Genomic DNA, 72089 nt, shown 5'->3' with positions numbered 1-72089 from the left:
GGATAGAGACAATATTCCAGATATATGACGGCGATCTGTAAATAATCGAGTCTTAACCAGACAATCTAATGGTTGACATAATGAGCACCGATCTACACAACTGGCATACGATGACATGTTTCAACCAGGTCATCGACAACGCGCTAGTCGCCACTTACGAGAAGCACGGGTTCCGGAACACCAATTCTAACCAAGATCGTCTCGGTTCTTCTCTGTGGAGAACTAGGGACTATTTACACTTCTAGGTTGAACAACTAGCCAACTGGAGCTGTCAGATGTGTTAGAGGACGTTGTTGTTAATTGTGGTTGGATGGAGCCCTAGCCATAGACAGATACTGACCCTTATTTTCTATCTCTACTATACATATTCCATCTGTTTGTTACTGTATTATATTATTTCAGATGTGTCAGCAAGGATCGTTGATTAAGAATCTGAGGCTTTTGACCAACGCTGATGCTACTTACCCAAATTTATTCTTCCGCTTTAGCCTTTAAGAATTTTTGTTTTGTTTTTAAAAACCGCATTGAATGTAAAACGTAAAGGCTACCAGCGTCAGCAAAAGTTCGGGGACGCCATTAGATTCTGACGTTAAAGTTACAGATGACGTCAAAATGGTCTGTAAAACATTGTGAAGAATTCTCATTGAAGCGACATCGCCTTGCATATCATGACCTTGGTTTCTTTATCAAACCCCAGATTTCTCAAGTTGGCACTGGTTTAAGGGTGATTAAAGTAAACTGTAGTTCATATGTTTTAAGCAACAAATGATCCGCATCATTCACTTTGAAAGGGTTAGATAAACAGCGTGAGGCTAGGATGTATGCGTGACAAGAATATTCACCTTCGTGCAGTTGTTGTTTTGGCTGTTGTACCGATGATCGCATGTATAAATGTATGGAAGTCATTCCCGCGGTAACCACTTTATCGTTGTTGAAAAGGGAGGTAACCGAGTTCACTCATTCAACACTTTTCGACAGGCTTCATTAAGATGTTTTCAAGAAGACTATCGACGTCAGCGTTCTAATCATTTCCTTCGACGAATTAGCAGTCATTTGACGGACAGGGTATCACTGGTCATTAAGATGGCGCATTAACCAGCCAGTGTGTAATACAGTCCACTGATTGGTCATTTCAAGCCCATTAGTGTTAGGCTATGGGCACACTTGGGTCAACCTAAATGTCATCAGCAAAAGGGCGACGTGCCATGGTTAAAGCTGACACCTAGAAAATTACTGTCGTCACCTCGGCTTCGGACGGCATCATTGTCGACGGCATGGATCTTTACGTCAATACTCTATCACACTCTGTTACATGTAGATGTATGTCTGACCACGGGTGTTGTAATTTGTTGTCAGTCCAGACGGTGTGGGGACAAACCCCCTGTGGACAAAAACCCCACTAGCTATAAGACAAAAACACCACCGGACAAAACCCCCGACCATGCAGGACAGAAAACCTAGAAGCTCTAACTGAGTAGTGACGATTGTCTATCATTCAAATGGCATCCAACATGACACAGAAATAATCAATAGTGCCATCATCACTGTAAGCCCGAACAGTTTGGATCACATTGCACCAGTATAACATAAATCATACAAAATGCTCAAACAGTTTCTTCCCCTGCAAGGCCTAACAGGTTTGGACTGTGCGTTAATAATAAAAGGTTACTGATTCATTTAATGCATTTACCGGTAAATGCATGCGACATTTATTTAAAACTGAGACCAAATTTGCTAAATTCCATCATACTTGTCTGCCACTGCAGCTTTTAATGGTTTAAAACCTCTACAATGTGAGTGCTATAATTAACCTTGAAGAAGACAAGTGCCGATTATGAGAGACGACAAGTGCCGATTATGAGAGAAGACAAGTGCAGATTATGAGAGAAGACAAGTGCCTTTTATGAGAGAAGACAAGTGTAGATTGTGAGAGAAGACAAGTACAGGTTATGAGAGAAGACAAGTGCAGATTATGAGAGAAGACAAGTACAGGTTATAACAGAAGACATGTACAGATTATAAGAGAAGACAAGTACAGATTATGAGAGAAGACAAGTACAGGTTATAAGAAAAGACAAGTGCAGTTTATCCTGATGCGTTTTGTGCTAGGGTCTTCTGTCCATAGGGGGTTTAGTCCTATACAGTCCGAGCATCCTCTACATTGCTGTCAAGTTTAGACTCTGCTTTAATGTATTACTTAATAATATGTATGATTTATGATCACACTGATATTAATATAGGTTCCTGGATTTATTCAATTGGGTCAATAATGTTCTTTTTTCCTGTAACTGTTTTTCTTAGACTATATAACTTGTGACATTTTTGGAGTGACATTTTTCGTTTAACTTTCTTTCCGATACCCCTACAAGTGAGGGTGCACACAGCTGGTCTGCAGCATTCAGCTAATCTCTGAGATATATACATTTCTTAAAACGTGCTGACTGAATGGAACGGTGAGGTACCACAGAGCACTGTACTGTTGTTGTTGATGGTGGTGATGATGATTTGGAAGAATTAACCCGCGTTTTTCGTATATGTACTTTGCCAGGCCATTCATTTGATCGAAAGAGGGGTGATTTGACTGAATGAAATGGCGCATTAGGGTTGCATATTTGTATTTGTGTGTATTTTTAATTTGGAAATTTCCCAGGTGTTTTTTTTTAATTTTTTTAATTTTTATTTTGATTTTGGCATACGTTTGTGATAAGGAACTGTATGCAATTATGTTGCGTGAGGCACACTCATCAACGTCTTAGTGGTCCTGTCGATGCATAAGGTCGAACCGACGTTTACTGGTGATCAACTCTCCCTTACTCATGCAGCATGAATATTAGTTTTATTGTCCTTTATATAAGGTAGTCGGTGTTATTTTTTCCCTTCGCCGAGAATTTTCATTCCAACGTAAAAATATCGCACCTCAATTTGCCTCGAAAATCATGCTTCGATACAACAAATATTGCATGACAAGCACAGGCAGGCTTGATCTTTCCTCAGTTATGTTAAACAATTACAATTACGCTTCCAAACAATGCTACTTAATCTTTGTCCTGAAATAAGGTAAAACATGGTGCCAAGTGTAACACAACTATTGATAAGCTGTTTTTGAAGTGGTGTGCTTTCCCTTAACTGTTTTCACATCGTTCCAGAAAAGAAGTTTGTCTCGCCCATTCTCTTGCTTAATGATCTAAGAAATGGAAAATTAACTTAAAATATGAATGACCTCTTCATGACGTCTCCCCGACATGCAACAGTGCGAGTTTCGCGATGTGCGTACACGCACAGTTTCCAGTAGTCAATCTAGATTGACCCTTAAATACATGTACTCTTAGTGAAACCTTGCCAGACCAGACTTGGTTATTGCAGAAACTAATAATTGATGTAAACGGTGGATAATTAAACCCTGATTCGTTAATTTGACAGTATTACACTGAACCCAAATGAGCATTGTGTAATTCAATGATAAATGGTCATCTGCATTGAAAGTAATAGCTTTATAGTTATCATTATCAGACCATATAGCGATATAACTGTATCACCAATTTTTAATTTCTCCGCATAGTCGAAGGACACACAATGCGACGAAATATCAAACATATCCTTGGGAGATATTATTCGTCATTTGTATTGATTTAGGGATGTTATGTATTACCTTATTTTTTATTTTTTTTGCATCATGATTTATCATTATCGGGAATATTATAATATCATGTCATTGGTGTTGATTTAATGATGTTATGCATAACCTTATTTTTTTTTCATCATTATTTATCATTGTCGGAAATATTGTAGTATCATGAACATCATTATGATTGATTAAGGAGCAAGATTACTCTGCATCCTCCCCCGCCTCTCCGCTCCCTTCCCCGTCACCTATCCAGCAACTAAACCACAGTTTGTATAATGATATACCGGCAAATGGCAAACTGCATATCTGTGTATATGAGCGGTCCAGCCAAAACATAGTACAAACTGAAGGCGCTGAGATGTATTCTTATTGTTGTTGGTTGTACAGACATTATTATTCGTAGCAGTTTAAGGAAGTGATCACATGGCGGAAATTACTTAATTACACAAACAGCCATAATTACGTCGTCTCGATCTCAGTCATACTTGTTATAGAACCGGTGTGCAGTCGTTAACTTCGAATGTTAATGAGCTCGTATCGATTTCGATTTGCTGATGTATTTTGTAGTTAATCTTCAAACAAATAGGATTAGTGTATCCATCGACCTCAGTTTTTATTGATCAGACATGAATACGGAATAAAAGTAAACTGGTAAATTATTCAGGAAGGGTTGGGACACTTGACAAAGCACAGGTCTAATACTACATAAAATAGAGATCGTGTCAGATGAATTCTTTAGTACTCTTTGTTTTATGCTTGGCCTGTTTTCTGTATAATTATTACGGGCACATGGGCACGGTTAACCGTGAAGGGTTGTTGTAAAATAAATAAGAATATGTTTTGTAATGTAATTGGTTGGGAATGGTTTTATGGTCTCGGACCCACTGTCATCCAAATTAGAAAAAAATCTGCTTCGGTGAAATGGAAAACACAACAAATCAGATCAATATCTGGGGCGTTAAACAAATTACAGTACCACCAAACATTACAAATGACGGTACGTTCAGGTGAAAGAACATAAAGTAACTGTCAGATATACTGACAATGTGTTTAGAATGCATCAGATATATTGACAATGTGATTAGAAGAAATCCGATGAGTTGACAATGTGATTAGAAGACATGAGGTATATTGAAAACGTATTTAGAATGCATCAGATATATTGACCATGTGATTAGAAGACATCCGATATATTGTCAACGTTTTCAGAATGCATCAAATATATTGACAACTTGAATAAAAGACATCCAATATGTTGACAATGTGATTAGAAGACATCAGATATGTTGACGATGTGATTAGAAGACATCAGATATATTGACAACATGTTTAGAATACATCAGATATATTGACAATGTGATTAGAAGACATCAGATATGTTGACAATGTGATTAGAAGACAACAGATATGTTGACAGTGTGTTTGGCAGACAAATGATGCGGAAAAGTGTTACATACAATTTTGTTTTTACAGTCCATTAGAAACATAGGTCACATCTTTCATCTCTTTTGTACATACAAGTAATGAACATATCTCATGATGGGATTGTAAATTTCTTTTGGAAAATATCCCAAACCACGAAAAGAGCTATATCCATTTGCCACAAACAACAAACAATATATACGCAAATAAACACACATGTAGTTAGCTGTAAGACGTGCCTTTACACACTGCTTTCCGAAATTATACAGTTATGTTACTACAACTGCCACTGCAAAGTGCATGTGACCCTGCAATTACATGCCAGATTCACAGTATAGCTTTCTATCTTAGGCGCCGCACTTGAATGTTATATTTGTATATTTGATTGACGTGAACTCCCGACCCTAGCAGTACACGCGGTTCCATTGATACGTATGTTCTCAGACTCTTGCAATACTCTCCTTGTTATTGATTTACCCCAATATGTTTCTGAAGACATTTGCAGAACTTTTATGTCGGTCAACGCATACCCAGGCCACCTGTGGGAGACACTGTTTCAGTGACAAATGTCTAAGACACCTGCAGAACATATTCTGCCTGTCAACGTATGGTGCCAGACACCTGCAAAACACATTTCTCATTGAATTCGTACTCCAGTCACATGTAAAGACACGTTGTCATTGGTTTATCCCCAACCAAATGCGGGGCACATTCTGTCAATATTTTCACACCCTCAGACACCTGCAATACACGTTCTGTAGCTGATGAACGTGTACCCTCAGACAGCTGGGGTGCACTGTATGGCAATCAATGTACAGCCCAAGTCACCTGCATTAACACCTTGTCTGTGATTAACGGATTGCTTGCAGTACACACTTTGTCAATCAACGTGTTATCCCAGACACCCACATAACACAAAATTAAAATTACACGCTTCGTCATTGATTAACGTATACCCCATGCACACATTGTACACAAACGAATAAGAGTAACTAAGTTTTCATTGTAATCGCTAGAGTCCTTGGCGCATTCCTGCCTCCTGTAGAAGATAAATTACCTGTGCAGTTACGAATAAACCCCAGCATTAAGCACGTTAATGTTGTGTGTAATGGCCCAGCATACAGTAGCACACGGTGATTATAACCTGACATAACAATTTGCCAATAATTCTCAGAGAAATATACCCACGACATGAAAGGAGACACATGGAGTTGTCGGACACGACGCTGTTGTTACCACTCAAGAAGTGTCAAAGGCTTACAGTGCTGAGACTTGGACAAGCTGCGCTATCGGCTAGGATTTGCAGATACCGGACTCAGACGAAATATGACAGGAAGGTCTGCTCCATGCTGACCAGTGACTGTTGTCCTTCGCCCAAACGTCTGAGTTGGTGATTGTGTGTTGCCATGCGTGATCATGTTGTCATCTTACCCGCCAATTCCAGTGATCTTGACTCGTCCCACACTGAAGAATGGTCTCTTGCACAATTTTGATTGCACCAAAAAGATTCATATGCATTGAAAGGAGTCCCTTGTGAGATAATGAATTCAGAACTGTGGCCCTAAAAAAACCCTCTTGCGTTTGACTAGAGAGGAACACTTTCAATCGGTAGACAATTATTTCTTTATTGCAAATAGGCGCGAAGTTTCCGTGTAGATTCTGAAACGTCATCAAGCAAATTCTTAACTTTGATCGTAGCCAACGTGTTAAGAATGGACTTGAGAAGTTCGTAGCGCTACGAACGTTTCGAGAATAGCTAGCCATGTTAGCATCTGCACCGAAACATCCGAGGTTTTTTGTCCAGAAAAAAGTATTCCTCCTCATCATACCAGGTTCTGAATATCACTTAAAGACTTTTGCATTGCGGAATGGTGAATGAGTTTAGGTTTGGTTTTCGCCCCCTTTGCCAATATTCCACTACAGCGGACACAATACATAGACATCACACATAGCACCCAGGTGGGGAATCGAACGAACGCGTTCCGACCGAACTACTAGACTACCTAACCACCCGCATGGTTGGGCTGGACGGAAAGAGAAGAATGTATCTCAGAGACTTTTAGATATGGCAAAGGGCCATATTCAACCTGGACAACACCGCAAGAGTCCACTATAGAGTGTACGAGTATAGTATTGATTGCCTCCCAGAAACAGCTACAATAGCCATCTGTCACAATAGTGATAAATGTTTTACATGAAATATAGACCCTATTGATGGAATTAAATACATACACTGACTGTTTATATCCACCATGAGCCATATGCACATTTTGTGAAGATAATGATGTGTGGTAGGTCGACAAAGGATGCATACGTACATTCACTGGGGTTCGTATTGCACGTGATTGCTACCCAGTAAATCCAGCGCGTTTCTTGTTTTCATCCATGACGATTTTTTCAGGGAATATCGGCTATGTCCGCCACCTATTCGACCATGTTCGATGCTAGTCGGCAGTGTCCGTCAGCTAATCGGCGATATCCGTGAGTTGATCGGTAATGGACGTGAGCTGTTCGACAATGTCCGGTAGCTTATGACGACGCTAGCAACCTTTCACTTATTGATTCAAATGCCCTTGGTATTTGGTGGGTAGTGGAAAAAGTTCAGCTGTTCAGGTCTTTCAGATCACACTGGCATCGTGAACGTGATCATGCGTTTGTACTGAATCCTCGTTGGCGGCTCCGCATGGAGGCTATCCCTGTATTTGCACCCCCTAGAGTATATGTGATCTTTAAGCCTGCTCTTCTTCGACAAACAACGACTGTAGGGTTTGTTAGAGACAGATTACTGCGTGCTGCGTGCCTGTCAGGTATCATTTAAAGGTCACATGCAACCAAAAAATCAAACATAATTAAAACACATTTATCACTTATTCATGACATATAATATACATTGCTGCTTTAAAAAAAACCAAATAAACAAAATTATAAGCGTACAATCGCGATTCAAAAGTGCAATATTTTGTACTTGGGCTTACTTCCCCCGAAACGAAGCCCTCGGGAGACCGAACCCAGTCGTAGCGGGTGGATCTGTACTCAAGTGTAACGACGGCTTCCGATTGGCTGTTTCCTTTGCTGACATGCTGAGGGTTCATTATGTGTACAGAAAGATGATCTGTTTGATGGGCATTTTAGAAGTATGGCCAGTCACAAGACAGTAAGATTCTTTATGGATAACAAGTTCTTTTTGTGTAATTGATGTGTCGTTTCAGTATGGATTCACATACTGTTGTCAAGCAAAAAATCATATACACTAAAAGAAGTTGTTATCAATGAAGAATGTATATAGAGATGTTAGGTTTTGAAAATAGATATGTTCTCTGAATTTGCGCTCGATCGAATAAAAAATCATCTCAGTAGAGATGGTAAACTACTGCGTGGCTGGAATCTGTCATTCGTCCAAGTACAAAGCAGGACTTGAAACTGACAAGAGTTTGCACTAGCCTCCGTCAGATCCACTCATCCGAAAAAAACATGACATGTGTATCACACCTGCCTAATTACATAATGTGGCAGAGACGGGACTCGGGCGCACGAGTCATAAATCAATTTATTTTCTTTATGTCGTATATTCTGATAGGTGTTAAGTTCAAATTGCACGTGATCAATGACAACAAGCTGTGTACTGCATGTTGTCTTTGACAGACAGACAGGCAGACATATAGGTGTGAATAAACCATACACTGAGCTTTCTCTGTGACAGAGACTGCTTACCACAATCAACAAGTTTTTTTTTTTTTTTTTTTTTACGTAACGAGTAGATTATTTACTTGTTTGTGTACACAACCAAGATTAGACTGCTCACGACCTCAGACTCTGGGCATGCATACTGTTTCAAGCTCCGCGATCCTATTCACTGCGCATGCGTTATGAACGCAGCGCAGCACAGCTGCTGAAACCAGTTTTCCCCCCAGCACCGATTTCGCGGGCTTTTCTTTCATCGCGTTTTTTTCAACTTTATAGGTTGAATTGGCATTTTTTTATGATTTGTTTATAAGTGCATACCGAAAGGTACCAGAATCTGCAAAGTTGTGTTTTACGTTGCATGTGACCTTTAACGTATGATTCATTGTTTCAAAACTATGCTAACTCGTGTTTGGACCTCGTTTTGAAACAATTTGGTTTAAAGTACATGTTAAATTGATAAACGCTCGTACAGTGATCTTTGTACCCAACTTATGGTGGAAAGAAGAAGCTGAATGACGATCAGCCCTTAAAAGCATGGTGAAGTAGGAGTGAAGGCTTTCGAAAACCAACACGATTCAATTCCACAAATGGTATCTCTCAAGGCTAACGTCATTACATAGCCATCAGTCAGAACATGACAGACAGCTACTCACACGCGCATGTACGTGACGTTAAATCTAAGTTCACCTCTCATCACAAAAGCAGAATACTAAGCATATTAACATACCACGTGGAAATATGGAAGAAATATGGAAGAAATATATTCTTCTTATCTTCTTATTCTCGAACTTAAATGTTTCTTTAATGCCATTGAAAGGAAACAATCCCGACAGGAAAACAGGAAGATGATGAGAATGCTAACCTTTTTTAATGAAACTTTCGACTAACTAGAAGTGGGACAATGTCTGAATGTTCTCAATCGCAACATCCACATTAGCACCGAGATTTAATGCAGTCTGAGAATTCCTGTCAGCAGTTCCACGTCATTTCACCAAATCACCTTACTTCCTCAAACCTGCCTCAGGTGAACCCAAATATCATCAGAAAGGTGATCAAATTCAATAGACCTCTACTGGGCTTTCATCTACGTCACCGTCTACGTCTACGTCTACGTCATTTACTTCATTCCTAGATATGACTTGGTGGTGGTTCGATGTAGAAATACGTTCACCTCGCAAACGCAGAACTTGTCTACCGACGTCGAATTGAACGTTTAGCACCGAACTGCAGGTGGACCGAAGCGATGACGTGGGGAGACCTGGCTTGGTGATTGTTCAGAAAGGTCTGACAGGAAATAAGTACATGGACCTAATTCTCCACCAGTTGGCTTCAGTATGGAAAACTCGTACACTTTAATCATCAACTGTTTCACGTCAGCATTCAACTTCATTTTTCATCAGGCATGTGTATCACGTGCACGACAAGGTAGTGGCTGTTCCTTTTCTGCGGTTTCACCCCGCCGCAACAGATAACAACTTTTGTGTCAATTTTGTTCAATGAAAAAATTTCATCTGTCCGTTTCTGACTCCAACGGACTGTAAACTCGGATCTGTCCTATTGAATTTTACTCACCCCTATGAAAGATTGCATAATGCCCGCCATTCAGTACACCTTCAGTCTTTCGTTAGTTAGGCATGAAAATAACGTTTCAAACATCGTATGATGAATAGGTTTGTGTGCTTGCAAAACTCTGTATTTGTAATAAACACTATCCATCTCTGATTCTGGATTCTGGATTCTTATGCTTGTATTGGGATTGCACGCTTGCGCCCAGAGCCCGATAAGTGTGTGCTTAATCCTTGACGAGTAGCCTCCCTTTGATTCTAAATTCCTGTCGACGTTTTGGAGATCATGATCAGCTAGTGAATGAAGTTCATAATTTTGTAATGGAGCTTTGAGCGCAACCACTTACGGTGTGGTGACGTGAAATGGGGTTTAACGTCACACTTAAGATTATTTCGCTCATATGACGAGGTACATGCGTGTGTATGGGTGGCTGCTTGTACTAGCCCAGACTTTGCTGTTTTTTCACTGAGATACAATGCAGCAGTGTGATACATGATGTCGGATTGTCCTGATTCGCAGTGTCATTGGGACCAGAAAATGGTGTCGGAATTCGGAATGTAAACATGTCGAAAAATTCAACGTTCAAATGATGATAATAAAGAAGAAAGCTGCCGGGACCCAAACCTGTGCCGGAATTCACAGATTGGGGGATAATTCAGATGTCAGAGTCCGCTGTATGTAGCATGAATATATCCGACTCAGAATACCCCACTCCGATCCGACCACCCCTTGTTGTACCTAATAATGCAGGGGGGCAGGCAGGGACCAACAATGACTGGACCAGTTGCTAGCTATATGTGATATTATTGCCAGATTTCCACAAACATTTCAGGGTAGGTAAGGGTACTGTGGAATTAAACAGACGTTTCTTTGCAAACGTTGGGCTAACGTTGGCCCGACGGTAAGGATTACCTGGGGCCAACGTTGCCATCCGACGTTGGGCCAGCGTAACTGGTGACGTTGTGCCAACGTTGTGCGAACGTCAGAATGAACACTATCTGGGCCAGCAATTAGCTAGCGTTGTTTAGTATGACGCGGCGGGGGATCGAATCCGCCACCTTCAGCTGTAACCTCAATAAGACAGAAGATCGGGAAGTCAAGCTTACTGACTTGGTTGACAGTAATTTGACATGTCATCGTATCCCAATTGCGCAAATACTGCGCATGCTGTAGATCATGTGCGCACTGGACAGCCACTATATACAGCTGGGGTATTACTGAGAGCAGCCTAAAACTAAACTTACAAACTTTAAATATTCGAAATGATGGTGATGTTTATGGTTACATAAAGATTTGACCATTTTTTAAAGTTACGGATGGTGAGCCGCACACCTTTCATGCGAATGTTATTTTATCGTCATTCTGAATAATCTTTGCTGTTAAGATGTAGTTGTTCACGATCGATGTGTTAGTTTTACCACACATGGTTCTGACCCAGCAAAAGGCGACAGCCAGTGTAGGCTACTATGCTGAACGGGGATTATCAGTGTCAACGATCCACTACCTGACCTGCTTTTCTGTAAAGGTGCTTATCAGCTTTACACACCATGGACTCATCGCTCGGTAACCTGGAAGGGAAAGTTGCATTAATCACAGGTAACTTCATCACAGGATAAAAAGCAACCTGAGTGAGCATATTTGAAAAGATTCCTTTTCTTAAAAACACATTCAAACGAATAAGTAGATTTTAGTAACGAACGCGAAATATCGAATCGACAAGAGATCGCGAGTAACTGATGATTGAAAAAAAAATAACTAGAAAAAAAAAAGGATCCGTTAACATGAAAACTCTTGTTAATCGCACGACGCGTTGAGAAATGCGTCAACTTCGCATGGCTCCATGATCGCCATCAAATACGCCCCCGACCAGCTGTTGAAAGGTGAAGGTCATTAAAGATGGCGGCCTCCATTGCGAACCTCGCTGGCAAGGTTGCACTAGTCACAGGTTGTGTCACTGTTTAACCATGTTGACATGTGATGTAAAATTAATTCTTGGTGTCCTCTCCATATTCCACTAATTCACCTTTAGCGATTGCTGATCGCATATGAAAATGTCTTTCAAAAATCCCCCGACACCATTAGAGCAGCTTGCATTCATGAATGCTATATCTGCAGTTACATGAGATACACTTCTATGTTGGTCTGGTGTACACGATGTATGCCTGTAGTGTCACGTTATAAGCATCAGCTGAGCAGACTATATAATGCAACTGTTTAGGTTACCCAGATAAACCTAAACTGGGATCACTCCGATTCAATCTGGAGAATAAACACTACTCGGTGATGGAAGCGGTCGTAAAATGCCTTATGCTATGTCTCTATCACTGGCATACGCGTGTTATGTGGTAAAGCGTTCATAATCAGATCAGAAATGTGCAATCTGATCTGTGTGTTCATAGTTAGTGATAATTAATTATTCCCAGCAACTTTTATGAAACTATGAACATAATTTTTGTAATTATGTACAGATATGAATTTTGATATTCTGTCTGTTGATTCACCAGAATTCTATTTCTACAAACACACAGCTGAAGGCAATGGCCAATGGCCAGTGGAACAGCAATTTTTCAGATATATAACATCTGGACCAGACATTCAAGTGAAGAGTTTGATTATGAAAGTGTGATGTGTGCCTGACAGGTGCCAGTTCTGGTATTGGTGCTGCAACTGCAGTCCTTTTCTCCAAACTTGGTGCCCAGGTTGCCCTGACAGGAAGAAAGGAGGAGAATCTCCAGCAGGTTGGAGCCGAGTGTGAGAAGAGTTCGTCCCAAAAGGTATTCCATGATTAGGAGTTGGAGAGGAAACACAAATGACATTTGACACATTGTTTCATCTTCTTGTTCACTGACTAATTTCAGCAGGGAATGTAGTAACCTAATCTTCTGTTGTAAGTAGAAACATTGGCTGGTGTTCTTTGTGTTGCAGTGAAGGCTGAAGGCTGAATATTTTAATCTAATGAGCAATAAGTAAAGTTAATTGTCAATCCATAATTCATAATCAAGGATTTTTTATGAAAACGATTGTCCCAGTAATTTTATAGAAAAAGGCCAAATATTTGAGCTACAGTCTGATTAAAATAACATAAAATAACTGCCGAACTATTATATTGTTGCATGACAAAATGTCTTTATAGAAACTACCCCTGATCCCCCACCCAACCCTTAGCTATGTTAGGAATAATGTGCCCATATGTATGATTGTGATGCATTTCCATCTTCATGCAACAAATGTTTGCTGTATACTATTTAGTATTGATCATCTGATCTGACAGTATCCTGTCCCTCACAAGTTATTGTGTTAGCTAGAGATAATTATATGAAAACCCATTGATTCGAGGCCAATGATTTCTGTGGCCGTAAGAGTGTAGGTCATTCCAACTTCCATGTGGTCAGAATAGATTTATGGAACTACCACTGGTCAAGGTTTTGTGTAATGTTAGGATGCAATCATTACAAGTAATGGCTAACTTTGATTGGTAATGGCTGACTTTGAGTTGTAACTGCTGACTCGGACTAGAAACTACAGACCTGGAATGGTAACTGCTGACTGGGACCAGTGACTGGTGCTTGATGTTTATGTTTAGTGGACTATTTGTTGAGAAGTGATAAATAGCAAAGAAAGATTATTATCATTGTGGAATTTAAAAGCTACATTTTGAGCAGATGTGAAATGAAATCCAATTTTATTTGCAGTTTGAAACCATAAGCAGAAATTATCTAGTAGGACATGCACAAGCAAGATACCATTATATCTTTGCCTGAAATTAAAACTGACTTGTCCTGGGTGTTGGGTAAGGGGATTATTGAACCCCTGGGTAACCCCTGGTAAGTGCTGACTTAGATTGGTAACTGCTACCTGGACTGGTGAAACTGATGACTTAGACTGGTAAATGCTGATATGGATTGGTAACTGCTGACTGGGACTGGTAACTGGCGACTTGTACTGGTAACTGCTGACTGAGACTGGAACCTTCTGACTGAGACTGGTAACTGCTGAGTGGTAACTGCTGACTGGGATTGGTAGCTGCTGACATGGACTGGCAAATGCCAACTGGGACTGGTAACTGCCGACTGAGATTGGTAACTGACGACTTGGACTGGTAACTGCTGATTTGGACTGGTAACTGCTGAGTGGTAACTGCTGACTGGCACTAGTAATTGCTGACTGGGACTGTTAACAGCTGATTGGGACAAGTAACTGGTGACTGGGACTGACTAGGACTGGGACTGGTAACTGCTGATTGGGACTGGTAACAGCTGACTTGGAATGGTAACTGCTGACTGGGACTGGTAACAGCTGACTTGGACTGGTAGCTGTTGACTGGAACTGGTAACTACGGACTTGGACTGGTAAGTACTAAATGGGACTGGTAACTGCTGATTGGGACTGGTAACTGCTGATTAGGACTGGTAACTGTTGACTGGGATTGGTAGCTGTTGACTGGGACTGGTATCTGCTGATTTGGACTGGTAAGTACTAAATGGAATGTAATTGCTGACTGGGACTGTTAACAGCTCATTGGGACTGGTAACTGCTGACTGGGATTTGTAGCTGTTGACATGGACTGGTAACTGTTAACTGAAACTTTAACTGGTAACTGCTGACTGGGATTGGTAAGTACTAAATTTGACTGGTAACTGCTGATTGGGATTGCTAACTGCTTACTGGGACTGGACTATGCACTGACATACAAAAATCCCCATCCCCTGACAAGATTCTAATATATCTTAGGCTCTGTGTGCATTTGTCATACAATATCAAGTCTTAGTATTGCATTCAAAGTATAGACCTGGGGTGAGATACCTTGTCTCAATTGTTTATGAGACAAGTAGCAATGAGATAGCCAATATTGATTTTCTGCTTAGTACATTGGTTCGTCTTGACAGGTGAGGGTGATGTTACCAGTCAATTTTCTTATCGATCATTTGTCTGTTATAGCCATTCCTTGTCACTGGAGACCTGGTGAAGGAAGCTGATGTGAGAAATGTTCTCGATGCCACAGTCAAACACTTTGGTAGACTGAATATTCTGGTGAGTTGAACGAAATGTTCATGTGTCTTCTGTCCTGGAGTGACCGAGTGGCTAAAGCATCTGTTCATCACACTGAAAACTGGGGTTTGATTCCCCACATAGGTATAATGTGTGAAGCCCATTTTGGGTGTCCATTTCTATGATATTGCTGGAATATTGATAACAGCAACATAAAACCTTACTCACTGATTGTAAGGAATTGTTGCTTGTACATTCCAGTGGCACACACATTTGACATTGTCTCAGCAGTTTTGGTGACAGGGATACTAGAAAAGTACTGTGGCTTGTGTTCTCATTGGATCAGCAAACTTCTTTATGCTCAGTTGGCTACGGGATCATGAAACATCTCGACACCTCTTTTCACCCAAATCCTTGACAGTCATCTCAGGCCATCCAGATTTTTGTATCTGTATCCCATCTTCATCATCAAACAGCAGGAAACAAGCATTAAAAGCAACAACTGAATAAGAAGGGACTGTTCACAATTTATAACTAGAGGGTGGTGATGATGATTTTGATGTCCCTAAAATTTGTTCACAAAATGAATAAAACACTCACACACCCACCCATCCACACACATGTTAAAGGTAGTTACCGGGGACACTATGAAAAGATATGTAACTGGGGACTTTTTAACTTGCCGGTCCCTTGCTGTAAGATTTACAAGACTTTCCCATCCTGCTATATAATATAATTCTGAACGTTGACTGAAACTCTTGGATATTTTAAAACAAGTGTGACTTATGAGAATATACACCCTCAGGAATAAAGCTTTGGGAAGCATCATCAGGTGGGAGATGGTAGGTGGGGCCTCCTTTCAAGATGAAAATTTTCAGATTTGTGCATGGCACAGTATATATGACTGAAACATTATAGTCGGTCAACTAGACCCTGAAATGTTTTGATATTATAACGCTAGTTTAGGCATTTACATTTTAATCTTTAGAAGCACCCTGGGGCTGAGATTTCAGACTTTCTTAATTAATCTGTATTGTTTTTCTCTCTCTTATTTTAAGCAGGTAAATATATGACAGCCTAGAAAAATTACTTAAAAACGACTTAAAATGATTAATGAGAGTTATGATGGCTATTAGGTACAAGTGTCCAAAGCGTCCTTATTGAGGGGAATATATGTTGTTATTTGATGTTGTTATTGTTGTCACCAAGGAGTGTTTAGGAAAAGCAGCCATCGTTAAGAAAAGTACTGGTGAAAAGTCCTAAATGTGCCCAGTCAAAATACTTCTGGTAGTAAGTCCTCTTTTCAGGTTTTTGTTATTTTTTTCTATTGACATACATACAAAAGATATATGATGTAAATCATGTCGTAGCTACAGATTGCCGGTATGACTTGTTCAAAGCAGTTCTGTTTGAGAGTTCTTCATGTTTTTATCAGAATCTTAATAAATTAGCTTTTGCTGGATTTGGACATTTTAACAATGCTTATTATTACTGAGGACTTTCTTGTAAAGGATGTTTGCCTAATAATCTCGCCAAGGATCTCTGCGCACATTAGTTGATGATAATTCAGATCACTAGATGGCATAAAATGACAAATCGAAAGCAGCGTCAAGTTGAATAGTGTATTGTAGACATCAGGCTTTCAAATTCAGAAACCTGAAGATGAAGTTATAGTTTTAAGGTCCTATTTCTGAGTTCAGTCTAACTATCAAAAGTTTCAGCCTGCATTTTCAGCTGTTTGTGTGGCGAAAACAGACTGTTGATGTACATGCACCAATTGAAGTCATGCGTCACTGTACATAATACTTTAGATAACCTATTTATCCACTTCACAGTGACATTTCAACAACTTACAGCCAAAGAGGGGTGTATACAAATGTAACAAGACAATTGTAACCCTGACATTTCACACCCAGTCAAGTGCTACCTATAGCCTAGACAATTGCCACCAAACCAACATATACAGAGACATTGACTCCATGGCAAGAAGACACCGACAACTGTATACAAATGCTTTTGAAATGGTTACAGAACATTATCTATCTATATGCCACTTAGGAAGTATTGTTACGGTTAAAAAATGCTGTGACAAACGATGTAAGAAACTCCCTGTGAACCAGCTAAACAGAATGAAGACCAGTCTTAAACATTCAGATTTTGTATTATTTAGCAAAGAGAGAGCAAGTTATACAGTCACAAGTCAATTTCACAATGCCGATTTCAAATACAATATAAATGAGACAAAAATCTAAGGCAGTGGGTCACAAAATATATGGCAAACTCACCAAAGTCTTAGTGCGAGAGAGAAACAGTTATGCAGAATGTTACACAGCTAGCGGTCTGACGGCGGCTATGAAGATCAAACGTTGGCAGCGGTTGATGATGTACACTCCAGTAGTGTGAATGTGTGTCCGTCCCCACACGGCAACTAGCATTTATATATATATTCAGTTGTTTCCCCAAAGTTCAAGCAAATACGACCATCGCCACTAACGTGGAATGCTCTGGATTAGTCCTGGAAATCAGCAAATAGAAAGCCAAGGGCAGATAATTTCTGGAAAGCCTGCTGCTAAAATCCTAAAAATGCTGACCATTTATTATACAAAATGTGAGCCATCATAATTAATATTCAAAACACTAAACATTATGACTCAATAATAATAATTACTTAATTAATAACAAAATATACAGAAAATACACACTCGTAACAGTATCCGCATTTGGGAGCTGTTTTTATGGCTTATATAGCAAACATTCCCCTATATGAGAAGTTGCAGAACATTTGTTCAGTGTATATTTGTTTGTTAGTGAACTTTCTTTGCCAAAGTATGGTTCCTAACAAAGCCTTTGATGTTTCGCCATGATCGTTCTCTCAGACAGGGTTCCTGTGATAAACACTGGTCAATCTCCCATTTTCAGGGAAGTGTCTTCACTATGGTATTTCTCTTGAAATGTCTGAGAATGGCAGCTTTCTCACTCTCCATCTAGTGTTGTTTGACCAGTTTCGAAGAAACAGTAAAATAGAAAAGGACACAAATTATTCATTGCAGACAAACGTAGACATGTATTCCATACCTGTAACTATAACACACTCAGAGAATACCAAAGGTAATAAATAAATGCAGAAACATGCAAATTCTGACACTGTTCCAATACTGTTCCAATCCTGTTCTGACACTGTTCAAAAACTGTCCTGACTCTGTTCAAATATTGTTCTGACACTGTTCAGATACTTTTCCAGTCCTACTCAAATACTGTTTTGACACTATTCAAATACTGTTCTGACACTGTTCCAATCCTGTTCCAATACTGCTCAGACCCTGTTTATATAATCTGTTCCAAACCTGTTCAAATACTGAACTGACACTACTTGAATTCTGTACTGACTGACACTATTGAAATACTGTGCTAAAACTGTTTTGAGACTGTTAAAATATTGTTCTGACACAGTGAAAATACTGTGATGAAACTGTTTCGACACTGTTTTGATCATGTTCTGACCCTGTTCAAATGCTGTTCCAATACTGTTCAGACCCTGTTCTGACACTGTTCCAGTAATGTTCAAATACTGTTCTGACACTGTTGAAATACTGTTGTGACCGCAACTCAGCTTGTCGTAAGAGGCGACTAACGGGAACGGGTGGTCAGGCTCGCTGACTTGGTTGACGCGTGTCATCGGTTCCCAATTGCGCAGATCGATGCTCATGTTGTTGATCACTGGATTGTCTGGTCCAGACTCGATTATTTACAGACCGCCGCCATATAGCTGTAATATTGCTGAGTGCGGCATAAAACTAAACTCACTCACTCACTCACTCACTCACTGTTGTGACCCTTTTTGACACTGTTCAAATATCATTCTGACACTGTTCAAATACTGTGCTGAGACTGTTTTAATACTGTTAAAAAACTGTTCCGACACTACATAGTATTGATCCACATAGTTCTCAAGTTTCTTTCTCATGATAAAATTTTACAGAACAGTACTGATCACATTATAAACTGTCTGAAGCACATGGAAAAAAACACAGTGTACATGTTGCAAGGGTTGTCTTTACAGGTGAACTGTGCAGGTATCATAGAGCTGGGTAGCATTGAGAACACGTCCCTTGAGCAGTATGACAGAGTCATGGATGCAAATGTCAGGTAGGTGTGCCGTCCGTATCATATCTATAGAAGGGGTCTGGACCTTTTCAAAGACCACAATTCAGCACATGTCTGTGCCATATGTCAACCATATCCCCGTATCAGAATTTGTGATTTTCACATGCATACTGAGCCTCTAGTTTGTTTTTCCAGGACATTAGTTTCATAGAAAAACCTCTTGGGAGATACTAGGCATATTCTGTTTGCAATACATCTGTTCCATCATCTGTCCCAAAGATATTTTGTTTGCAGTATCTCTGTGCCAAGGGTACTGTATTTGCAGTCCATCTGCCCCAAGGATCTTCTGTTTGCTGTCTATCAGTGCTAAGGATCTTCTGTTTGCAGTGTATCAGTGCCAAGGATCTTCTGTTTGCAATGGCTACAGCTGCAAGATCATTCCTATTCCTTTATTTTTCCTTTTCCTGACTCATCCTTAATTGCTTATCTCCTCTTCCTGGCGAAGGTAGTGGAACACCAGAAATCTCTTGAAGTTCCCTTCTAAAAGAAACAGTCGTAAAAATACACTCACCCACGAGTAGCCTCCCTTTACCCACGCACATGGTCAGCTGATTGGCCATGATTGTCACTTGATGAGGGCAGCGAGAGGCACCTGGGATCCCGAGCAGTTCAGAGAGATATCCACCTACGTCGAGTGAGTGCATCCGCATGGTTGAGTGCACTCGCACGAGTGACTATGCTCATGTGAGGGCGGACGCTCGCTCAGGTGAGTGCTCTTCCATCCCTTCGCAGTTTGGAGAGAGATCCACCTACGTCGAGTGAGTGCACCCGTGTTTGAGTTTCCCCCTCCAGTGCTGCTACCAAAATGTCATCGAGAAAATCAAACAGACAAAGGGACTACAACTGATCTTGGTCGCGCCTTACTGGCCAAAGAGACATTGGTTTCCAACACGTATAGAAGAATTAGGTCAACCAGTGCTACAATTACCAGATTGGAAGAATTTTCTCGGCCATCCTCACACAAAACAGGCACACAGCAAGCCACCTGTGTTCCAACTTCACATATGGACAGTATTAAAATCTGTTTGAAATGCAGAGGATATTCAGAGAGCAGCGAAAGCAGCCACCTTAGCCTTACGGAAATCCACTTGTACACTATATGATGACAAGTGGAAACGATTTGAGGCATACGCCAGGAAGAAGGGATTCTCACCGATTAAGTTGACTCATCCTCAGATAGCAGATTATCTATGCCATCTACGTCATTCTAGAGGTCTGAAAGGCTCTATGTTATCTACATACTTCGCAGCTCTCAGCATGGGAACGGGGACCAAGCTGACTAAAGTACCAGAGTTACTTGCCTTACTACGCTCCTTCAAGTCGGAAGATCAACAATGCCTATTTAGAGCTCCAGCATGTTACAAGTGATGTGTATGAGCCACTTGATCGGACACCAATTGAAATTCTGACTCAGAAGATGCTATTTTTACTTGCCTTGGCTACAGCTGCAAGAATATCAGAAATTCATGCTCTAGACTTTAATGGAACGAAGTTTGATGCGAAGTTTGATGAAGTCACCAAGAAATCGCTCACTTCGGTCTGCGAGGGGATTTCATTGCAAAGAATCAACTGTCAGGTCAACAGGACAGACAGTTCTACCAATCCTGGGACCTCATGATACGTAAGACTCATCATTATGTCCGGTCAGTGCATTGAAGATATACATTGCACATATCAAGTCTAGAAGACAATGGTTAAAGTGCCTATTTATCCCTATATCTACTGAGACACCCACAGAAGTATCCCTCAACACTATCTCAGTGTGGATCAGAGTTGTTACATATAAAGCAGCAGGATTGGAACCTCCGCGAGCCTCCAACCCCCATGAAATCAGAGCCCTAGCCTCTACACTAGCGCTACATGAAAACTTCTCGCTATCAACTATAATGGAGGACGTAATTATTGGATGTAATTTTGACAGCCAGCAGAATCCAGCATGTCCTGACCTACCGCTATTTCTGTCGGATTCTGTAAGGAATTAAGCATGAGTCAGGATGAGGAAAAATATGTAATTTTGTAAATAAAATTGATATTTCATACTTATCCTGATTCATGATGAAAGCCCTCCCAGCCGCCCCTCACAGGCATGCTGAATTCCTATAATTCTCATGTCGGGTGATTGTTAAGGAGAGAGTGACAATTATGGCCGATCAGTTGACCATGTGCGTGGGTAAAGGGAGGCTACTCGTGGGTGAGTGTATTTTACGTCGACTTCTTTTAGAAGGGAACTTCAAGGGATTTCTGGTGTTCCGCTGCCTTTGCCAGGAAGAGGAGATAAGCAATTGAGCATGAATCAGGATAAGTATAAAATATCAATTTATTCAGAAAGTTACATGTTTTGCTAATGTTCATTTAAATTTTTATTCCTTACAATATTCTCTGAAAACAGTTGTGCAGCTTTAACTGATCATAGCTTCCTGCGTCAGCACCGATGGCTTGATAGTGCTAGCAACAGGATATGATTCAACACTGTTTAATAAGTAATGAAAAAAGTAGGAAATACAAAATGTCCCCTTGCCAATTATACCTTTTTGGTTTAAAAAATGAAGATACATTTTCCTGAAGTTTCAATAGATTTGATGTTTTCTTTCTTGTTAAACATGTAATGTGCTTCCTGATACTGACACCTAGATCAATTTGTACTCCCTTGACGTCATCAAATGAGTTTTGAAAGCTTTGAAAAAAAAATATGTTTTTTTTTTGTTTTCTGCTGTATTACCATAAGGCCACTAGAGGCTTAATATGGTGGGCTGTGCCAGATTCACTTTTTAAAGCTTACTTGTTCTTCACACAAAATATTCATATTGGAAAAATGAAAATGAAATATATAGGTACTGCTCTGTCCATAGTCAAAGAAATGCTGGTGCATTTGAATGTGCCTCAGACCGTACAGACAGTTGAAGATCTGGAGTAGAATAGATCTTTAGCAATCCATGTTTGCCACAAAAAGCAACTATGCTTATCGTTAGAGGCGACAAACACGATCGTGTGGTCAAGCTTGCTGACTTGGTTCACACATGTCAGTGTATTCCAGTTGCGCAAACTGATGCTTATGATGTTGATCACTGGATTGTTTGATCCAGACTTTATTATTTACAGACTGCCACCATGTAGCTGGAATGTTGCTGTGTGTTGCATAAAACCAAACTCACTCACTCAGTCACTCAAAATTCTGGTGGAAATAAACAAGACTTGTTTCAAAACAGGACATCTATTCATTTGTCTTTGTCATCTATTCATCTGTCTTTTCTATGGTTTATCCATGTTCAATATTTGCAAAACACTTGTATAAACAAGCTGTTTGCAGATATGAAACCATTTCTGTTAATCAAGGATGCATTGGCTGAAGTCAATAAAGAGCTCTATTCATAGTTATATATCCAGGGGCCATATGTGTTTACATCAAAGTTTGGTTCATTAAGACAAATGTACATTGATTTATGATTTTGTTGCACAGAAAAGTAATTTCACAACTTTAGTGGTGACATTTCAGTGAGGATTATGACTGAGTAAGTGAATTTAGATTTATGCCGTTTTAGCAATATTCAGTGAAAATCACAGCATGGTACACGAGAAATGGGGTTCACACATTGTACCTTATAGGGAATCAAACCCAGGTCTTTTGGTGTGACAAGTAAATGCTTTAACCGCTAGGCTACCCAACTGCCCAAAGAGCGTTATCCCCTGCAATGCATTTTGCGGGGTATATTAAAATGTGCCCAGTCCGTGGGTGCACATTTATCTTTTCCAGAGCAGAACTTTAAAACCATTCAATATTTTTTCACCAAACTTGGCACATAGATAGATCAGGGGGTGTATTACTGCCTTTTGGTAGTTTGGGTATTCTTAATAAAATATTTTTGGTGTTTCCATGGCAGCAAGTGAGACCTAGACTGAAATTGGAGGTAATGCGGGGGATATTGATGACTGTGTCTTCCTGTTATAAGTTACCATGTCTTGAAACATGATCAAGACAACCACTCCACTTAGTGAGTTAAAGTGAGTGGGTTCTTGAAAGGTATGGCTGAGAGCTGTCTCTATTCTCAGATAATTATTAGTCATGATAAATGTTATAATTTTAAAAGGAAATTTAGAAAATTTTTCCTTATCCTGACTCATGCTAATTGCTTATCTCCTCTTCCCTGACGAAGGTAGTGGAACACATGAAAATCCCGTGAAGTTCCCTTCTGAAAGAAGCGGACGTAAAATACACTCACCCACATATAGCCTCCCCTTTCCCCCACTCCCGGTCACATGACCGGCCATGCATGTCACTCTCTCCTTATCGCCAGACGTGGGCGGCTGGAAGTACCTGAGGGTCCTGATACGTTGGAAAGTTCTTTCTTTATTTTGATCTTTAAACAAAATTCTGCTCGTATACGTTTTTTGGATATGTATATGCATTATATATTATCAAATTTGTCGTAATTATGTCAGTATTAAGCATGTATTTCTTCAATTGTGACTTAGTCCCAATTGATGAAATCTTGTCTACTATGTAGATTGCAGCTGTCGGCGGTTGATCCTCATTTAATTTGCCCGACGTGCAAACCCATATGTTCTTCTACTAATCGTTGTAAATTTTGTATAGAATTGTCTGATTCAGAATTTACCCTTTATGTACAGTCTGTTTACAGATGTGCTAGGGACAAGCCACGACGGCTTGCATTAGTCATGTCTGAAACAGGTGATTTAAATTCGGGTAATTTGTTAACCACATCTGCTGAGATTCATTCCAGTGAAATGTCTGGCGTTTCTCTGGGGCTAGGTCTGGGGTCCGGTGTGTCGTCCCAAGTATCTCAGACAAGACCTTCCTCAGAAACAGGGCCGTCTCAACCGAAGAAGTCAAGGTCATCGAAGAAGAAATCATCCTCATCGAAATCATCACAGAAATCATCACAGACATCGTTTGGTGAAGATATCGTCCCTCCACATGAACAAATTATCTTCAACGAACCACCGTTGATTCTACAAGACGAGGTAGATATCAACCAACACTGTCTTCTGATGACATCATCTACATCTACCCCGACGACATCTTCTACTCTTCTCAACCCGGAGGAAAATCGTCACACAACGCAGAATCATCAGACAACGCAAACTCCATCAACAGTAGATAGATCAACCGTCGTTACAAACTTTGCAGCAATTTGACCCAGAAGCCTTCATGCAAGAATTCACAAAGCAGCGGCATTTAGAAGAGGAGAGACGAGTGCACTCGTCATCATCATTGACTACAGCTCGGCATGAACACTCACCTAGAATGGCACTCACGCCAGAGGATGAGAGGACGTGTATGCACACACTCGAGGAAGATCGTCATCAGCATCCCCCTCTTCACATCGCAGTCAAGAGAGAGAACCAACCATGCTGAGTGAGTGCACATGCGGGAGTGAGGATTGGTGCAACATTGGTACACTCGCTCGAGTGAGGAGTCACGCTTGCGTGGGTGCACTCGCATCGGTGAGGATTCCTGCTCACATGAGTGCACTCGCGGGTTCACTCATCAATGCAGAAGGTCTTCGTCACTCTCCCCAACTTATCGTAGGCGTTGTCAACAATCACCACCAACCTTAGTCGTGGAGAGATCGTCAGCATGAATGAATGCTTCACACTCATGGAGGGATGAAGATAGACATTATCAAGCGTCATCATCAGAGGAAGCCCTATTTTTGGACCCTGAAGTTACATCATGGATCACGAATGGACTTGACTTAGCTTCACCATCTAAGGACGCTAACAAAGCTAATACCTATATGATGAAGGAGGACGACATTGATACACTTACGTTCCTGCCGATATCTCTGATATCTACAATTAATGAGATGTTATCTGCGACATTTAAGTCAGAAGCTAAGTTTCAACAACAGCATGTGCCGTCATTCAATGCACATCGCTTCCCTCTACATCATATGGAGCCATTCATCAGGGCACCGGACGTGGATGAAGCTTATAAGATCATCAGTCCAGCCTGCAATAAATTTTACAAGATAGAAGACAAGAGGCTTGCACAGCTCGACACTACTATGAGATGTACTTTCTTTGGATTGGCTCGCTCAAGAGCCTTTAACGAAACTCTCATTGCAAAGTTCATTAGTCCAGATAATGAGGAGGACAGGATGATCCTGACATCAGTACTTAAGGAGACTAATCAACGTTACGCCCTTAAGTCCAAGTTCAACAGGGTTCAAAGAGCAAGAGACAAAAAGTTCAACACACGTGAAGAGAGGACATCTTCTTGTCATTGCTCCCGTGCAGGAAACAAGTGCCCCCAGACATCCACCAGTACATCTAGGGGTGAGAGAAGAGCACGTTATTGAAGATCAGGTTCAGAATGACTGGAGTCTTCCACCCCAAGCTGTTCCCGTACAACTGTCTTAAGTGGATGAACATGTTCAACTGTACTGGGGAAGCTGTGGAATCCTCAAAGACAACTATGTCATGAAAATCCTGAGAGAAGGCTACAAGATCTCGCTGAGAACTTTTCCACCCCTCACAAAAACACCAACTTCCTATATCTATGCAACACATCAACGGGACAAGTTGGCCGTCGCCATAGCAACATTGTCAAAGAAAGGAGCAGTAGAAGTTATAGAGCCACAGAGTCTGACGCCCGGTTTCGATTCCCCAATCTTCCTGGTACCCAAGAAGAATTCCAAAGAGAAATTTCAACTTACATACAACATGAAGGTATTCAACAAGAACTTCCTTCAAAAACCAGAGCGTTTCAAGATGGTACAGCTACCTCAACTAAGACTCCTTATTCGTCCAGGAGATTATCTCGCCAGCATCGATTTACAAGATGCATACCTGCACATCCCGATACATCGAGAGTCCAGGAAATATCTACGCTTCCTTTTCAACAGTCAACACTACCAATGGAAAGTCCTGCCAACTGGAATATCTTCGGCTCCGTGGCTGTTTACACGGGTAACTAAGGCCACAGTCAACTATCTACACCTGAGGGGTTACACAGTGCCTTTTATCTGGATGACAGCATACAAGCGGATCAAGAGAAAAGTCAACTCAAACTACAGTTAGATTTCACAATTAGGCTACTAACACTACTGGGATGGTTAGTAAACCACATGAAGTTGGAGTTAGAACCTCAACAAGATCTCAATTTCTTTGGGATTCGTTTCATCACAAGATCGAATCAGATTGTCGTCCCAGAGGACCGGTGGGTCAAGATTCAAGACATGATAAATCAAGCTCTACTGTCTCTGCTGACACTTCGACAGTGACAGTGTCTACTGGGTCTCCTCACGTCAGCACAAGACATGACCAGAAGAGGAAGACTACAACTACGTCCGTTACAACGTTTCTTGAATCTTCATCTCAACAACAGAGGTCAGATTCCGCTCCCAGACAACCTGAAGCCTGTTTCACTCTGGTGGACTCACTGATCGAACGTTTGCACAGGGACTTATATGATAGAGCCAGCATTCAACAACCATCTCTACGTAGATGCATCGATGCAAGGATGGGGAGTCCATCTAAACAACGAAGTAGCAGCAGGGATGTGGACCAAAGGAGAGCAAGCTCTTCATATCAACCAGTTGGAGATGAAAGCGGTCATTCATGCTGGGTGAAAATGTTGAAAGACAAACTACTAATGATACACACAGACAACTCAACAGTGGTCTTTTACATAAACAAACAGGGGTCAATGAGATCACCATCTCTTCTACTCCTGACATTTCAACTCTTCGATCTAGTCGACAGTGTGAATCTCCCATAAAAGTGTGTCACATACCAGGAGCTTGCAACATTATGACAGATGCTTTGTCTTGTCCTCTTCGTAGGTGACATAGATCGGCCATCACCAACAGAGTGGATGTTGCATCGTGAGGCGTTTCAACTAATCAACCAGACAATAGGATCACCGCAAATAGACTTATTTGCAACAACGTTCAACAAACAGACAACAACAGGACCGGATCTGTTAGCCTGGGCAACAGACACTCTCAGCATCCCATGTGAAGGGCTAAACGCATTCGCTTCCCCCTCCAGTGCTGCTACCGAAAGTCATCCAGAAAATAAAACTGACCAAGAGGCTACAACTGTCATAGGTCATGCCTTATTATCCAACGAGACATTGGTTTTCAACACTCATAGAAGAGTTAGGACAACCACTACTACAACTGCCAGATTGGAAAAAATCTTCTCGTTCACCCACACACAAAACAGACGCACGGAAATCCATCTGTATTCCGACTTCACATGTGGAGCATATTAAAAACTGTTTAAAACACAGAGGATACTCGGCGAGAACAGCAAAATCTGGAATTTTAGCCTTATGATGACGAATGGAAGCAGTTTGAGACATACGCCAAGAAGAAGGGTTTTACGGCGATGAAGGCTGCATATCCGCAGATAGCAGAATATCTATGTCACCTACGACAGTCCAGAGGTCTGAAAGGTTCCACATTATCTACATACTTAGCAGCTCTTAGCTCAGTCGTCACCATGGAAACAGGAACCAAGTTGACTAAAGTACCTGAGTTACTTGCCTTACTACGCTCTTTCAAACTGGAAGATCAGCAACGTAGATTTAGAGCTCCAGCATGGGATCTAAACATCATACTTCAGCATCTCACAAGTGATGCATACGAACCGCTTGACCGGACCTCAATCGAACTGCTAACTCAGAAGACGCTATTTTTATTTGCCTTGGCTACAGTTGCAGGAATGTCAGAAATTCATGCTCTAGACTTTAACCGCACAAGTTTTGATGCAAATAGTCAACAGACAGTCCATCAGGGTTTACGATGGGATTTTATTGTGAAAAATCAATTGCCAGGTCAACCGGATAGGCAATTTCACATACCGGTATTATCTTCAATATTAGGACCACAGGATACTCAAGATTTATCGCTATGTCCATTGAGATGTGATCCCCCCAGAATTTACAATGAATATTAGGAGACCAGGACCATATTATCGCCATTACAATTTTGACAGCCAGCAGAATCCAGTGTAGCCTGACCCACCGCCGTTTCCGGCAGATTCTGTAAGCAATTAGCATGAGTCAGGATAAGGAAAAATATGTAATTTTCTTAATAAAATTGATATTTTATAGTTATCCTGACTCATGACAAAAGCCCTCCCAGCTACCCCGCACAGGCATGCTGAATTCCTATATTCGCGTGTCTGGTGATATACAAGGAGAGAGTGACAAACATGGCCGGTCATGTGACCAGGAGCGCGGGAAAGGGGAGGCTATATGGGTGAGTGTATTTTGCATCCGCTTCTTTTAGAAGGGAACTTCACGGGACTTTCATGTGTTCCACTACCTTCGCCAGGGAAGAGGAGATAAAAGCAATTAGCATGAGTCAGGATAAGTATAAAACATCAATTTTATTCAGAAAATTACATTTATTTGCTGCCACATGAATTCATATTAAAACAAAACAAAAAGGCAGTGATGCATGAAGTCATTGAAAAAGTGATTAATATGTAAAACAATTATCAATTTACTGTCAAACCAGCTATTGTGAACTTGTCCTTTTCTGTGATTTCATGATATCCGACATTTAAGATAACAAGGCATAAACCTGAAAAGATAAGAACCAGTATTAGCAATACAAAGCAATACGATGCCATATATTAGAACAAAAAAAATAAGAACACAACTCCAGTTTACGGCAACAGATTGAATTATTCACAGTTGCTCACTGATAATAACTGTGACTTGTTTTGAAAGGTTTAGATAACAATGACTATTTTGTTTGCCATCTTGCCATGTGCATTAATTCCAGCCTAAAGCAATGCCTCTATCTTGTGAACTCGCAGTTTGGACATTATGATTTGCACTTAAGATCTCTGAGACAGATTTACATGTGCTCTTCATGTGATCAGGGAGTGTTTTATTACCTCCTCTCGGATTCCATTTACTAATAAACCTATCCATTACAACCAATTAGCTGTGGAGATCCACAGGATAGAATTGACCTTCACTGACCCATGCATGTCATGACAGGTGACTAGCAGAATCGGGTGGTCAGGCTTTAGACTTGGTTGACACATGTCATCATATCCCATTTCCAGAGATTGATACTCATGCTGTTGATCACTGTATTGTCTGGTCCAGGCGCCTTTTTTTTTGCATACTGCTGCCACATAGCTGGAAAATTGATGAGTGTGGTGTAAAACTAAACTCATTCACCTGTTGAATGACATTTATCAAAACACTCTCCCTATACTTGCCACAAAAGGCGACGATGCCTGTCACAATAGGTAACTAACAGGATTGGGTGGTCAGGCTTGTCATGTCATCGGTTCCCAGTTTCAGGGACTGATGTGTCTTTTGTTGATCACTGGATTGTCTGGTCCAGACTTGATTAGTTATATATTACTAAGTTTGATATTGCTGAGTGTGGTGTTAAACAACAAATCAATCTATCATAACAACATAGTGGGATGGAGCTGGATGGAAATTTCAGTGGGGTCACAAGTGAAACTGACTGGAAATTTTGAGATAGCAGTGCGTTGTCAACCACAAGTTGTGATAGATAGAACTGTGTATATTGGCCTAAGTGGTGAGACAGCATATCCTGATACCAGTATAATAAGGCGAGACTGTCTATTATCAACATATTGGCAAAAGACGATTATCATCACGATGGCAATGGTGGCAATACTGTTACGAGAGTGTATTTTCTGTGATTTGAGTTGTTATTGATTATTATTGCTGCAGTTGTAATTGGGTCACCGTATTTAAGGATTTAGTGTTAGTTATAAAGGGTCACATTTCATACAGAAAATTATTTAAGCGGCACGCCTCTATGGCAGCACTGTGGAGTTATCTGTCCTTGACTTTCTATTTGTTGACTTCCGGGAGACTATTCTAGAGCAGTCCACATTAGTGACGATGGTCGTATGTGCTCAAACTTTCAGGAAATGACTGAATGTATATATAAATGCTTTGAGTTGCCGTGTTGTCGAAGGACACGGACATAGGCATGGATACATACACTGGAGTAGCATCATCAATCGGGGCCAAAGCTTGATCTACAAAAAAACGCTGCCTGACTGCTCGCTGTCTTACATTTTGCATAACTGTTTCTCTCTCGCACTAAGACTTTGGTAAGTTTGCTATATATTTTGTGACCCATTGCCTTATATTTTGTCTCATTTGTATTGCATTTGAAATCGGCATCGCGAAATTGACTTGTGACTTAGTATAACTTGCTCTCTTTTCTTAATAATACAATATTTGAATGTTTTAGACTTGTCTTTGTTCTGTTTTGCTGGTTCACAGGGGATTTCTTATACCTTTTGTCACAGCAAATTTTTAACTGTAACAAGACAGTATATATCCTGATACTTAAGGGGAGATAACTCTTATTAATCATTGTTAATCTGAAAAGAGTTGCCTCCCATATTGAGTATGCTGCTCCATAATGTAATGCCTGTTTTATAATTCCATTATCAGTATTAGGGAACAAAGATTTTTTCAATTTTTCTGAGAAGACTGAACTGTCTGAGGCACATAGCCAAGAGATGTGTATGAAATATAATGGGAGTATTTTACAAAATTGTTCGGTCATATCTGTGGGAATTATGCATTAGATAAATCCCTGAGATAGTCCCTCAAAAACACAGATAAAATTCAATCACAAATCTGTCTGAGTTCACAACGCAAATGCTACTGTTTTAGAGGTGACTTTGTTCACATGGTTTCTCAAAAGCTGGATGTTCTTGCATAAGAGGGGCAGTTTGATAGCCTTGTAATTTAAATTTTTTGCTTGTCACACCAAAGGCCCAGGTTGGATTCATCACATGGGAACAATGTGTGATGCCCATTTCTGATGTCATATGGCATGATATTGCTGGAATGTTGCTGAAAACAGCAAAAAAACATACTCACTCACTCATAGTCTTGAACCCATTCATATTAACCATGCATTGTCCCAGCCTTAATTGTTTATATTCAGAAATGGTCATTTTAATTCTTTTCCACTGTCAAAAATCAGATAAGTTGGTCCAAATGATTCTCTCAAATTGTACCTGAGTGAGTGCGTGAGTGAGTGAGTGAGTGAGAACATGAGAAAGTGAGTTTGGTTTTACAGCGCTTTTAGCAATAACCCAGCAATAGCACAATGGGGCACACCAGAAATGGTCTTCATACATTGTACCCATATGGGGATTTGAACCATCACGAGGATTTTAGTGTGACGAGTGAATTACCCCCCATTACTAAGTACCATGCTTACTGTTCATCTGACTCCACCTCCTGTGAAAGATCATAACACAGGTGAGTGAGGACTGAAAAAATAGCACTCCTCTTAATTTATGTTTTCCCCACTATTGCAAAATCTTCAACAACAGGACAGATGAATTAAAACTAAAGTAGATTCAGATCTCTATGAAGTTGCTATGAAGTCTGGCATCATCGTGTGTCATTATATCTTATATCACGTGTCGGGGCTAAAATGAAGCTATTTAACACCTGTCATGTAATTGCTTTGTCCAGACGCTAGGAGAAGCCTCTTCTCTTGCTTCATGTTATTGTGATGCTGAACACAGTATATGAGTCTTAAACATGAGATTACACAAACATGTTTAATGAAGGCAGTAAATGTCCAGACTCTAAGCTGCTGAAAGAGACACTCATCATCCCTCAGGACATATATGTACTAGCAAGTGAAAGATTTCGAGTTATTTTAGATGATACTCACGTTCTTATGTGATAATAATATTCATATTTTCAATCAGAGTTTCAAATTTATATCCAACGGACACTGATTCAAAATTCTGCATTTGAAAACAAGCAGTTTTCTTAAATGTCACTGCAGATTTTTAAATCACTGTATTCTGTTTTTTGTGTGTTGGCTATGATTCTTTTTCACTGCTGTCTTGTGATAGGAAACAAATCCCTGTAAGAACTTTGTGCAAGTTTTAGGTGTTTTTTTTTCAAGTTGACAAAATCCCTGAAAACAGAAACACAGTCGCTTTAGATTATCATTATTTACTGTGCTCAAGACATGATCTTTTTCATCACAGTTGTTCATAGAAATAATAAAAGACAAACATTTTCTGGATATCTTTTCAAACCATTCTTGCAAATAGGTATCTTTTAATCTTTGTGTTAGCTCTAGAATAAACAAAAAGTGTGTAGAGTTTGCTCCCTTTGGTGTTGAGGTATCTCTGTATAATACTTTGTAATATAAACACATTGTCAGTAGTTGTATATCCTATATCCTGCCTGGGATTCATGTATTTTATTCAATGCCTCCCCCAAGTTACTAATCTGTTGTTAATGATAGATAGAAGTGAAAACCTTACTGGAAACACTGATAGGAGTTTCTTTATGGAGCGGGACAACTACCGATTGTCCAACTAGTTGGATTATAACAATTATAAGTATGGTGCTAAAATAACTGCCGAATGCGTAATCAGCTTGGGTATTATGTCATCAATGCGTGGCAATTTATTGGGTTTTAAGCATTTAATGCTACCCAAAATCTCATCCCTACTAATAAGAGAATTCATCTTATCTACTGTTAGATCAAAATTAAGAGTCAGGAGATGCTAGTGGATTAGGAGATGCTAGTGGATTAGGAGATGCTAGTGGATTAGTGTCGTCAACAAAGTTATCAGTATTATTATCCGTTTCTAAGTTAAAAAGATTTCAACAATGTCGGTGCCACTCATTCATACTAATATTGTTTTTTGAAGTGTTCAATTTTTTTTAGTTTAAGCCCAAACAATTTTGAGCCCAGTGTGCAATTTTCTGTGTCCAGCTGCCTTTCTTTAAAGTAATCAAATCGCTTTTGTTTACACACTGCATTATATCAATTTCTTTTCTGACAATATTCTTCTCTTATCTGTTGATTTTCTAAACTAAATTATTAGCTTACAACGTTTAGTTTTAAGTTTCTTACATGCACTGTCATACAAACTGATATTTTCTGTTGATGTACCAATTTTTCTCTTCATTTTTCCCCAGCTATACAGAGAGCATTAGTTACATATTTAATGCTGTCATCAAAATTTGTTAATGTGTTGTCAACTGATTTACCAATTAATGATTGAACATGATGGGAAAATAGATTCTCTCTAAATTGATCAGCTTTATCGTTATAGTTTTTCCCAAAGTATTATTTGGATTTAAGTCACACACGTCAGAATATCTAACATGATCTGTCTTTACTGATAGTGCTATTGGTAAATGGTCTGACTCGATTCGAGATTGTATACTAAAAGCACCCACAAAGTCAAATAATAATGATTATGAGAAATTGTAATCTACTAGGCTTGTACCATTTTTGCCTGTATATGTAAAATGCCTAGTTTCTTGATCGCTGCCACATCGACTGTTCATAATGTGGATACTCAGTGTATAACATAAATCTAGTAAGTTTCTATTGAAATTGTTTAGAGTTCAGTCATCAGGAAAATGTATTAGATTCAGTTAAAAATTCCCAGTACGATTCACTTTAATTTTCTGGGTTTTTGCCCTTTCGAGCATTAAAATCTCCACAACAGAGAATACAAACATCTGGTAGCTGTGATAGAGCATCTAATAAGGAATCTTGAAACAAATTATTCCCTTTTCACAATGTGGATATATTTTATCATACCTTGTTGAACCTTCTGGTTGAATGTATATAACGCATGAGTAGAGGATATCTCAATCCAGACCAAATAATGCATGATCAAATAATATAAAAACAGCGTTTTCTGTTGGTTTTTGACCTTTTCAAATATTTATAAACTTGACCATGTATCAAGACCAATATCCCATGGGAAAGTCTTACACAGGTAGATGTTTTACTTTCTGCTTTCACAATCACCTCAAAATCAGTTAAAATATGCTTGATATCTATATTCTTCCTCCAAGTTTCACTAATTCCAATGAGATCAAATGATTTGATATAATCAAGAAATCATTATTAGATAATTTGTGTTATCCCACCAATGCTCCAAAACTTAAAGTTCACAAAAAAGTCAGATGTATTGTTAATACTCCCAGAGGTCACAACCTTCTGCTCCCGTCTTTTCCAATGCGGGTAAAATGTTTACAAGGGTCATGCCCTAGGCCCCACCCCTAGTGAGAGTGTTCTCGAACCTGACCTGAATGAGTGGGTGCAGGTGTGTTTTTCGGAGCTTCCACCAGTTTGATACCCTTGAAATAATAACGTAGGTTAGGGGATTTGCTGTGTCGTCATTGAAGTTCTTAAATGTGTTGGCAAGTTGTGAGGTCATTAGCAATCCCCACTCCTGGTCCTTCAAAACACATTTTAACGGCTTGCCACGTATCCTTCATGTGACACATCTGAGCTATTATGGCCCTAGTCTTGTTCCCCACTTTTAGTAGAAAGTCTGTGTGCCCTTTCTATATCCCTCTGGACTAAAAATGGGAGATTCTTCACTACTGTGGCCTTATTGAGAACTGTCAAAACTTTTTCCTTACTCTCTGTATATGTCTAGTGTTGACCGGTCCCAGGCACATTATGTAGCACAACACTGTTTCGTCTGCTACGATACTCTTGATGCTCGAATTTAGTGTCTAATCCTTCCAAATACTTCTCAATGGCCACAATCCTGTTATTCAAAGCCTCATTATCTAGTTTCATCACTTCCTGTCCTTGTTTACTATTGTTTATGTCCTCCCTGAGCTCGTGGATGTCAGATTTCATGTCTCTTATGTGATCTTTGATAGACCTTAGCTCCCTAGATAATCTATCCTCACTCGCTTTTTTCTGTTTCTGTTTCTGTTTTTTCTGTCCCTCCTCAAACCTAAACCAATGTGTTGCGGTTGAAATTTGCAATACATGCAGGTATTTCCTGATCGGAACTTTACATTTTGTATCTGTATCTATCTCCTGTTCCATCATGCATGCATTTATTTTCATCAGTACTAGCATAACTCATATACGGGTGTGTGTGCAAATATTGCTTGTTTAATTTTGTAACTTTGTAATTATCCAAACTTCAAGTGTAACACTTCAAACATAGATTGCATGTTGAGACCACAGTGACCGGGAATGAATGATCCACGGAGTCACTTTGGACCATCATCATGTGGACACTTACTTGTAAAAGCATACATATTTGTGTATGAAAATACATGTATCACTTAGCAGGTGAATGACCCAATACAAAGGAGGTCCGTTTCACCCTATAAGTATTAAAAAGTCCTGCGAGGAATGACACATACACTACTGCCTCTGAGTAGATTCCTGTTAGCACTCCATGTGCGTCGTGTTGGTCATGATATGGAACCTGTGAGTCAAGCTTATGAGACCTTTTGGCAACATGTCACACAACCTGTGTGAGTCGCATTGGTCACTCATGACACACATTTTGGATGGAACAAACTGCAGTCTAAGTAAACTTCGTCTCAGTGTATTTCGTTTCACTCCACCACTGAGTCTAACAAAACCTAGTAGAAGGTCGCATCAGGTAACCTTTGAGCAACCAATGACGGTCCAATCAAATGCGAGACGGTTAAATAGATTTAACCAATCAGACAATGGCTACTATTTAGGGATCGGAGGGACTTTCAAAATATTCAGGTCACCAACACAGATCTCTCCACAAACAAAAATCCGCATATAACACAGTTAATTGACCTGCAGTATATACGCTTTGGGGTTTCAGTTGACATGGTTACCATTAGCTAATATTTCCGCAAATTAACATCCTTGAATATTGTCAAAAACACTATTTTCAGCGACTGTTTACTCGCCGTTGTCATGGCAGTGTGCATCATCCAGAAACGATCGTACGCTAAATAGCATTCGGAATAGTTCGGGTAGGAACCTTTTCGAGATAAAAAGTTCATAAGGGATGTGTGAATGTGCACTTTCGCGATTTGTTTAGCTGTGTTCTGATTGGTCAATCTCAAAGGTTACCTGACGCGACCTCCCATAAGGTTTTGTTAGACTCAGTGGTGGAGTGTTACGAAAAGTACTGAGGATAAGTTTACTTAGACTGGAACAAACTGTTGACCATGGTAACTTATGATTGGAGGTCATAACAAAGAGATCAATTTTAAATTCTGTGGTCTTTTCAGATTTGATCTGGCAAAAAAATAGGAGTGAAGTGATTGATCAGACCCTTATATGTATGACCTTTGGTTTCTTCATGTTTCAACACTGTGTAGTTTACCACAACAACTGCCACAGTGAGTTTGGGTATGAGTTCGGTGATGTATTGTTTTTGTTCCATGATCTTGAAGATGCTGGATATAGTGGTGTATGTGCATACCGTATGTGACAGGATGTAACAGTTGGAGCACATATTTATGTTACTCAGTTACTTCCCTTTAACTTGCTTCTAATCATACTTCCTGATATTTTGGCCAGTCACAAACATTTCTCCCGAGGTAAACCTCGACCAGAGTTATCTCCCATTATCAAATGTAATGTGGGTATGCAGTTTTAGGTGGAGATAATGTTGATACCCTCTGTGGACATTTTTATTTTTTGAAGCTTTTATAGTGGCAATTTACCATGTAAAAAATCATTTTATAAAAAACTTATTGTTTTGAAAATCTTTTTTCATTGATAAATCAATATTTTTTAGAAATTCCTGTTTTTCAGTAGTTAATCAATCTGTCAAATCCTACATACTGCCATTAAAATTTATTTGCTTGCTTTATGTCATATTAGTACTGAAATATCTTAAGTGAAAACATATACTGAATAAGAAAAGTAAGTAAATACAGAAAACTTTTATTGACATATTACTTTTTTAATTACAGATGGTGCCACAAGGCGGCACCACTTGTCAAACAAATGCCTTGGTGACTCATTTTTGTACAAAATGACACCAAGTTTAGCCATTTCTTGACATTTTGATATTTTTTATCCATCCTCCCTAATAACCTTATGATGGCCATGTTTTTTTTAGGTTAACTTTGTGGTCATTATGCTGGAAACAGCAACATTTTGTCAACATTGATTGGTTGGTTACATCTGGAGGATACACATGAGGGAGAGGGGTTTAATGATTATTGTTGGACAGGTGAGTGAGTGAGTTATAATTTTACTCTGCGCTCAGCAATTTTCCAGCTATATGGCAGCAGTCTGTTTAAATGATTGAGTCTGTACCAGGCAATCCAGCAATCAACAGCATGAGTATCAACATATAGATGCCTGGCCACCTAATCCTGTTATGACAAGCATGGGTTACTGGAGATAAATTCTAATCCACATCTTAAGATGTAGAGACCATTACACGTGGGCACTGAGTCATGTTTAAGTGAGTCAGGGGGTTTAGTTTTACACAGCTTTTAGCAATATTCCAGCAATATCACATGACGGAGCACTAGAAATTAACTTCACACGCTGTGCCCAGTCATGTTTAAGATAGCCATGGTATAATGTAAATTAGGAGATTCCTCACACATGAATGCTGCTTTCTGATTGGCTAAGCACTTATTTTCAATGTACACTGCTGGGAACTCCAAACTCTTCTGGTGGTTCATGGTAGTACTTCTTTGCCTCGAATAACATTGAATCACGCTTGAAGCACGGAAATTACCAATGTTTTGCGATTGAAAATTTATGGAAGGGAGATAACTCTAAATCTGTTTACCTTGTGTCGTTTGCAAAATAGCGATTCGCCTCGTATTCAACAGAAGTGCTTCAAACAGTTCAAAATTAAAATTCAAGTGTTCGGTATGATGAATATGTTGTTCACTGGTCGTGAGGGGGCCATGGGCTCATGTACCCTTGAGGTTTCTTTATCTCCATGAACAAACCTCGAGGATACATGAGCCCATGGCCCCCTCGCGACTATTGAACAACTTATAATGTAAATTTGGAGAGGGAGAACACTGACTGGAGAAAAGTTGTGTTATTTTCACTGGTCTATTCAATAAACTGTCAGCGCAACTGCTAATATATTGTCTAATCAATGGATGGGACATTGTTGTGGCATTTACAATTTGTACATTTTCAACTAAAACCAGCAGATAAGAATATTATAAGCTGTTCACTGGTCACAAGGGAGAGGCATGAGTTCATATACCCTACATGTTTGTTTATGTTAATTATGGGAACATAATACAAACATTGAGCGTACATAAACCCATGAACCCCGAGGGGCAGTTGTCCGGGGGGCACAATGGATGGGGGCAGATAGCCAGGGGGCAGTTGTCCAGGGGACAGTTAGCCTGATACCGTTTGAATCTTGCATCTTGCTGTTTTTCCTGCAGCTATTGTCTTAGGTAAAATCACAGGGCTGCAATTCCCCTTGTTAATATTCACAGAGACTACATCTGAACGTTTTGTCCAAATTTATTTGAAAATCTTTAAGAACTCATTGCTAGTTTTTGCATGCGACACAAGACAAACAAATTTAGAGTTCCCTCCATTCCATCAGTTTGCATTCACAAAACATCGGTAATTCCCTTGCATTGTGAATGATTCAGTATTTTTCGAGATAAAGTCAGATTGAGTTGCCATCAGCAGCGGGATACATTGCAGTGTACCAACCTTGTAAGTGGGGTACACTGAAAATAATAGAAGAGCCCTTAGCAAATCAGAAAACATTTATGTGTGAGGTAAGATAAAGAATTTTTGTCGACTGTGCTAAGCTTACAAGCAGAACAGTAATTCAAGGTGAAATGTAAATATAAATGATCAAATGTATAATGTAGTGGGTGAGATTGTAAGTAATATTTTAATCACTTAAAATTAGTAAGACACATGTACGATCCTAAAGCTTATGTGCCCATGACCTGTGAAGGTACATGGTAGAATATTCCTTTAGCAACCCACACTTGCCATTAGAGGTGATTGTGCTTGTCATAAGAGGTGACTCTCGGGATTGGGTGGTCAGACTCACTGACTTGGTTGACACATGTCATCAGTTCCCAATTGCGTGGATCAATACCCATGCCGTTGATTACTGGATTGTCTGGTCCAGGTTCAAATATTTACAGACTGCCGTATAGCTGGAATATTGCTGAGTGCAGCATAAAACTCAACTCACTCACTCACTCACCCATGTGCCCATTGGAACCCGCATGAAAAACTGATTTGATAAATAAAAGAAGCTTGCCGTCACATAACTTCCTCTGAGTAGGACTGGAAATAAATATTTTAGGATTCTCTGTAACAAAATTACACGTGGTCTATGCACTGTTTCTACGAGTTGTGCTGCATAATCTTGCTGCATGGAATGTTGTGTAGGATTTTATTACTGTACAACGGCTCACCTTGTTTTAAGATATTCTGAGGTGGAACAGCCCACATTCATAGTCTCAGTGGAAATGGTGGTTGATAAACATTGGGTCACACTCTTCAGATGGGTCGTGATCAAGACACTCGCTCGCTCGCTATCACTCACTCACTCACTCACTCACTCACTCACTCACTCACTCACTCACTCACTCACTCACTCACTCACTCACTCACTCACTCACTCACATCTAAATGCAGTTTGGTCTATCTTCGTCTGGTTGATACCAATGTAAATATAGTGTTTTTATTTGAACTTGTTCATTGTTGACAGGTCGGTGTTCCACCTTACGATGTTGGCAGTGCCATACCTCACTGAAACCAAAGGCAACATTGTCAACATCTCCAGTGTCAATGGCATGAGATCGGTATGTACTATCTAAGACATGTGTGAAAAAGTCTGCTAGCCCATGGCAAGTAAAAGTCCAGACAGGCCAGTAAATGGTCACAGTCACCGGCTAGTGAATTTTCATGGGGTCATTTTTAGACTATATCACTCTCTCCGACTTGTTGAGTTATGATACGGTTTGTAATTCTGCAAGATTATGGCCTGATAAAGGGTGGTATTTTACTTTTTTGTTATCTTTTACTTGGTAGGTACATTCAAAGTTTGGACTAGTGATGTATTTTGTGCAGTAACATTCAGGCAAAACTTTGAAAATAGTTTCACACACTGACCTAAGATATGACCTTAATATAATACCCAACAAACTGCCTCCATCATGAAGGCAGTACCTCAGCTATATGGCAACAGTCTGTAAATATTCAAGTCTGGACCAGACAATCCAGTCTTCAGCAGAATGAGCATTATTTTATGCAATTGGGATATGATGACATGTGTCAACCAAGTCTGCAAGCCTGACCACCCGATCCCTTGTCAAGGCAACAAGCGTAGGTTTTTGAAAATAAGTTGGGACAGGATTGAGGGATCACAGGATTTACTTTTAGATTATTTCAAATACCTAAGGGGCATGCTCACATGGGTAAAATATGTGAAGCCCATTTCTGAGATATTGCGTGAATGTTGTTAGAAGCTGCATAAAACTCTTAAATAAATATCTTTGTGTCCACTGGTAATAACTAAATGTGAACTATCTTCAACCATTTAGTCATTCTAATGCAGTGTTTGCCCTTTGCTCTGAAAATATCCAGCCAATTAAAGGACATTGAACCATAAAAATTTGTAGAATGTGAAGGCCTTACATTTTAGCTACTATATATATAATTCTAAGCGAACAAAAATGTGTCAACTAACAAACTGACTTAAAGAGTATAATTTAACTCTTGTGACTGAATAGTCTTCATTTACAACTAGGAATTACTGAATATTTTTTGGAAAATAATACTCTTAGTTGAAAGGGATGAAAAAGCTGTTGACCATAAAGACCAGCAGAAAACAAAAGCTGTGGGTCCGAGTGGTTTTCAGTTGATTTCGGGCCGAAAGGGCCGGCATTAATTCAAACGCTGCCCTAATGTTGTGGTAGAACTCATCAGTTATTTCTGTGGTGCTGCACTACTGTTTAAACTCACTCTCCTGCCATTTGGGTGTTGTAGTAGGAAAATAATATACAAACAATATGTATTTTTTGGAGCAAAAGACATTTTTATTTCAAAGTTTTTCAAATGTATCAGCAAGATGTTTTGTTTAGATATTAGAATGTTTTATGAAAGAAATCATAACCTAATTACTTACTGACCATCAAAACAATTTACTCACTCACACTGTAGTGTGCCATGATATCCTGTTGTTTGTTTGTGCAAGGAGATGATTCTGTTGATAATGATGTGGGTACTTTCTTATAGTTTCCAGGTGTCTTGGCTTACAACGTGTCAAAGAGTGCTATTGACCAGTTCACAAGATGTGTGGCTTTAGGTAAGTTATATAATGTTTATAGGTAATGATAGATGGTTCCAGATGTAGAATGGGTCACTTAGATCTCTCACTATTAAACTGCCTTCAGCTATCCTTAGCTATCCACGGCTATCCATAAACCATCCTTATTTTCCATCTCCTCTATTCATCAACAATACCGCACTCTCCATCCCCCTCTATCCATCAACTATTAGCATCCTCCACTCTCCATCCCCCTCTATCCATCAACTATTAGCATCCTCCACTCTCCATCCCCCTCTATCCATCAACTATTAGCATCCTCCACTCTCCATCTCACTCTATCCATCAACTGTTAGCATCCTCCACTCTCCATCTCACTCTATCCATCAACTATCCTCCACCCTCCATCTCCCCCTAACAATCAACTATCCTCCAATGTCTTTCTTCCACTGTCCAACAACGTTCCACAGTCCACCTTCCTCCATTCATCAACAGTCCTCTACACTCAGTCCCCTTTACATGAACTATCCCCTGCACTCAATCCCCTTTTCTCCATCAACTATCCCCCACACTCAAACTCTTAAACATCAGCTATCCTCCATACTTAGTCTCCATTTGTCCATCAACTATCCTCCACACTCAATCTCCCTCATACAAGAAATATCCTATACACACCATTTCCTATCCATCAACTATCCTCCACACTCAATCTCGTTTTGTCTATCAACTATCCTCTACCTTCCATCCCCATATATACATCAACTAACCTCCTCCACACATGGAAGAGAAAGTCCTGACCGCATATCAACTTTTTCCAGCTTGGACAAAAGTTACATGCCCTTTTTAAGTATTTTGTGTAGTGTTATTTGGCCTTTATCATCACCAAAATTGTGTGGACATATGTTATGTTTACTCCCGATTTGAATGAAATGATTGACTGTAGTTACTTTGACATATTCAATGCCTTTTTCTACATGCGAATATCCATGGTTGATTGAAAATTTTAAAGAAGTATGGCTCATAATGCACATGGGCAACAGAGATCGAAGTTCACTGATATAAGAAAAATGTTCCAGTTTCATAGTCTTTCATTGATGTTTTTACTATTCTTATTGTTTCAGTAGCAAGGTAATATTTTTTTGTTGCTATTTCTCAACATTAATATTGACTTTTCTGTGTTTTTCTGCACAATGGGAAAGTTTCCTTTGATAGGTCTGAACATGGTCATACAGAAATTCATGTGAATCCTACAGTGAGAAAGTCTTTTGAGACCGGTGTCAGTGACTCAGTATGCTGTTTGTTAAATGTTACTGTCAATATTTCGAAGGACAGTCAAAAACTGTTGAATATGACTAAGTTATTATCATAGTGTTGTTGGCATTTGCAACAAACTGTGAAGTAAGGAGTAGAATGTGTGAGGCCCATTTCTGTGTCCCCTACTCCGATATTGCACGTTGTAAGAGGTGACTAACAGGATCAGGTGGTCAGGTTTGCTGACTTGACGGACACGTCATCGGTTCCCAATTGCACAGATTGGTGCTCATGATGTTGATCACTGGATTGTCTGGTCCAGGCTTGATTGTTTACGGACCTCTGTCATAAAGCTGGAATATGGCTGAGTGCTGTGTAAAAGTAAAATAAATCTCTCACTCTCCCAAACAACCAAAGGTAAGGAAAACTGACTGGGCGGTCATGATCCATGTAACATGGATGATTGCTTGTCATCGGATCCCAATACATTATCATTTATTATTTATCATTACCTTTTATTCATTATCATAGATCTTTATAATGTTAGTGTATTATTGGGTCCAAATTCAGTTATGTATGGCCACCTGTGTCTCGTAGATGTGATATTGCTGGATTATTTGTGAGGCAACCAGCAGTTAAAAGAAAACTTTATTCAAGACGCAACATATGTCATATTTGGGATTTCACTTTCTTAGTAAAGTACAAATTCTAGTACTTTTTTTCGGTTGAGTCCCATCTCGGATTCGAACCCGCACCCTCAGAGTCAGGCACCTAATCGCCAGCACACAAAGTCAGCCGCCTAGCCCGCTCAGCCACCTCGACCTACAAAGATAGTATTCCATAGAATTGGTATGAAACTGTGAATGTGTTTCAGGTGGGGAATATCACTATCAGTGTTCAATTGAATATGTGGCAGTACATCATGCTACCTTAAGGCATGCTCTTAATGTCAACCACTAGCTGATTCCAGTATTTACAGGCAATCATGATTTGTCCAAGCCCCGATCACGTCCAACTCTCACACCATTCCTGGCAAATGTTTTTATCACTGTTTTAACTTAAATGTGTCAAACTGGGTTAAGAATAAGTGAAAACGTTTCCTAACAAGTCGACAAACACATTTTGTGTACATTTAACATAGCACTCATTATAATTTAGAATGTATAAGAAGTATAATGGCCTTAACATCATGCAAAATCATCAAGACTCGTTAATCCGCAATCAGATTAACGAGGATGTTGGACTAAATAAATGAGACTAAGTTAACGTATATATGCTATATTTGGGATTACACTTTCTTAGTAAAGTACAATATCTAGTGCTTTTTTGAGTTGAGTCCCCGGGATTCAAACCCACCAGATTGCCAGCACACGAAGTCAGCCGCCTAACCGGCTCAGCCACTGTGACTTCCACAAAAATGAAAGTTGGACAACTGATAGTCTGCCACAACTGCCACAACTCCGATGGCTAAAAACTATGATTACTCGATGCCAATTAGAAAATGGTCAGATGTAAGTTATATCTGGGATTACAGTTGCATTTGGGAGATTAAGTTAACGTTTTTCAATTTGTTACCAACAAAAGCGTCAATAATGGAGGTCGGATTAACGAGACTTGACTGTATTAAACTATGCTGCAAATTGTGATGAAGATAAATTGTTTTATATAATGAATTCTGATGTTTCAAGGAAGGGACTAGCAACTGCATTTTTTTAAATGTTCAAAGGATATCAAATGACTAAATAATGCTAATTTTGAGGGTATATCTAAGTTATTCTTATTTATGCCACTTTTCTTTACATGCTGTGGGATATAGTCGACACCTCGTCTGTCTGTCTGTCCGTCCATCCGTCATCATTTTGTTATTTGCATAACTCAGAAACCGTTCAATATTTTTAGACCAAACTTAGATATAATAATCTCAACCTATAGTTGTGCCTTTTGCTATTCACACAGTTTTGGCATTTTTATTTTCTTTTCTTTTTTTCCATGGAACATTTTGGTGTTAATCTAATGGTGGGTGGGCTTTGTTTTCTGAGCAAAACTAAAAAAATGTTCAATATTTTTCTGTAAAACTTGGTAGATATGTGTGACAGACCCCAAAGTGGTGCGTTTTGGTTTTTACAGGTTTTTGTGATTTATTATTTTCTCGGTTTCCATGGAAATGTTGCAGGCTCAGTCTCAAAATGGAGGGATGGGCTTCGTTTCCGGAGCATAACTAAAAAACCGTTCTATATTTTTCTGCAAAACTTGGTAGATATGTGTGGCAGACCCCAAAGTGGTGCCTTTTGCTATTTACATGTTTTTGTGATTTATTATTTTCTCGCTTTCCATGGAAATGTTTCGAACTTAGTCTCAAAATGGACGGATGGGCTTTGTTTCTGGAGCATAAGTCAAAAACCGTTCAATATTTTTCTGCAAAACTTGGTAGATACATCAGTGAGAACCTAGAGTGGTGCCTTTTGGTACTTACAGGTTTTTGTGATATATCATATTCTCAGTTTCAATGGAAACGTTTCGGACTTAGTCTCAAAATGGAGGGATGGGCATCGTTTCCGGAGCACAACTAGAAAACTATTTAATATTTTACAGTAAAACTTGGCAGATATTTGAGGCAAACCACAAAGTGGTGCCCTTTTCTATTTACAATGTTTTGGCATTTTTATTCTTTCCGGTTTCCACTGAAACAATTCTGACTTTGTCTCAAAATTGAAGGATGGGCTTAGTTTCCAGAGCACAACTCAAAAACCATTTCATATCTTTTAACAGATCTTGCCAGATATATGAGACAGATCTTGAAGTGGTGCCTTTTGCTGTTTACAGATATAAGGCATTTATATTTTTCATGACTTCCATGGAAACGATTCAAATTTTATCTAAGAAAACATCAAGTATCTGTCAGATGATTTGTCCTTTCAAATATGTGGGGGCCGGAGGGATACGTCATCTTCTGATGACTCTTGTTTAACTAATTTGTGATTATTTTAAGAACGTACTGTTATTCTTTTTCCCTCTCTTTCGTTGTTTCATCTGAGAGTCTGTTGTTATCAGTGTCTCATATCTACAATCTGCGTAAATTCCATTCTCACATAATATATTCTGTTACGTGTGTACCATTAATTTAGTTGTAATGTATTTATAGTGTCTGATAGGACCACTGAGACCCACTTTCTTAAAATGTTTTATGTTATTCTGTCGAATAAAAAGGTTTGTTGATTAAGTCTTGCACTCAAATTAAGTTAATTTGGTAGCCATAACACCACAGGCAGGAAGAAGCGTTTAATCACCTGATTCAGTCAATATCTTTGCATTTATTGTCAGTCACACGATCATACATGTGCATGGTGTATCGTCTCTGACTGAGTGTGTGATTACAGTTTAAAATGTTGCAGACAAATTTGGATGGTTGTCGTCAAAGTAGTGAATAGCACTGGCAGATATATGGCTGATTAATCATGTAAGATTTGGTTCTTTTTGGTTTAATGCAGCACTCCGCAATGTTCCAGCTATATGGAAGCAGTCTGTAAATAATCAAGGCTTGACCAGACAATCCAGTTGTTGACATCACAAAGATTGTTATATGCAACTGAGATATGATGACATATCATCCAAAGTCAGCGAGTCTGACCACCTGATCCACAATCCCCAGGAAGCATGGAATATAGAAAGGCCCAATTACAGAAAGTGATCATACTTTATTTTAGACTTACGACCAACATAACGTTATGATCGCTGTGAGGGACTGGCTTATTAAGGAATAACAAGAGCAGATGTGTCTAAACACATAGAGTGTCATATGATGCATAAACATACATATTGCAAATTCTTCTGTTGTTTTATTAATATTTTTGTAAAAATGCTTTACATTTATTTTATTGTCAGCTTTCTATAATTTGATGGTTAAGTCAGAAGTTGAGGTAATAAAGTCAAGTTGGCTATGCCCAACCCTGGATTAGTGAAAATGTGTTCCTGGTAGTCAGGGAACACTGTCGCATAGATCAATGCTCATGATGTTGATCACTGGACTGTCTGGTACAGACTCAATTTTTTACATCTGATATAGCAGGAATATGCTGAGTGAGATGGTGAACAACAAACCAACCAGTCAACTCAGGATTATATTATATTGCTGATGATATGTAACCAATATGCAACGTTCCCCAAAGTTAGTTCGATGTAGCTATATATATAACATATAGTGTGTGTTTCAAATGAGTCTAAACTTTTGATGGAAAGTATATGCACAATTAAGTCTCATTAATAGAAACTCTGTTTATCCAATAATTGGCTTTATTTGACGTTTTTGTTGGTAACAAATTGAATAAACGTAATTTAGTCTCAATTATTAAGTCTGACATCCTTGCTAACCCAACAGTTTGCTGTGCAACTGACAATGACAGATTAATGAGACTTGACTGTTATACCAATACTGAGTTGTGAAATGGAACTGAAAATTCAGATTCATAGGAACACATAGATAACCTTCCTGAGATTGTGTCCTACAAATTACCTTACCCAGATGTTCTTCTTCCATGGTGGGTCCAAAAAGCTGAATATTTACTTGCCAGAAGCATATATGAGCTCTGATAAATGACCTAGTATGTATTCAGTTGTTCATTCTTCATTGTCATGGAACAATGACACAATAAAATTGCAACAGTTTACTACATGTGTCAACTTCTGAATTGGAACCTGTTAAGGTCAAGGTTAGAACTGATCTTCAGTAACCCATGCTTGTTGTAAGAGACAATTAAGGGGATTAGATGGTCAGACTCACTGACTTGGCTGACACATGTCATCGTAACCATTTTGCAAAATCAATGCTCATGCTGTTGATCACTGGGTTTTCTAGTTCAGACCCGATTATTTGCTGGAATATCGCTGAGTGCAGTGTAAAACAAAGCTTACTCTCTCATTATGTATTTCACTGAGCAAGATTATACACACTTCATCGAACTAATCCCAATGACCGTTTAAACTTGCATCTTAAAATCAGGGTTCACTAAAGTCACTCACTCTAAATTGACATAATATGTTTACTCAACTACATTCCAGTTGTAAAGTGGTGGTCTGCAGAAAGTGAGTGAGTGTGTGAGTGAGTTTAGTTTTACGTCGCATTTAGCAATATTCCAGCTATATGGCGACGGTCTGTAAATAATCGAGTCTGGACCAGACAATCCAGTGAACAACAACATGAGCATCGATCTGCGCAATGGGGAACCGATGACATGTGTCAACCAAGTCAGCTAGTCTGACCACCCGATCCCGTTAGTCGCCTCTTACGACAAGCATAGTCACCTTTTATGGCAAGCATGGGTTGCTGAAGGTCTATTCTACCCCAGGACCTTCACGGGTCCTGCAGAAACAGCTCACTGACTATTGACTACTATGTTATGTTAATTTGTTTAATAATTTATTCATCTGTGATGTGTAACCAACAGAGACACGTTCAACAAGATCTGATTTCTGTATTGTTTTATTTAAGGCATGAACATGTCTGGGGCATTCTGGTGATATTACTACAGCAAATGTTGATGAGTTGTTAACTGACTTTTAATCATACTTGACTACGAGGTCACACGACTAGGAGCTCCAAGGTTTGAGTCACTCTTAGTTTTGAGCCCCCTGGCATGTAATGCAGGGGGATACACTCGAAGCCTCATCCCTCTGTCCATCCGTCTGTCCGTCCGTAATCGTGTAGTTTCCAGAACATAACTCAACAAAAGTTCAATACTAGTATTTTTAGACCAAAATTGATATAGACAATAATCTGAACCTGTGATTTTGCCTTTTGCTATTTACAGATTTATTATTTTCTTGGTTTCCATGGAAACGTTTCAGACTTACTCTCAAAATGGAAGGCTGGGCTTCGTTTCACAGAACTCAAAAAACGTTCAATATTTTTCTGCAAACCTATATAGATATATCAGTCAGAACCTAAAGTGGTGCCTTTTGCTATTTACAGGTTTTTGTGATTTATGATTTTTTTGGTTTCCATGGAAACGTTTTGGACTTAAGTTTCAAAATGGAGGGTTTGGCTTTGTTTCCAGAGTACCACTAGAAAACCATATCATATCTTTCAACAGATCTTGCCAGATATATGAGACAGATCTTGAAGTGGTGCCTTTGCCACTTACAGATATATGGCATTTATATTTTTCATGATTTCCATGGAAACGAGTCAAACTAAGTCTAAGAGGGCATTAAGTAACTGTCAGATGATTTGTCCTTTCAAACATGTGGGGGCTACGGGAGATGTTATCTTCTGATGACTCTTGTTAGTTTGTCTATCTAGTCATAAAATGACAGTTTTGATCATTCAAAATAACAAAGATTATGGTTAATATATTTCCCTGTTATCAAACGTCAATTTTCTGCATCATGATTGTATCTCATATACCAAACTGGAGGCCTTGTACTGAAAAGCATTCCCTTCAGTAGTAAGAGTGTACCATTTCACCCTTACACTCAGTGAGAGAACTTGTCATTATCTTGATGCTACATACGTTTAGGTGTATTATTTCTTGGAGTGCAAGATAACTAATGTGTTGTTTTGGTTTAGTGTCTTATGATCATAACCCTTGGGAAGTTGTCCATAAAATGGGATGGAAATGTGTCCTTGCAGATAAAATGTTATTGAAACTAAATAACTTGATGTCCTTTGTGCATGGTCTTTGCTTTTACATAAGCATGAGGTCTAGGTCATTGTGAAAGTCTTTTGTGAAGTACTCAGGCTGTTTGACTTTCATCATGTCAACAAAGGTCATCTTTAAAGGTCACATGCAACGTGAAACACAACTTTGCAGATTCTGATACCTTTTTTTTTGTTTTTTCATGCAACATTTTGATTTTAGTCCGATGGCAGGGTAGGCTTCATTTCTGGAGCATAACTCAAAAACTATTAAATCTTTTTCTGCGAAACTTGGTAGCTATATAAGTAAGGACTTAACGTGGTGCCTTTTGCTATTTACAGGTTTTTGTGACATATTATTTCCTGAGTTTCTATGGAAACGTTTCAGACATAGTCTTAAAATAGTGGGATGGGCATTTTTCTGCAAAACTTGGTGGATATATCAGTCAGAACCTATATTGCTGCCTTTTGCTATTTACATGTTTTTGTGATTTATTATTTTCTTGGTTTCCTTGGAAATGTTTCGGACTTGTCTCTAAAGTGAGCGGTGTGTTTCGTTTCCGGAGCACAACTCGAAAACTTCTTAATATCTGTCAGCAAAACTTGGTAGATATGTGTGCCAGACCCAAAGTGGTGCCTTTTGCTATTTACAGGATTTTGTCCCCTGTGTCAATGCAGAATGAGGGACTATGTATTCAGCAGCATCTGTCCGTACATCTGTACGTACATCCCGTTTCTTGTTAACATGATATCTCATGAACTGTTACATCTAATGTCTTCAAATTTGGTGACAGCCTACACTGGGGGATCTCGCTGACACCAGTCGATTTGGGTGACCTTGACCTTATTTCCTAGGTCACCACGACTCTTTTACCTCTCTTCAAACTTGTTAACGTGGTATCTCATGAGCTGCAATACCCAAAGTCATCTAATTTGGTGACAGCCAACATTAGAGGAATGTGCAGACACAGGTCAATTTTGTTGATCTTGACCTTATTTTCAAGGCCACCATGACTCCTTGATTGCTTTTCAAACGCTTGTTAATGCGATATCTCATGAACTGTTGTACACAATGTCTTCAAATTGGTAACAGCCTACATGGGGGATTATGTAGACGATTTGGGTGACTTTGATCTTATTTTCAAAATGACCACTTCACTTTGTCCACTTTTTGAACTTTTACATAAAACATTGCAAACGATGTCCTCAATTTTGTCAACAGCCTACATAGGGTGATTATCCAGAAAACAGTCATTTCAGACAACTTGTTTGTAAGCAAACGATAAAGGCAGAAAATATTTCATTCTTCTTTAGCAGTGGGGGACATGTTAGTGGTAAACACTTGTTGTGATTTACTATTTTCTCAGTTTCCATGGAAACGTTTCGGACTTGGACTCAAAAGGGAGGGATGGGCTACGTTTCCACAGCACAACTGGAAAACTTCATAATATGCTTCTGCATAACTTGGCAGATATGTGAGGCAGAAAAAGAATAGCATTGCAATATTCTAAATATTATACAATACATTCAATGATATATAAACCAGCACATCCAGGAGATATTTCCAATGCTAATAACCTGTGAGCTATGACGTAATTTGAACGAAAGATATGCTTCTCGTGAAAGGTGCCAAACAAGATTGGGTAGTCAGGCTAGGTAACTTGATTTAGCATTTAAATTCCCCCACTAAATTTACAGAGATGTCAACCCTCCCAAATTTATCGGAATCATCCCCTGAAAATGCATGTCGATTCTGAGATTCCAACAAAATCAAATTCATTCTGATTGTTTTTCAAAACATAACAAATATAGAGATAGTCTTACTTACTGAGGGGCTTGGCTCATCTTTGACTATAAATCATGATAATTAAATAAATATAACACTTTAACTAAATATAACAGAAGTTCTCAAATTGTTTATTCAAGAAGGTACTTCAGATGTGGAGTAGGCTGCCTGATGAATTACTGCAAACTGGTTTCTGTTGTATAAGAATTGCTATGTGCAATGGCACTGAAAACTTTTCCTCTTTGAGTGCAACAATTTATAGGTATCCCCAATTTGGTGGGAAATTGGCTAATTTTTCCTGTCCTAAGGAGCTCAGATTCCCATAATTACATAAATTTGGAGGGTCATCTCTAAAACTACCTCACTAACTTTATTTGGCAATAGAAAGTATTCAACTGCGAAAGAAGCTCAAATCGGCTGCAATTATTACTCAATATTACTTCTGCGTTTACTTAATTTTGTTCATTAAACAGCCTGCACCAAACATGGTTTTAGTCTGCTGTTCCGAAATCGGCTTTATATAGGCATTTTTTTCAGAAGATTTTTGTCCAGTTATTATGGCTATTATTGGCTGAATTGAGACAGGTTTTCCAAAATGTTAATGTTCACTGACTTGAAAAAATAGTACATGCTGAGTATAGTCCCAAGGTTATGGTGAGAGTTCTGTATGTGAAGTCTGTGGTTGCCTACTTTCTGAACAGTATGTCGTTTACAACTATATCATGAGCTGTTACATTTTTCCATGAGCAAATGACTGTTTTCATTACCCATTTCATCTCTCTTCCAGAGTTGGCTCCAAAACAAGTTCGTGTAAACAGCGTAAAGTGAGTATATCAAATTGTATGCTACTTACAGCACAGCATGTTTTTGTGTCCTTCTTACCATACATACTCTGTGACTGTCAAACTTGTTGCTATGAAGAGTTCTTTTAAAGCGCAGATAATGCAGGGTGGTGATCTTTCCAAATTTGTGAGTTCTGATATTGGCTTTCACCTTGAACCAATGTATTGATCTCTGCAATGTAGTCTGATCACGTGGGGAATCAGTGTCTGGTCAGTTCAGCTGAACTGAATATGGCACAGAAGAGAATAGAAGGTCAGATGGCAATAGCTCACAGATGAAAACATACAATAAACAAGTTATTTGGAAGTCATAGAAGTTTTGATAAATGTTGCTGTCATTTCGGGTTTGAATTCCACTTTCTGAAAATATTTCCAGGTGATGGGGTAAAACCATTAAGTGGTTAAAGCGTCCACTCATCACACCAAAGAACTGGGTTTGATTCCTCATGATGGGTACAGTATGTGAATCCCATTTCTGGTGTCCCTTGGCATGATATTGCTGGACTAATGCTATAAGCAGCTTAAGACCATACTCACTCACTCACTCACTCACTCACTCACTCACTCACTCACTCACTCACTCACTCACTCACTCACTCACTCACTCACTCACTCACTCACTCACTCACTCACGTTTGTATTTTCTGATATGTATTTGGATAATCGGTGTACAAAACAAAAGTAACATATTAGTCAGCTGTTTGGGTGATCTTTTATAAATACAGTAAAATACTTTTATAACGAACTACAAGGGACCACTGAAATTAGTTTTTTATATCCGTAGTTCGCTATTCACGAAAACCCATTGAAAGAACAGTAAAACACACTATACAGTACAACACATTCCTACTCAGTTTATTCATACATACATTCATTCATATTACGTTCTTTTCACTACAAAGTCAGTAATCTTACACAGGTCACTCGTCACTACACACTTGTCATTGAATATATCGTATTTTAAGTCTCACAAGTATCAAAAGCTTCTGTCCACATTTCTGATGTCTATGGGAGGCATATACACAGGCCTTTTGAGGGGATGCACTTGTTGTTTTGTATGAAGTCGCCAAAGACCAAGTTGCCCTGCCGGAAGTGTACAAAACTAGGTCATCAGCGATGGGCTTTACGGCCTCCGACAATCTGATTGGTTAATAATGCAAACTACAAATTCACATGGGTGTAAAAACTGGAGTATCTTTTGTACACAAAAGTGTTAGTCATTGACATCTGACTTATTGGTCAGATTTCAAAGTGAGCGCCTGTAATTGACACTGATTGAGTTTGCTCAACTGACTATTCACACCATTAATTAGTGTTAACTGGAACTGTTGAGGATTTCAAAGTGAGGAGCTTCGCTAACTGGCAATGACACTGATTGAGTTTGCTCAGTTCGTAATTCATACCGTTAATTAGTGTTACCTGGGACTCGCGGTCAGTTCACTTTAGCTGGTAAGTTCGTTATAGAGAATTCGTTATTCATGACATTTTTATATGATAACATATAGTGGTTTATTCGGGACTTTTAGAACAGTTCACTATAGCCATCAGTTCGTTATATCCAAGTTCGTTATAAAAGTATTCTACTGTATTCAATTGCAATAAGCACAAATTTTGTGGCCCATAGTGGCGTAAACGTGTTGAACTGAAAGCTGATTCATTGTTGGTGGGTTTCTGTAAACTGAGAACTGATACATTATGGCTGTTATGAACTAAACTAAAGCTGAAAATTATCTGAATAACCTAGTTTTATGAACTAAAACTTGATCCATTGTGTCATACCTACATAAACTTAAACATCATCCATCACTTTCATCTTTATGTGAGACATGAAATGAAATAATGCATCACTTGCCATTAGTACCTGGTTTAGTGATATTAAGTTTCGATGAAGATGATGTTTTGTGGGTCATTTTATTGGTACTATCTGCGATTATTTGTAACCTAGAAAGTCAGATTTGATTTGAAATATATCTAAAGTTTTGAAGGGTTTGTAGTGTCTGAAGATTGCAAATTGCGACTGGACTGCTAGCCAGTGACTAGTAAAAATCCAGTCAGTCCTCCACAGGTACTCAAATGTCTATTGAATTTTCATGGGGCCATTTTTTAAACATGGCACTTCCTCCGACTTGGTAAGTTATAATATACTTTTAAATCATGAATGTTAATGGTCTGATAAAAATGTTAGTGGTTTAATGATGAATCCTGTGTCTACATTCAAGTTTAGAGCTACTGAATAATTTTGTGGACTTGTAACTCTTAGGCATAACTAACCTGACTGGCTCACAAAATTTGGAAAGTATTTCGCACACAGAGTGTCTGTTGTGCGTTAGTTTCCAGTGAACTCTGGAGCAGCATTTTGTTTTGGTAGTGGATGCAGTGTTGTATCATGTTTGGGAGTTTCTGTTTCACGGCAGTGTGTACATTTGCCCTTTGGCATTTTGCTTTTATTTTATGTAGGCTGGAATTTAATTTTTAGTTCAGAATTTGAAGTTTGTTACTTACTTTGCCACTTTTGGAAATTTCTGTGTTTTGTTGTTTTGATAGGCTTTCATTTTCACTTTTAGATAAGGCTAATTTCTGGGAGTTTAGATGCCGATTTGACTGCTTGGTCAGCTATTCCTTGCCAAACCCACAGTGATTGTATCTTTTATCAACCAATCACAATCACAGTACTGTTTGTTGGCATTGTTATTGGTATTTTGACTTTTGACAGTCATCACAAAACAACATTAAGCTGGTTTTCACATGGCAAACTTAAGTACGACAATGCTGAAAGTTTGATGGAAAAGTTGGTGAGAACAGAGACCAATTTCTACACAACAGTTGACAACTCTGAAATTGGTGTTAGTGACAAGTGGTTGGAATGTTCATGCTTTAGTTTGCCATGTGAAGTCTGCTTTAGGCAGTCATGCAGACCTAGAAACAAACCGATCCACCAAAGCCCATGCAAGTCTAGAATGTGTGTCTAGTCTAGATTTCCTCAGTTTCAGGGTAAAAATGAAGAAAGTCTCTGGGCTCCTTTAATGATTATTATGTATGAACTGTTTTTTTTCTGTATAATATGTGAATTTTAGAGACTAGATGTTAGTCCACCTGACTGTGGGATGATTCAGATGACTGCTCCTGTGTAACAAAAAATGCTGCCCCAAATTGGTGCAAGTAGGAATCAGGGCTTCCTAAGATAGCAAAAATTACGAACTTTTGCAACAAATTAGGGATACCTATAAAGTGTTGCACTCAAGGAACGAAACTTTTCAGTGTCATTACAGATGACGATCCTTATACAACTGAAATTGCATTGTGGTTCTCGGCAGCAGTGTTTGTGAATGTTACAGGAATAAAATAAACAGTGCATGAATTTTCAGGCAGCTTAATCAGCTTCCAGACTACTTTCTTGTGTAAAGAATTTGAGAACTTCTGTAAATAAAGTGTTATATTTATTTAATTATCATTATTTATAGTCAGAGATGATCCTAGTCCTCCTCTAAGTAAGACTATCTATATCTTTGTTATATTTTGAAAAGAATTGGAATGAATTTGGCTTTGTAGGAAAGGCAGAATGAACATGCTTTTGGGGGATGATTCTGATAAATTTGGGATCGTTGGCATCTCTGTAATTTTAGTGAGGGGGAAACTAAATGCTGAATCAACTTCTGACACCAAGTCTGTTTGTCACCTTTCACGACAAGCATATCTTTGTTCTTTCATTCAAATTAAATCATAGCTCACATGGTATTACCATTGGAAATATCTACTGGTTATGTTGGTTCATGTGACATTGAATGTATGGTATAATATTTAGAATATTGCAGTGGTATTCTTTTTCATACTTTATGCATTAATATTTATCATACAATGGACAGCGTTCTTGGCATTAAAAAGTGAATGGATAGTTTTTGTATCCAAACCAACCTTTTCCATGTAGACTGAGAAAAGCAAAAATGATAAGGATCTCTAATTGTAACAACTAACAGCAATTATGTCATTCTTTCCATCCAGCCCTGGAGTGATAGTCACCAATCTTCAGAAGCGAGGAGGTCTGGACGAGGCCAGATATGCCCAGGTAGGTCACCAGTATAGAACAGATGTAAGCATTATCCTTGACTGATCGTCAGTAATCCAGTGTAATCTGGGAACTTTCCTTTGTGATAATGTCCTGAACTCCTTAAATTATTGTCACAACAAACATTTTCTTGGGAACGTTTGCAAGCAGCTGATTCACTCAGTCCCACAGTCTTTGTAGACTGGCATGGCAAGGACTTGTTTGTAGAACACCACCCACAATAAGTTAAGTCTAGTACAGTCATGTGAGGATGCACACACTTACATGCACACACTAGTATCGTAACAATAGATCAAACTATCAACTGATTGCAGTTGCTGAATCTCTAATAGCAATTAATCAATGGTATAATGAAAAACTATCTATACATCGATAGTACGTGTGACTAGCGACAGGTTAGTAATTAATTACTGTCTCAACCGTATCTCATGTTCTCTCATGAACACTGTTGAAAATGTGCAGTGCGAAAGTACCACATTTGTTCACTTTGATGTAGAGTTATCTTCTCCTGCTTCACTGAGTTGAACTTTTAACTGATTACTTGATCTGGGCTGCAAGTGTCTCATCAGTTTTGAAGAGGGACTGAAACTACTTTAAAATGTTTTTGTTTCATATAAACACTACATTCATTTCAGAAATGACTTCAATTGAGACAATTCAAGGAGAAAAACAGATTACTGCCATAGTATTGCCAAAGTTGGTCACAACACTATCACCATCTCAATAGTTGTTTCTCTTTGACAGTCACCCCTAGTAAACACCATTACAAAACTGATATGATCTTGAATCAGATGTTATTTTTATGCCCACAATCAGCAAAATATCTTTGACATGGAATGATTCATCATGATGCCTTTCACAACATGACCCTTAAACTCCAAACATCATAAACAATGTGATACATAAACGGTTTCTATTGTGTTTTTTTCAGTTCCTTGAAAGGTCAAAGGAAACACATGCCCTTGGACGCCCTGGAAATCCAGAAGAGGTTGCCAGAACTATAGCCTTTCTTGCTTCAGATGATGCTTCTTTCATCACTGGAGCACAGGTGCCCTGTGATGGAGGGAGGCATGCAATGTGCCCAAGATAAATCCTCAAAAGATAGAGTTGTGTTGTATGTCCATATGAGAAATATGTTTAACTTCATCTTTAAAAATATAGCACAATTCAACATGAGGTAATCAATATTCATAATTGATCATGGTAATTATTCATGATGCGTAATTGTCCTGTCGACTGATTTCATTAAGAAATACAGTATCTGATTGTGCGACACATGCGAAACTGCAACATTGTATCTTGGTGACCCTGCTGATATTGCTGAAATTATGCTAAAAGTAGCATTAGAGGCAGTTCATAGAGGTTGGTGGTGATGATTGGGAGGAGTAGGGGATGACGTGGGTCCCCATTTTGTTCTGGGGATGTAGGAGGTAATCATCAGTTGTACCAGTACAAGGGAGGGTGTCAGCAAATTTTGTACATGACAGGCAGGGGGAGAGGGAGGGTTTATGGGCATTGTGTGTGAATTTTAAGGGTGTCATTTACATGTCTCTCCATAAAAAAATCATCATCACAACCCCCAAACTATACATCATGCACACTTCCTAAAACCAAAGTCACTGACTGTATCTTGTAACCTGGCATGACCAGACTGATAAATGTCTGGCCCAGTTATACAAGCGTTTCTACTCACATGCACATACAAGTTGCCACATACAGGTGCTATCATCAACAACAATCTCTATCTCCTTGACAGCTCCCCTACTCTACTTGTCAACCATCAATTAGTGAAATGGTCTTAGCTTCATCTATATAAACATACCACATTGTTCTATACTGATGTGTAATCTTGCATGGTGATTCCTGATACATTATCTTCTGACATGACTAGGGATTATCTGAATACTTCTATGCATGTGTTGGACTGTGAGCAGACAGACAAGGCTCTACAGCCTGTCATCTTGAATATATATAATCTGATTAACAGGAACTGTGCTGTTGCAGTATGTTATTTGGAGAAATATTCATTTGTAAGTGATAAAGTTTTGTAGTTCTGTGTGCAGACATTTTTAAACATCTGGAATAAATATTACTTGTGAAAGTGCGTTTTATGGTATATTTGTGTGTCAAGAATGTTCAAGTTTTGAAAAATGTAAAAAAGTCGATCATGAATGTATTATTATAGCTCAGCTGGCTTGTTCACATCTGATTGCTATACATATATCATATGGACTGGCTGAAAATACTGAGACTCAGAAATGAAGATGCTACAGATAGTTTCTGTAGATAAAAACTGGATCTGAGATGTCCAAGTTGCATTTGATAGCCAGGGCCATGTTGGACCAAACACAACAAGCCTGCTAAGATTTTGGTTTGTTTGGTTGGTTAATACCACACACAGCAATATTCCAGCTTTGTGGCAGTAGTCTGTTAATAATATGTCTCATTATTTGCAGTTGGGCTAATTTTTGTAACGTGTTTGTTTTAATGATGAATCTCTGATCTAGCTGTACATTTGCCATTTCGAATGTGAATCCAGTGGCCATTCCATAGATTTTTATACCAAAGATTTAAACAGTATACAATATTAGCATCCTAATTGTTATTGTTATTTCAATCTAATGTGAGCTGCGACATGTTCACCTTGTGTGAACCTTACCAAGACATCTAGATTAAATTATCCACAACCTAATTACCCCTTATATAAGAACCTAACCTTCAAAGGAAACCACAGATCAGTGTCCTCAGACTTCTAGAAAGGAGAAAGGTCGGTGTCCTGGGACAACATCGTTTTAATCCCAGGTAGGTGTGAGAAGATAACTTAATTTAAGTGGACGTGATACCATGGAAATACCTTAGATGGCAGATGTGCCAGACAAACAGATCGTTTATCAAAGTGGCACCTCTATATATATAAAGTAGATACAGTACAAAAAAAACCAAAACAATAAAGGATGATCCTATAAGGACTTAGGCTTCAAGACCAAGCTGAAGTGCTACAGTCGCTGCCACAAAATGTTTAACTGTAATTGACAGTAATTGATGTAGAAATAGCGATCCACTTTGTAGATTACGTCATTCAGTGAAATTGTATGAAATGATTTAAATATAATGATTGTTGTTACACAAAATGCACGCCAAATGCCCGACCCTCTCAGTCATTTTATGAAATGACTGAATTTTTAAATCAGTTCACGAAATGACTCATTTCGCAGTCTGACTCTAACAGTTATACTCCAGCGACTTTGACAGCAGTCTACCAGATTAAAGATCAGGACGGTTCGGTCTGAGAGTGTGACAATCAATTGGAGACTTACAGAAATCAGATTTCAGCATCATCAGATTAGCCTATGAACCACCGCCTGTGCACGCCTGTGCACAGCTGATTTGTTTTAGCAGAATATCAGTTAACATTTTGGACATGCGAAATGTGTTATGTTATACCAAATTTTGTATAAACATTCCGTACTGCACGTGCCGATTGGTAGAATCGAACCTATTCTACCACCCGTCTAGGCAAAGTTAGGGTCGAAGTGGTGTTTGAATTATTGAACACTATGGCCACTTCCGTCATCCTCAACCACCAAACTCTCTTCCTCCGCCGACACAAGGACGCAACCCACGGCAAACAACTTGCCCGATTTGGTTGCCTCTTACAACCAGCAATGGGTTGCTGTGGGCCTATTCGATCCCGTGTCCACACGTGGCGAAGAGCCATTGGCGTTACCCTGCACCCACCACGAGGAGGTTGCTCTTTAGGGTGCTGGATTCGATTCCACACTGTCAGTTTGACTGCTCGGGCCACTCCTGTTTTTTTATGTCCAATCAGTTCCAGGACTGCACGGAACCCGGTGTTTTGTTCACGAGTTGAGATTTGAACTGGACAGGTAAGATGGCAGGGCAAGAGAGTACAGATGGTGAGGTGAACGGTATATAACGAGTCCACTGATCAACGTTGACAATTAGGTGGATGGGCGTTATGGTTTGGGGGGGAACCACATCTCAAGGTCGGATACAACTTATCATTGTCAGTCTCGCGGGTCTGCGGTACAGGGATGAGATGAATGGGCTTTGTGTGCCGCCGTTAATTCAAGCACAGAGATTTAACTTCATAATCAAACTCCAGCATGATTATGCTCGTCCACATGTCGCTCTTGTGACAGATTTCCTGAGACAACAGAACATTCATGTATTCCTGTATACCTGAATTGTAACAAACGTTGATTAAGAAATGGAACGACATTCCACAAGCTTTCTTTAGTCGCTCATGAAAGCACCACAAATCAAGCTATTATCATTATGCATTAAATACATCAAATAATGCACCGTTATGTTGTTCCAGTAGTGGGGAACTTACTATAAGAGGATCAAAGGTGCTAAGACTGACTCAGCGATACACTTTGATGCTGACGGTATTTTTCATGGGTTTTATTTTGAACTCTTCCCGTTGGTCAGTTCTGCAAATGTCAAGTGTCTGAGGACAATGATGACGCGTCGATCAAATTGATCTCATGGATACTCGGTCGGGTTCAGGTCAGGCGATTTGAAAGGCCAGGAAGGGCATTGACTTTTGCATTGGCGCACGAGCTCTGTGAGGTTGAGCGCCGTCTTGTTGAAGAAGCTTCTTCTGACAGTTTGGAGCAAGAGGAACGTGTTTACGTCGATAGACACGTCTCCCACCCCGTCGGTGCAGGAGGAAACACGATTCATCGCTGAACCAAACGTTTCGCCAGTTACCGGGGTTCCATGTCTGTACTTTGTTTCACCACTGGAGAAGTTATTTGGTCACTTGAACTGTAAATTAAAAACAACTTTAGTTGAAACGCACCAAAAGATGTGAAAAACAACCTAGAACTACTTTCTGAGCCCAAGAAATGGTTTGAAATTTCCTCCTTGCAGAACAAAAGTATAAGTTGTTTACCTGCTTTACTGTCTCTTTTATGTCTACTTTATTCTGTCTAAAATGAAATGGATTCATATGGACAAAAGAGTATTTCTTGCCCCCATCATTCCTAGAGATCCAGTCACCCAAAAATGTAATAAAACTATTTATTTTACTCTAGATCAGGTTTCGTCCGTTTCTGTGGAGGACAGGTCCTCAATACGAAAAAAAACGCTTCATGCATCGACATCTTCTCAGAAGCAGTTAGCAATATCCCATCCGAGTCAACTGGTCACCATAGCAACTTTCGACATGTCTGTTTTGTCAGTACGTTGAAGACACACAGAACTATTTGAGTTTCTGACATAGATGTTTGAGTTTATAAGACTGATGTACAGTATGGTGGACACTGATAGTTGTTGTGATTATAGATATTAATGGGATGGAGCCAGATGGACAAGGCCTGCTGAATGTTCACTGGTCGTAATTAGGCGAGGATAAGCTGTTGGCATGTAAACCTTGATCTCTGTTGATTGTTGGGTTGACTCGTTTGATGTTGATTGAACCTAAGGGGTTCTTTCCAAAGCAAGGTATGATTCTTGTGAGTTTGAGTTTGGTCGTTGCTTAATAACGTTGTTAGCTTCTGTTAGTCGGCTATCGTTAATGTTCACTGCTCTATCCATTACGACTTCGGATTTGTTACAAGAACAATCTGACCCTCTGGGCTAGTATTGTATTATAGACAAGAAAGGAAAACAGCAGTTGATACTAAGTTCACGTAACAGAAAGCAAGTGAAAGGGATAAAGAACTTCATTATACAATTAATATGGATTTAAGCATGCACTGAATTTGGATTTTGCAAAAACATGCATCTATTCAGAAACTCTTGCATATTTGTCTGGATGTGTATGTGCTTATAGCTTCAGCAACAATGAATATATTTGCAAATATTGTAATTTGTTTCTCGATCTGCATTATTTAGCAGTTAAATCGTCTAGTTAAATTGTTGGTTGGGTGGTTTTACACTGCACTCTGTAATATTGAAGTTAGGGTCTCTATAAGTATGGTCCAAACAATCCAGTGATCAATAGAATGAGCATCGATCTACATCGAACTGACATGTGTCGAACAAGTCAGCGAGCCTGACAACTTATTCCTTTAGTCTCCTCTTACGACAAGCAGAGGTTACTCAAGACCAATTGTAACCCGGATCTTCACAGGTCCGCCTTGTTAGGATGAACATAAATTCCTACTCTGCTTATTTGAGAGTCATTTCAAGTCATTTCAAATGTTAAAAATAGTCACGACCTTTTGCTTAATTTTCGGCTTTTAACAATGTAAATGACGGGAGTTTCATGAATCAAAATCATTGTGACTTCTATATATATCATAATCCCTTTGCAACGACTTGTTAATTTCTAGAAGAAGAAAAACAATATTTTATTTGAGTGTCACATGCTGTGGTACAAAATGTATATTCATCATTTTGCAATACATTGAAAACAGCACCCGGCCAATTGGCTACGAGACACTTAATGACTTAAAAATAGATAACAAATTTTAGGGACTCTTGGTCGTGAGAATCTCCCAGTCTCTACTTCAAGGGATAAATTACAGTGGAAGCTGTCAAAACCGGCATCTGTCCATGCCGGTAAGCTGTCAACACTGGCACAAAATTTCTGTCCCGTTTGTGGCTTTGACATTTATCATCAGCTCTCCAATCCGGCACGTTGTCAAAAATGGATTATTTCTTCTGTCCCGATGAGTGCCGGTTTAGACAGGCCCCACTGTATCTGTACGCAATTTGGCGAATGAACTTCGATAAGATCGGTCCATTATAAGTTGAGCACATGATTCAGTGTCAAGTGAGTTCTAAAGAGTCTGTATGCTCTAAGTCTGTTGCCCTTAAGAAGCCCTCTGTCATTTCAAGGCTGACATAACCAGTCATGCTGATAACTCGATATAAGCCAAGTCTTAATGTTATTTACGTCAGCATGATTTAAATTATATAAGTCCCAAATAGACAAGTGCCACGAACTGATAAGAGTAAAAACCTTATTAATGTTTAGTAGTGTTTATGGTTATCAACTTCTTTCAAAGTTTCGCCATTCATTAAGAAGTGCGGCTCGGCATAATTTTTCGTTTAAGGAGTGAATGTTATACTCTCAGCCTTACATGTTGTTGTACAGCGTTTATACGACTAAACTGATGTGTGCATACACCGCACCTCTGTATCACAACTGGTTGTACAAGGCTTTCATACAACGTATTCAACACACCGTAAGCCATATTATATCATGTGATTTGTACCATATAAATTATCACAAAAGGGCTGCAATAGTTTTTACGCATCACGATGCATGTGGAATTGTATCGCGCTGTTGCGATAACTGTTTCCATTCAACCAATGATGTAACATTCAGATTGTTTTTGTTTATATTATCCTATTAAACCGAAAGTCGAAACTGAGGAACCTCGGTGTTATATTTTCACCAAGGAACACAAATATCAATCATTTCTTTAACGCATTCGGGAAGTAGTGCTCGAAGGATTTTTTTTAAAAAAAAATGATTTCATTAGGAAGAACATTTTAGTACACCGCCCATCCCTCGACAGGGTATTCTCAGGACTTCGACTCTCCAAAATTTCCCATTCGCAGGAATGGGACTTCCGGTTTGTATTTTATGTTTGATATTGTTATACCAAGGCATTAACAATGGACAGTCGGTCATCTCAAATTGACTACAGACCCTGATAAACAACGAACAGTGTTCACGTCATGCAATAATTTTTACCGTTGGCTATTTTCCGAAACATTTAGTACATTACTAATTCGGGAGCTTTTCGTTTTGACGTACATTAACTACTTAAACATATATATTCAGAAAGTGGAGTATTTTCTTAAACACGGTTTACTTATGAAAGAATCTGGTTTGGTAAATAGGCGGAGTATTCCTTACGTAATTCAAATGACTCGTTCATACTCCTCGATAAATAATTAAAGCATGCGAGAAACTTCAATCTACCTTTGGATTGTCTCATCTCTGCCTTTGATAAACTTGTGCATCCGGTTCTGCTTTATTTTTTGCTACATGTGGGGTTTGAAACACTTATTTCATTGAGCGTGTTCATTTGAAGTTCTTAAGGTTGTCAATAGGTTTAATGGTGTCTACACCAAATGTTCTGGGTTACGAATTAGGCAGAGTCCCACTGCGCTTACAAGTAGCTGAACGTGTGATCTCATATTGGTCTAACTTATCATGTCCACAACCAGTTTATGGCATTGCCTCATTTCTGCGTAACTGTATATGTAAGAAGAGTGTTCATGGTATATCACATCATAGGCTAAAGTACGACGGGACATGTGTTTGCTGCCGGCTTTTCCATCCATCCTTATTTATTGTATTTCGACATAAAAATATGTTAAACAACGTGAAAATCTGACTACTGAGTATAGTTACCAATGGTCATCTTTAGTAAATTACAGGAAGACCGAAGACTTAGGTTTAATTCCTCACGTGGGTAGAATGATGGAAGCCCATTTCTGGTGTTCTCCACCGTCATATTGCTTGGAATATTGCAAAGGCGGCTTAAAACTAAAGTCACTCACTATTAAAATACCTTCACTATAATACGGGCAGCCCCAACATTACATGACTGTGAAGAGGTTGTCACATGTCATTATCACATCACATGTGCCTTTTATTATGTTTTACAGATTAATGACAGTATGGCAGCAGAGAGGGTTTGCTCCTGGTGGAGAACACGGACACTCTCCTGATCTGCGCCAAGAGATCACGGCGTACCAAACCAAGTACACCGGAAACAATGGGGAGCCCGACGACAGTGTACTTGGGGAGCAAGCGAGACATTTCAGAAGCGAGGTTCGCATACTTAGCATACTTTTCCTGAATCTTGCCAATCACGTTGCTGCCAAAAGGGACAAAAAATTCAATGATATAAACATATTCATTTGCATCAGGTTTGTTGGTTGGAACTCTTCTGAGACTGTAAATGGGCTCATTCCACAAAAGTTTTAAAGCATCATTTTCCATGACGCCCCGGACATGCTGAGGCTCGTATCATGGACTGACCCCGTGGAGTCAAAGCCACAGGAATGTCGACCATAGTAAAAGCAACGAGCCATGCCATCATGTCTTTTCAGATATGATGTTTTCGCCTAGGAAGGATATCCACTGACAATTTGTTGGACAGAATCCATTGCAAAGTCGATATTTCATATTCATATTTTCTTTACGAATCACATTTTGGCGATTACGAGTGGGAAGTGAATGGTCCTGAGCAGCAAAACGAAATCCCTCAGTTTCATATTTTAGACAGGTAACTTCATCCACGCGAGGGGGTCGATTGGGATTCCTGTTCTGTTCCACACACTGCCTGTGCCCACGAAGTGGGCTTTTCAGAAAGCTTCTCCACAAATGATCCACTCTTGGCAGACTGGGTGAAGAACTTCAACCGCTTTACTCCCATCGCAGTACCGCCCAGCAGTATATTCCCATCAACAAAATCAATCTCAATTTTCAGATTCTGTCCAACACCCTTGGCAGCTTAAAATAGCCGTGGAATTCCATGCTTTCATCAGGAGTCTTAACATACATTACCAGAGGATCTATTATAACAACCAACTTGGTGTGTCATTTTAGTTTATTCGTTAGTGGTTCAACGCCACATTCATCTTTATGCTGGAGGCCTGTAAATGCTCCAGTCTGGACCAAACAATGCAGGCAACGACGTTTAGAGACTGTATCTACACACATGGGATACGAGTAGGTGCGTCAGGCAAGTCCGAAAGTCTGAACACCCTATCCAGTTAAGACAACCATAATTTTCAGTGAGTGAATTTAGTTTTACGCAATATTCCAGCAATATCACGCGGGATACACCAGAAATGGGCTTCACACAATGTACCAGTGTGGAGAATCGAACACGGACCTTTGGCGTGATGAGCGAACGCTTTAACGACTCGGCCACCTCTCCTCCACTCATTACATCTTATGGGTGACTTAAGTCATATTTTATTATCTATTAGTAAGCCTGGATTTATAACACTGTCAACGTAACAGCACATCGATATGAGCACGAACAAAATCGAATGCGTCATATAATGTGAATAATAATTGCACCAAATGTTATGATCATAGATTCGGATCGACAAACTCTTGCAAGGTAAGGGATGCTAGTCTGCATAGGAATTTGAAACGCCTTACACTTCGTCTTTAACCGTGAGTGACCCGTTAAGAGTACTACTTTATGTATACTGTGTAGTGGAGTTTTTACAGAAGTCAGTGTTTTCCAGTGTTACTATCAACACGAGATTTAGCTGCACAAAACACTCATCGGAGACACCATAAAGCAAAGGGAGACAAGCGTACTCCTGAAGGACCTGTGTATGATCTGTTGTGTCTAAACGATCAGAGTACCAGGTATTGATAAACATATACCCTTTACCAACTAATGTGAAGAACGTACCTGGCGAACCTTAGTTCCATAGATACTAAACTTTCAAAACCATCAAATTACACGACACGACCTTCAGGCATTTTTGTAAAAAATGGGTTTCCAGTTCATCGTATTAAGCCAAATTAATTTGGTTTCAAATTCTGTATGGTAAGGAATCTTGAGATTCGTCAGTTTTTGTATGGATCGGAATTGGTACGCCCACTCTAGATTTGTATGACTCCTAATTCGTAATAGTCTATGTATGCCCATTCCCCTGTGATATGCTGTGATCTGATTTGCGTCCTGAACGTTGTGTTGGCGTAGAAGCGAAGATGGTTTCATCTCCTTTGAATTACGGCTGCATATAACCTTTCAGTGTTCTTGCTCATCCCCGAATATCGAGTACAACGTTTCTGAGATATCAGTGAATGAGTGTTGTTTTACACCGCTTTGTGCAATATTCCAGCTATATGGTGTCGCTATGCAAATAATCGAGTCTGGCCCAGTCAATTCAGTGATGAACAGCATGAACATCGATCTACAAAACTGGAATACGGTAACATGTGTGAACCAAGTCAGCGAGCGTGACCACCGTATTCCGTCAGTCTCCTTTTGCGACAGGCATGGGTTTCGGAAGATCAATTCTAAACCGGATCTTTACGGGTCCGCTCAAATAGTCAAATCATGACATGATGTTACACTAATAAAGAAATATTGAATTCATTGAATGACCTAAAAAATATGACGTGCGCCTGTCTTTGTTGACAAGTGGAATTTGCGAACGGAATACAGAATTTGCGTCTCACATACATCACTGTTGTGTCCGGAATACTCTCTTGTCACCCAGAATATTAAAGGGCAGGGAGGACATTGAAGTTATATGGAACTGTGAATCGTTTAGTTCATCGTATCCAATTTTATCTTGGTAACAATTGATTTTTCAACCAAAGGCACTGATTTATCAACGTATAAATAACCAACTAGACAGTTTTTCTTGGTATGTTTTTAAGTTGGTATTTTAAAGTTGCGATCAGAAATACTCAGTCTTTATCAGGGCAACCAAATATTTTTAGCTGAATTGTTCTGATCTTTGATGCACTGAGCTATGTCCCAGTCTAGCCAACCGGTCAACATAGCAACGTTCAAGATGTTTATTTTGTTTATATGTTGACAAGCGGAGAAATACACTATCCCAAAAGAAACGCATAGCCCTGACATCTGTTGCGAAAATGTTATATTTTCAAACATGAATAACTTGTCCACAAATACTCCATTTTACTGTAGCTTAGAAGAAGGTAATGTCTATACATCCAAGTGGATACTGTTAGATAACGGAGACGTTGAGCGCGATGATGACGACGTAGCACAGCCCCGACGTCGGGTTTCCTGTCTCTCAGACTAATCTCTTTCAACCTGTTCCGTGCAGTTTTACCGGATATCCTCCGAAGTCCAGGCACCGTGGCTGCTGTGCTCCCACCCGTGGCATTTCTAACACGCAAATGCAGTACCCAGATGTATCGATCTTCGGCTACAGTGAAAACTCGAAATCTGTCCGTACTTGGGCGGTCATTTGTTACACCTGTTTGGTTGCAACGAGCTGCAAGTTGTGATATCTTGATCAGACTAACATTTAGACGCCTGGCAACAGAGGATTGGTAATCTCCAGCGTGCACTCTTTCAATGGCGATGTTCCATTTCGCAGAGTCAAGACGTGGTGTAGTGATATGACACTACTTCAAAACGAATGCCAGTTTCCGAAAGTAATCTGGATTTTCATTGCCACACAGTGTATGCTCTTTGCTGCAGAATTTCAGGGGGAAGGTGATTTCTGTTGCTTTTTGGCGATGCCTGTTTAACCCTTGCAACAAATCTGATCAACATCAACATGTTCAGGTAAAATCGCTCTCTTACTAGTGTTGTGTAAAATCATGTTATCAACGTTTTCATTAGTACATATTTTGACGATTATTTGAGCACAAAAGGTAATGAATAGATTTTGTCAAATACAAATCGCACACGCGCTTCTTTTTTTTGATAGTATGTGTATCCCAACTGTCTGATTACATGGTTGGTTGATGTGATGTTTACATCGCACTGAACGATTCCAACTATAAGGCGGCAGTCTGTAAATAATGGAGTCTGGATCACACAATCCAGTGATCAACAGCTTCAGAATCGAACAAAGCAATTCGAATACGATGACATGTCAACAAAATCGGCGTGCTTGACCATAGAGTCTTGTCAATCGGATTTTACGACAAGCATGGGTTGCGGAAGGCCAGTTCTAACCCGGGCATGGGTATAGTCCTTGTGACCAACCTACCTGATGTAATCATCATTTTATTCATTTCAGACGAACCGAGTTGACCTTTTCAAATCTAGGTGCGGCTGAAACAAGATATGGATCATGCGCCACTTTACACGTACGGAATATCTTGTTACCCAGTGCCGCAGGCCCAAGTCTGGTCTGTTAAAACTAGACCAACTTCATCTTTAATACACTTATCATTAGGCTGTCGAAAGTGTTATATTTCTCAATGACAGTAATGCCCAACAGACTGACTTGGCATGACGTTAATGCCTGTCAATGTCCAAGTTGAAACAACGAAATGACCAGACATCTATAAAATGAATTTAGCGAGAAGACAACATGCAATGAAACAAGCAATTAAGAACTGTATTATATAAAATAATTAGGTTTGCAAATCAATAAATGCAGGGGTTCATTATTTTCGAAGGCCGCTTGCCACAGAACAAGTGACTTTAAGAAAGTAACTTGTGCTGACTAATTTCCCTATTGCACTGATGTTTATGACATAATGATGACGATGAAACTATGAAAGGAATAGATCAAGATGGTATTTCGTGTTAACGTTTACTGGACTATTTATCGAAAAGTGATAAATAGCCAAGAAATCTAATCCTACTTTATTATAATTGGGAAATTTAATAGCTACATTTCAGCAGAGATGTCATGAATCCAAGTTTGTCTGCAATTTGAAACCTTGATAGGAAATTATCTAGTACCAGACTTACAAGTAAGATACCGTTATCTGATTGCCCGAAATGAAAACTGACTTGTCCCGGGCGTCGGGAGATGGAATTTATGAAACCCTGAGAAATGGCATGCAAGTTCATTCTTATATCGTGCTGTTTTGTTTAAATCATGAATGTTTTCAAAAAACAATTTTAAAGAATAAGATTCGAAAAGGTTTTAAGTCCTGTCCTAACGGATCACTGGACATGTAGTGAAGGTTTGCACGAGTGTAATGTCAATAAAAATGTCATGGTGTGTTTATGGCATCACTGTTCTGGATGATGTTGCAAAAGAAAGTTCAAATCAATGAAGGCGAAAAAGGTTCCTCTCTTAAGAAGATACTGAGGCACAAACCTGCATTTAACTCGCATATGTTTCATGTGTCTTCACGACGACTTTCCTTTCTGTATCATGTTTCAGATTGGCTGTGTCTTCATCACTGCATGTGTAATGTATCAAAAGCAATATCCTGTGATTTACTGAAGCCGGGGAGCTTTGTCGAGAGTCGTTGCAAACAAATGCTATTTTGGATTTTCAGTTTTGCTGAAAGCGATAGAACATCCATATATGTCGGTGTCTGATAAGTAATGTCATCACAATGTCTCTCAGGTTTGTGTTTCTAAGACGTCACAACGTGTGAAATTTCACCCGTAATTGCTGTGACTTCACACGTAACGTTAAATCCCGCACAAGACCTGCCATGTGTGTGAAATCGATGTCTCCAGTTACCACGTACATGGCCGTGGCTACCGCTACATTTTCAATTCATTAAATAGGCTATTTCAGTAAGTTTGTTAGTCAATAAATGCGAGATCAACAGCGTCATCTAATTGACCTGGTTGCTGGGTAAACGCGTATACATCGACGCAGTGTATTATCTATTTCCTACCTTCATCTCATTTCTAAGATGCTTTGCTGTACTTTATTACGCTACATATGGGGGTTGAGCAAACTGTGTTTCTTAAACACAACACACATAAGCCATGAGAAAGTTACAGCAATTTTAACTGTTTTTTTTCTAATGTATAAACGACCATATTTGAATCAGGTGTTACATACATGTAATGAACTTATATGATAGAAAACAGAAATATGAAATATCTAAAGTATAAGAAAATGTATTGTGGATAATGAGAGTAGGTTACAGATAAAATATGGGTGATAAATCAAAACTACATATGTAAATCTTTGCATCAAATGACAGTACATACGTAATTGTGACAGTGTCAGAATGTTTGCAGTTAGTGAGATTTTCACTTGCAGGCTATTTGTGTCTAGGTGAAAGACAAACGATGGGAATCATATGGTAAGATGTTTTCCCCTTGACCGACTTGAAAAAAGAAAGCAGATAGCCATGCCTTTCTACAAACGGGCCCAACAGTTTTATTATATATTCGAAAATCAAAGTTTGAAAGAAACATAAGAAAGAAATTGCATCAAGACTCAAATTCTGAACTAGAATGGTTGCATGCAGCATTTCGTTTGATACGCACTCACAGGAAATAACGCATAAATATATCAGCATGTATTTCAGCTTGTTCAAACATATTCTGAAACATTTATGCCATCTCCACCGACTGTGTGCATGTGATTTACTTTGTTTGTTCAGTTTACAAATAGTCTGAAAACCATTTCCAATTTCCGTTTGGGGATTACTTACACCAGCGGAACCACATTTTCTCATGGGATAAAACCTGATGCCCCATTATAACTGATTCTGACCACCCATGATCTATGAACCATCCTTTCTGACAGAAACAAGGATGCCGTTATAAGTACTCCATATATAAGTGTTCCATTCACTCAAAATGTACTCCGGGTCAGGCTCGGACGTATCAGTTACATTATTAAATGCAAAAAGAATTAGGGAACTTCATAGAGCAATGCATCCTTATCTACCAAGGCTATACCGTCACAGACCCCAGGACATGGTTGCCCAAACAAGAACTGTTCACACCCATCTAGTTTGCACAAACGGTTGTCCTGGTAGACTCATCATGAACATCAAAATATACGCAGCTCTTGTCAAGTTTTTAAATGGAGGACATAAACATGAAAGTATTCTTTAATGAGGCTTAATTTGTTTCGAAAAGTGCATTTATTTTGCAAAGAGGCAAAGAGGCAAATGGGGAGACCCAAATTCAACACAGAATCTGGAAATAGTACCTGCACATAAACATTGCATTTGAATATTTGTTCCATTTTTTTAATGATATCTTCAACGTATGTACCGCAATGACTACAAACACCTTTGATGACAACTAGCAACTGATAGGAAGCAGTTCCTTCATAAACAAATATCAAATGTCCAGCTGTCGGTCTAGGATTCATCTGAAATGCACTCGAAGGGTTATGAAGTAAGTGCACAAATGTCGTTGGAAGTCCCTGGAATCTATGGCTGACAATGCTTTGTTATATGAGATTTTGAAAGTAAACCCGATATCACGATGCAGTGAAATCGGTGTGTTGAGTGTGGAAGTATATTTAATATCTTGGAAGACGAATATAGGTCTCAGCAAAAGAGCCACCATTTTTATGGCCTGGCTTTTGGTAGAATATTCATATTTATTGTTCAGATCAAAATAAAGGCACCTGTCACTGAAATGTGGTTACGAAAATATACTAGACACATAAAGAAACTATGCATACAC

At 39.2% G+C, this 72089-nt stretch overlaps 1 protein-coding gene across 2 annotated transcripts; it reads left to right on the top strand.

The window, feature by feature from the left end:
- The first annotated feature begins 11609 nt into the window (after positions 1-11609).
- Positions 11610-58159, top strand: LOC137286284 (3-oxoacyl-[acyl-carrier-protein] reductase FabG-like). Of its 2 annotated transcripts, none has more exons than XM_067818051.1 (9): positions 11610-11893; positions 12938-13071; positions 15236-15328; positions 19347-19432; positions 39926-40019; positions 41455-41524; positions 51941-51977; positions 55995-56058; positions 56990-58159. In XM_067818051.1, the coding sequence occupies exons 1-9, from the start codon at positions 11845-11847 to the stop codon at positions 57146-57148; spliced, it is 786 nt and encodes a 261-aa protein (XP_067674152.1). In that variant the 5' UTR covers positions 11610-11844; the 3' UTR covers positions 57149-58159. The 2 variants fall into 2 exon arrangements, with proteins under 2 accessions (XP_067674152.1, XP_067674151.1); XM_067818050.1 differs by lacking the exon at positions 11610-11893 and adding an exon at positions 12166-12242.
- The last annotated feature ends 13930 nt before the right edge of the window (positions 58160-72089 follow it).

Source organism: Haliotis asinina, chromosome 6 (assembly GCF_037392515.1).
Source record: "Haliotis asinina isolate JCU_RB_2024 chromosome 6, JCU_Hal_asi_v2, whole genome shotgun sequence".
NCBI lineage: Eukaryota > Metazoa > Mollusca > Gastropoda > Lepetellida > Haliotidae > Haliotis > Haliotis asinina.
The sequence above is the reverse complement of the archived record's forward strand: the minus strand, read 5'-3'. Positions and strand labels throughout refer to the sequence as shown.

What these genes read in the sequence shown, in the direction of transcription:
- LOC137286284 (XM_067818051.1), top strand. Translation starts at nt 11,845, where the DNA reads ATGGACTCATCGCTCGGTAACCTGGAAGGGAAAGTTGCATTAATCACA. An exon ending in GTCATGGATGCAAATGTCAG is followed by an intron (nt 19,433 to 39,925) that starts GTAGGTGTGCCG and finishes CATTGTTGACAG; the next exon opens with GTCGGTGTTCCACCTTACGA. An exon ending in GTGTCAATGGCATGAGATCG is followed by an intron (nt 40,020 to 41,454) that starts GTATGTACTATC and finishes ACTTTCTTATAG; the next exon opens with TTTCCAGGTGTCTTGGCTTA.